The sequence below is a fragment of the Solea solea genome, chromosome 13 (genome assembly GCF_958295425.1).
Source record: "Solea solea chromosome 13, fSolSol10.1, whole genome shotgun sequence".
In the NCBI taxonomy this organism is placed as follows: Eukaryota; Metazoa; Chordata; class Actinopteri; order Pleuronectiformes; family Soleidae; genus Solea; species Solea solea.
This window is the reverse complement of record NC_081146.1, coordinates 4361961-4433305: the sequence shown is the minus strand read 5'-3', so window position 1 is coordinate 4433305 and position 71345 is coordinate 4361961. Positions and strand designations below refer to the sequence as shown.

Here is a 71345-nt window from a genome sequence, read left to right as displayed (position 1 = left end):
TAAAACAGGAAACTGACACAAGGAAAAGAGAAAAACCAGGAACAAGAACTAAAGACCCAAAATTGAAGAAAAGAGAAAAATTCAACACAAATGCAAATACATTCAAGAAAAGTGCCTGGAGTGACCCAGGGCTTATGATAATCACGAAAACATACTGGATATCTATAAAATCACGCAGATCTTTTCAGATCAGCCTGTTAACAGCCTGGTGTAAGTCTGAGTGTAAATGAGTTTTATGGAACGTAGTTTACTTATACAGGAATGTAAATGTGAGACCGTGTTGACCAGAGATAATAGTGATCGATCTATATGTCACGCAGACAAGCTCTGATTGGACCAAATGAAGTCCACTTAATGGTCATGATCACCACGTTCGCCTCAATTATGGGGCAACGTGTATACAATTGACAACTCCATTGTATTCACTTGACATAACCATAAAACACACGACATCATGTGTTTGAATATTTCACTTGGAATAAACAACATGTTTCAATTAAGCCCCGGAACAAGCAGATGTCTGCCATATTTGATTGTCAACACACGCTGAGGATTTCTCCTCTTGAAGAAGAACTTTCTGCAGCCTGTTTGGCACCAGACTGCATTTCCCATGAATACATAATCTGTAAAATAACATGTCACAGATGTGCTGTGACTATGAACATGCTCATTAAGCCACCTGTACTGTATCACGGCCATGCAACATTTGGCCTCATTTGGCCGGTAGTTCTGACATTTAATGAGAAACACCCAAATAAATAATCTCACTTTTGACATTTAAAGCCGAATAATTGGCCTTTGAGTTGAAAGACATGAGCAGCTGTGAGATTTGTGTAGAACTGCAGCTTCATTGCATGACTTGTAGGGCATAAGGAAATAACTCGAGTAAAAATGTTTTTTTACAGAATCCCTAATGGCCTGGCCTGATGATGTCAGCACAGAGGTGTCTGATTGCCTTGCATGACTTAACAAAACTGACTAGAGCGACAATTAACAATGCTTTTCATAATCGATTAATCTGACGATTATTTTCTCAATTAAACTTCTTTGGTCCATAAAATGTCAGAAGATGTTTACTAGTGTTTCCTAAACCTGGAAATGATCACATTCTCAGATGTCATCTTTTTGTCCACAATCCCAAATGATTCAGTTTTAATGATTTCTTTGTTATATGGAGCAATGATATGGAATTAGATTTGTGTCACTATTTTCAAACAAGCAAATAAAATATCGATTTATTCATTCAAAAATATTGTGTTGAAAATATACTTCTTTTTTTGTGCTCCCTGATTTGTTCTTTGCACCATGTTTTTGTTTGTTATTTAGGAAGCTGACAAAAGCGGAAATCGTCACGGGTTTGGAGTCGCTGTCCGCCTGGAACTGGTTCCCCAAGTTTTTCCCGTCGACATCCAACAAAATTATTGTAAGTATCTAACGTTTATAATCTGACAAACGTTGGATACTTTTATACAATTATAAGTTCCAGATGGACAGCGAGTTCACTCAGTAGCCAATCAGCAGGCAGCTTCCTAAGGCCCGCCCATGATCAGAATTGCAAACAAACCATCTTGGTGTGAGGCAACAGTGCTAACCACTGCCTGCCGCGCGGCTCCTTCACTGTGGCTCTGTAAGTGGAAATGTCTGGAAACCTGCATTTTAAGACTTGACTGTGAACTGTGACTTAGGGCAGAGATTCCCAACCAGAGGGGAAGGACCCCGACTGGGGAGCCTCAAAGCTTCATGGGGGGGGGGAGGGGGGGGGAGGGGGGTGTAAAATGACTGTAATCATTTTTATATGTAAAAATATAGACCTAATTGTTCTCTCGTGAGGGAAAAATAAACGACATAACAAAGGTTTTTCCTCTGAATTAATGGGCAGATGGTAAAGTTACAGGGAGAGGAAAATAGAAAATGTCTGAAAATGATGGTTCAGTAACCTCATTAAAGAATGAGACTTGTTTGGACACTTATGGCCCTTTACCACTATGGTCCCAGCTCGCCTCGGCACGGCGCGGTTTAGGTTGGTTTTCCATCACTGCTCAGCTGCATACACACCACACACACAAACAAGTGACTAGTGACTTGTAGAGCACTTGTTTTCAGTGTAACTGAATCATTAGAATCAGTTCATTAAAACTATTCGTTCAGTACAGTGGCAGGGTTTGTGATGCTAAAGACTCCTCTGTTAAATATTGAGATTTTAGACATTTCCCTGGTAATTGTTGGAGATTAACCCAATTTTTTAGAATTGTTAAGTCTTTTTAACTAATCTACAGTTCGGCTTGATTCTTGTGTCGGACGTCTCTTCCTGTGATGGCGCTCTGACCAATCAGTGGGCAGCAGTCTGGCGATGTCACATGGTGCATGGAACCTCACCTGTTACCAGGTACTATGCTAGTGGAAACGCAACTTAACCGTGCCGTGCCGTGCTGTGCCGAGGCGAGGCGAGCCAGTAGAAAGATGCCATTAAAGGTCCAGTGTGTAATTCGGGAGGATTTATTGGGAGTGTATATTTGTATTTTCACTTTAAAATAAACATCCTTTCATTTAATTTGCCCTAGATTGCCTTTGTTACCTTAGAATTAGGCTTTTAGATGCATCTTAGGCAGGGGCCTTGTTTTAGGCAAGCTGCCATCTTGCATTGCCATGTTTCTACAGCAGCCTGAAAAGATAACACCAGCCACAGTGTGTGTGTGTGTGTGTTTTGAACAAAACAGATTGGCTCAGCCCACATAAACCCAAGGCATCAACCAACAAAGGAGGAAGAAAGGGAAGAAAGGAAAATGTTAACTGACGTAAATTAAGTGAGAAAAGTGCTCATTTTCATTTTTATTGACATCTTTTTGCAACCAGCAGAGTCGCCCTATGGTGGATACTTAGTGTATATTTCCGTTCAGATTGGAAGGCTATGTCAAATTTTTATATACATTATATGGTTGCAATGTACAGTGTCACTGTTAGATCTCACATGTTGTACCTCTGAGATGTGTGTATGACTAGAGATTAAAAGTTAGTAGTTATACAGTGATGCAAATTCAAACTGAATGGGAAAAATGTATCTGATGATGTGAAATATCCACCGAAAAGAATGGGCTCTGACATTCAAAATGGTTCATTTTACTCAGTTTTATAACTTTTTTCTGCAACAAATACAATTAAAAACAAAGTTCAGATATAGTGGATTTCTTCCTCTTTGTTGCAGGGATAAAAGACTCCACTCTGTCCAATTGTAAAAACATGGGTCCCATGGAAATCATTCATTTAAGAAACAGAAGTCATGGCTGTGAAAAAATTCATTTATGTCAGCAATGGGCTAATGACTCTACAGAGAAATACTGCACTGTGTGATCCGATAATAAGCTCATATTATTATATTTCCCTGATTCCACTGGATTTTCTTTAAAAAGGGACATTTCATTACGGTGGTGATTATACTTGATTTAGCAGATCAAGCAGTCATATTAAAAGGCTACAGTGTAAAACTTGGGTGATTTTTCAGTTGTTTTTGATGTGATTATTCACAGAAATGATGTCATATTATTTGAGGGTCATGTCCTTTATCTGAAAACAGGTTGTGGTCAAGCAATACTATCAGACCTGACTGAGGGACAAGAAGTGTCACATCTAAAACTTGTCTTAGTTTTTTTCAGTTAAATCCCAAGCTTTTTGCAGCAGCCTCACAATGTTGCTGTTACCTCACCTGTCTTGACTTGAGCTGATAGGCTAGGAGTGTGAAGTCTTTTTGTTGTTTTTTTGGTTTGTTTTTTTAAAGTTCTACAGTTTCCGATTAAAAATCACGTGCCAACATAAATGTGTGACATAACTGCATCAAAGACCACACACGCAGCTCTTTACCCTTTTGATGTCACAGTCTGGATAAGCTCCGATTTTATAGGACACACTGTTGCATGTGAAAAGTAGCTGTGCTATTTAGCAGCTCTTAGTGGAGTTTATTGCCCAAAGGATAAATCACAGTAGCGTAACATCTGTTCAAAGTCAGCCGTGGTACATGTCGTGAACATTTCCAGCTATTATCAAATTGCAAAAGCCATTGACACCCAATAACTCTTTCATGAAAGAGAATCTGGATGGAGCAAATGCATCTGCAGTTATTTAATGTGCTTAGCCTTGTCAGATATTGTCAGTGTCCTTGTTGCGATCAAATAAGTTCACCAGCATCTGCCGAGGGAACGTCAAGTGTACTGCACAGTGTTAGAAGACAGAAGGAATACAGGTGGTGGAGCTGGTAAGGCTGCCATCTCTGCTCATGTTTGTCTTTCTATGACAAATGTCTAAAAACATTTTCTCATTCTCCTGTTGTAAAGGATCTGTCCTTATATATAATGTGTTTCTTCTCTTGTTGACACTGAACAATCTTGACAGTTTTGCTTCTCGTCCACATTCACAAAGTGGTTTTTGACGCAGTTCTTCACTCGTTCACATGCTGCTGGCTCAGCCGCAAGGAGTTAAAGTTCTGGGTTAAAGCAGAACTGTGCACGATTTTTACCCTCCTATTCAGAATCTCCACTCTACCCGCTGTCTCTTACCAGACTTGCAAGATCAAAACCGCCGAGTTGTCACAAAGTCTTGGGTCTCGCAAGACACACAAATTGCTTCATGGCACTACACACACACACTCCCTAGCCAGGTACCGGCTACAAGGCAGCAATAGCGGCATTTTAAACATTCATCATGGCAGAGGCATGGAAACGACTGAGCGAGGGGCCACATGCAGGTAAACCTCTGCGTTTTTGTTTTGTGGACTTCACTCTCAGGCATGAAGTGAAGTCTGAAAATGTTCCTAAATCTGTCCAGATGGGCTGTAGCCTATGTGAGAACGCACATTTCTGCAAATGTTTCAGAAAAACCCAGCGCCTGTCAGCGCCAAACGTCTGAGTGAGCCCATGAGAGAGAACACAGAGAAGAAGGTGCTGCCACCCACAATTTCCTCATGCATTTGTCACGTGAACATCAGGAGTTTGCGTTAGGGCATGGGCAAGATACATCTTCTACCAGATATTATCGTGATTGATGTTTTGATGTTTGAGACTGCACACGTTCCCTGCATGCGTGCAGCAGGGAGTCGGAGTCAGTGTCACATGACCACTAGTGGGCCTTCGTGATCACATGACCTCTCGCTGCCACACAGGTTAGTCTTTGAACTGTTTTATTATTTGCTCTTGTTTGTATGCTGCACAATCTAGCTTACACTTGAGCATCTGAATGTTTACCCAGAGTTTAACGCAGTTCAGTTTTAAGTCTTTAGAATTTTTACTTGAATGATAGAGTTTAACAGAAAATAAGGCTTGTTTTACATAAACATTGTGTCATTGATATAATATGTAAGCAATAATTAAGGTGTTATCACTCAGACAATCACATTTTTTTTAGGATATCAAATAATTATCGTTATTGTGAGAAACCCCAAACAAATCAAGATATATTTTTTTGCCCACAGTTTAAGGCCTAATAGCCTATTCTACAGCTATTATTTTTCCACATTAGTCTGATTGAAATAATAATAATGATAATAATAATAACAATGATAATAATAATAATAATAATAATAATAATACATCTTTTTTATAATAAAAACACTTTTTAATGTCATTTTTGATCATAAACCAACCTGACTTTGGTGATCCTTTTCTCTCACATCTCAAAATCCTCAGTGCAAACTTTCCCTCGTAATCATAAGGGTTCATATTTGGAGTTTTGAGTGAATATTTCAACAATTCATCCATCCATCCATTATCTATTGCTTTATAATCATTTCAACATTTTCAACAATTGTTGTTTATATTATTATATTTAGAACAGACATTCGTCTCTCTGATGTTCCATCGACTGGTCAAATCTTTAATTTGTCTGATGCTTTGGTTCATGGCTGCTTTCTTGTTGAGCAGGGGGGTGAGTTATGGTAACCAATTACTCAAACATTCTTCCAATAAATGCTAACTGATTTCACAAAAACACAAAAGAGGCGATTATTCTGAAATCGTTCATCACGGAGAAAGCGTTTGCGTGAAAAAGAATGTGATTGTTGTAATTACTTTCTCCAGTTTCCCTGAAAGGAAGAAAAGGAAGCAGCAACATTTCTTCATTTGTAAACTCAGCTGTTAATCATAGAAAATACTTCCCCTATTCACGATTTGTTGATATTGAGATGATAAGAAATGAATAACAGTGATGTTGAACTGGCCGCACTCACGCAGCAAAGATCCGTGCACTTTGATAAACGGAGCAGTGACTCACATTAATGCTTTCCTCAGATAACGAGTGTAAAAGCTAAATTTCAGTGAAACTGCTTCTCCGTGTGGTAATTTGATCCTTCCTGTTCAGTCCTTTGATTTCCTTGCCCACTGATCGTGGCTGATAACAGGTCCAGTTCCTCACTCAAACATAGCGTGCGACATTCCAACACTCCCCGTTTTTGGATTTTCCTTTTTTGTTGTTGTTGTTTTAAGACGTGACGCTCTCTCTGTGGCGAGTCTATACATTTACAGACGAAAACGTCTTTTAAATGACTTTCTTTTGTCCCGGTTTGCGAAACTAACTGAAAACACGTTTCCCTTTGCTCTTGAAGCGAAACAGCGCCATGAAACAGGCAGCACAATGCAATGTACCTGCTAGCTGCATATACTTGACAACTTGTTAGGATTGGAGAGGCCATTAAAGGCACACTCCAAAATAAACACATTTTTGTAAGTTAAGTCCTTTTTCCTGGTTGGGCCAGGAGCAGCTGTCCAATCTGGCTGATGAATCGAAACCATCTGAAACAACTCTTTTAGACTTTGTTCAATAAATACACCTTTCAGCACATTTGCAGGGGAGAACGCGGTGTCACAATACAGACTTTGCTTTGGTGATTTTCTTCACTGACAACCCGCGGCGTTATTATGGATTAGACTGCTTATTCGTAAACATTTCAACTGGCACCAGTTGCTCTCTTTAAACCATTAGACCCTTTAAAACATTAATATTATCTGTGCATAATTGTGAGAGACGTCTCCCGTGACATCACGTACAGAAAACATGCTTGTGAGAGCTTGATTTCTGCAGCGACTCTTAAGCAAGAACAGCATTTGAAGGCAGCTGTCTCCTCAGGCCCGTGGACGCAGAAATCTTCCCTCGTCAGATCCGAGCTGATGACTCGTGCCTCCTCTCTGCTGAACAGATGTCAGACATGTCAAACAGACATTTTTGTTCACAATGTACTGTATATTCAGTGTTTGCGGTCTAACGACAATATTTGGAGGAACGGGAACACGAGGCCAGACGCTTGACAGCTACAGCTTCTCTGTTCGTTCAGAGAAGACTTACAGCGTGTTTGGAGCTTGACTAATGACATGCTGAGGTCATTAATGTTTTTGATTATAAGAGGATAATCTTATTAAAACAGCTGGGCCATGTGTGTCACATTTAAAGGAATAGTCCAGGTATTTTTGAAGTGTGCTTGTATGAGGTACTTGCTCATAGGCCCAGGTCTGTGCATTCAAACACAGCGAACAAACAAACTCTGTCGAATATTTTACATGTTTTTCTCACGCTGACTTTACAGCTTCATACAACCACACAGAATTTTGTACAGGGACCAAATCCAGCACGAAGTGAAAGACAAATCTACAAGGAGCTCCACTTAGAGCTATTTTACAAAACAGAAAATGATATTTGCAGCCTGGAAATCAAAATTTATCATCTATTTATCATCTATATCTATACCATTCTTATCGGTGAAGCCAGTTTTCAGTTGAACATGTTAATCATGATGACATGTCATGTTATAGTCAGTTTATGACAGTTGTTTTTTTCCTAAAACTTGTCCTGGTTTGCTTTTATATTATATTTATGTACGCTGCCTTTTTCCTGTAAATGTCAGTTATTGTTCTTCTTATACTGTGACAGCACAAGCAAAGTTGTTTGACCTCCAGTCTGTCCTGTCTTTGCGCTTCTTTTTTTTTTACCTTTGTGGTACAAACAATAGACAAAATTCGGCGTACACCCTGGACAGGTCGACAGTCCATCACGTAGGTTGTATTTCCACCGGGCGAGTCATCACTGCACGGCTGCGTGAAACTGCGAAATGGCTGACTTTGTTTTATACGCGACACACACACACACACAAACAAGTGACTAGTGACTTTACACCAGACTCCTGGTAGTTGGTGGAGATTAACCCAGATTTTAGGCGACTCCTACTCCACAGACTGCTACTCCACAGACTGCTCGTGATCAGCGGTGCTGTCCCTGATATACACCAGACTCCTCTGTTAAATATTGAGATTTTACTGTTAATTGTTGGAGATTAACCCACGTTTTTAGGATTGTTAAGTAGTTTTAACTGATCTACAGTTCGGCGCTGTTCGGCTTGATTTCTGTGTCGGACGTCTCTTCCTGTCACGGCACTCTGGCCAATCATCGCATAGTACCTTCTCAGTACTAAAAATAGTACCTGGTACCAGTTACTGTGCTAGTGGAAGCATTACTCAAATCATGCCATGGCGAGGCGAGTAGAGCCAATAGAGACAAACAGAACATGCAAACTCCATGCAGAAAGGCCCTTGTTCCGACTGAGTCTTCTTGCTGCAAAGGCAAGAGTGCTAACCACTGCGCCAACCGCGTGGCCAACAACAAGTCTCATCTATGCTAAATCTGATTTAGTATGTCACTCTGCAGTAAACACCCCGCATGACTCCCTGTTGTACAGAAATCAGAAATGATCACACTTCTACGGCAGATATATACGCCCCCAATGACACTTTCATAAACACGCCACATTTGTTCTTACAACTCCTAATTGACCCTAAAAGAATGACTTTGATTGGGTTTGACTGCGAGTTTGTAAGTACAGGAAAGGAAAAGAACAGAGAGGGGAAAAAAAAAAATCTCTGACAAGATTTGGTTTCCCCCAAAGGTCTCAGGAGTCAGTTAAACTGTCTACAAATTGCTCTCAGCCCAATAAGAGAGCTCAAGTGCTGCAGTAGGAGACAGACCCAATGGAGGATCGAATAACTGATTACTTAGGCAAAGAAAGTGAGGTTGCCAGTGAAGATTTGTTGAAGAACCAAAAGATGTGGCACAGACTGGGAATTTCTCTAAATCAAATCTTGTTTGGTTGAGATGAAACTCTTGAGAGAAGTATGCAGGAAGGGTGCCATCACTGTGGTTGCAAATTTAGTTACACAACTTGTGTGGAAATCTAAGAGTACAGAGCCAGTCAACACCAGCGTTCACCTCTTTTGGTTTTTGTTTCTTCAGGCAAATATGTTTTTTCTGTCTTCTCTAATAGAAATACAGCGCGGTCGTCGTGAATCCGTAGTCCCCGTGGACTCGACTGTGGCCTTTGTCGACCCCGAGCTGTGCATGATGATGTATAGATGATTGTCATCAAACGCCGAATTAAGTCATTCTTAAAAAGCAACAAGCTCAGGTTTGTTTTGGAGCGGTACAGTAGGAGCTGTCCAAAGAGGACATTTTGTTTTTTTCAGATATGATTTTTAGATATAATCACTGCAGAAGCAAAGCGAAAAGGGACTGGGACACGACTGAAACGAAATCCCAGACTTGCACACAAAAGAACAACAACAAATAGGACACTGAGTTTGGTTTCTCCTCGAAAATGTATCCCAGCTGTCTCCAATGCAACCACTATTCTGCAGCTTAAGACAACATTTAATATCCTGTAATGTGGGTTTGATAGACTGCAAAAGCATTCTTACATGTCACATGTGCAGACCTTTAACCCCGTGCTTCCTTTGGCATACATGTGGACTGATGTTATCTGTTGGGTGGTCAGCGCGGGTCAGTGAATTCCACTTTTTTTTGCTCTGGTCACTAAAATCTCCTCCTGTTTGGACAAAGCAGCTTTGGACAGCTGTGAGATGTGAGTGTTCTCATTGATATACAGCGTGGAAAGGACAGTAATTGTTGTATCAACTCCTTCCCACACAAATAGAAAACATTGAAGTAAATACACTGGGATGAGTGGAGAATGAGGTGGAACAGACTTACATATCTGAGTGCCTTTTTCTGCCCCTTTTCAACAGATTTTCTATTCTCATTCTGTGCATCAGTCATTATTTTCACTGTAATTGTTTGTAAAATGGACAGAAAATTTCATGATTTCAACTTGAGCCACATAAATGTTTCCAATAAAAGCCGGCAGTGGCTGTTTTAGTTTTTATTCTGGCAGGCATTTGGCTAATCTGGTTTACCTCCTTGTCTTTTGTATTGCATTTTAATGTAGCCTACTCTTTTATTCTGTTTTTTTTTATGTATTCCTTTATTTTACTTTATATACTTTTAATTCTTGTCTCTAATTTTATGTAAAGTTGTTTCATTTATGTATTTTTAATACAAAGCACGTTGTGATGTTATATCTGTTAAAGGTGCTGTGCATTTACTATTTGCTCCAAAATATGTTGAAGTTTAATCAAATAGGATCCAGACATGAAATTGGCAGTAAGTAAAGGGAGGTAGTTTGATATAAAACAATGTAAAACGTCATCTTTTTGGCTCATACTGTATTAATAAGTGCAGGGGATTACTCCCAGAGACGTAATGAAGTGTGTAAAAAGCAGTATTTATTTTATGGGATCTTCAATGAAAATGTAGCATCAAGACTTCACTGTCGAACAAAACCGTGAAGGAGTGTAGGAGAGGGAGGAAGCAAGGGATGCATGTTTGCAGATTCTCCCATTCCACATTCCTGCAGTGCGAGGAGGTGTAGTTCACACATCCTATCTGCTCGCTCAATTTAAATATTTTGCCGTGTTTTAAGTACTTCTTAATTTTTCATGGTCTCCAGCCCTTCCAGCTGATCCCTTCCAGATGTGGTTGAAGTGGGAGGTGAGTGAGGAAGAAGGGGCAAAGTCACTCCACCCTATACACGGATACAGTACCGCACACACACACACACACACACACACACACACACACACACGTTAAACACACGCTCTCCTTCACCCCTTCCTTTCTCTCTGCGTTTCCATCCAGAAACTTTCATTACAAATGCACAAAGGGACACACACGCACAAAAACAAGGGAGCGGGACTCATTTCAGATTATGGGAAACACAGAAAAAGAAAATCACCAAAAGGAAACTCGACTCCCATAGAAAATGACTGACCACAAACTTGGCCATGCTTGGCCAATCACTGTCACAATTAATATGTAGACATGCGGCATGCCTTATCTTGATCAATCACAGGAAACCTCCAGGCTTACTTGTTGCAAGTTTTCAACATTTTCAACTTTCGAATGGCCAGTGGAACAAATGCATAGTAAAAGAGCCACGTAGTCACAAACAGAGCAAAACGTCTGCACAGCCACTGGTTTGAGTTTATTTCAGTGCAGCATTGGAATCAAACTGATATTTTTAATTCACCCCAGTAGCATTTTCGCTGCTTCAGATTCATCTGTAATAATTTTCTCTTCGCATGATAACAGAACATGTTGACAAGAAGCACCGCCCCGGCCGTTCGGTCGGGTCAGAGAGAGCTTCCCGCCTTTACGAGGACAGGTGTGTGCAATTACTGCCTCTCTGGTCTGAGGCCTGGTCGGCGTGTGGTTATACGACTGCTGTGTTTGTGTAGTCCTGGTGCGGCTGTGGCCTATTTTACCCAGAGTGGTGTACGCTTGATTTGTAATCCGTGCTGAAGTCACGCCGAGGCACGGCAGTTGTTATTTATAGAGCACTTTTCAAGGCTCTACAGAAACATTTAAAGACAACACTGTCAGAAATGAATACAGTGTTAAGGATTATAATCCAAGATGAATTGTTAGAATTAGTGTTTTTGAGTTTTTTATTTTTATTTTTATGTAATTATCTTTTGAACAAGCAAAAATGAGAAACCAAAAGAATATCTCAAGTAAGGAGAAAAAAGATAAGATCAAATAAATAGAAAAATCAATAAATCAAATATGAATGACTCTGACAAAAGATGACAAAGACTATTTGATAATTAGCTGGTCAATATTGAGTTCACATAAGGGCCTCATACATCTGTTGTTCACCTTCAAATGAACAGTTTATAACTGGCCATCATAGTCATGGGATACCACTTTAAGGAATTGAAGAAAATCAAAAGTGTTAAAAGAGGTAAACGGAGTAATTACGATTAAAAACACACACACGTGTGAAGAATGAAGAATAAAATTCAGTAATACAAATAAAAAGTATATAAGTATAAATAATATTTTAAAATAAACAAGATTTAGACTCCCAGTGCCCTCAGTGACGAGGAAACATCAGCTTTCGCTTCTCTCTGTGTGTGAGCCACAGCACAGAGCCAGTCCTCTCCCTGTGTTTGCCGTTAAGCAGGGCCTCACATGGAACAAGACCTAGTGCCAGACTGCTGCTTTGCCTGATTTTGATTATTCACCACTGTTGTTAGGCCATCGTGCCTTTTTGACCCGTTTGTGTTTGTGTGGCTCAGCTGCAGCTGCTGGTGTACTTGTTTTATTCTGACCGTCAAATGTATAAAATGCATTGTTATTGTCCTTTTTCTTCTTTATTATTATTATAAATCAAAGGATTTCTGTGAAACTGAACAAGTACACTGCAAACTATTACCCAACAGTATCCAAGAGTTGTTCCAGCTGAAGTAAAAACAGCATGAGCTAAGAGGAATAAGCCTATTTTACAAGCAATTAGTGCAAACTAACACCAAATGCCACTGTATTATAGTCACGGGAGTCAAATTGTAGACTGAAAAGATCATTAAATACTTTTCAAAAATAACATACTGAAGGGAACAGGGAGTGCAGATTATCTTGCTCTAACTCGATCTTTTTCTTGTATTTGTTTCCTAATAGTCTATAAATAACTGATGATTGTTTAACATTTAAGTTTAAAGAGATAATGTAAAGAAGGGGTAGGGCTCAGTAAGTTTACACTCCTTTGGACACAGTTTAAGTTTACTCTAGATGGTTGTATGTGTGGTTGTTTTTGCTGTGATGTTGCAAATGTTAAATATTATCTAAATATAATTGACATTGTTCTAATGTTTTTGCTTTTAATGTGTCCCAATGATGTATTCTCTCTCTTCAGGCAGTGGCAGGGTCTGCAAGGACCAGTTCATTTGGGGCACTGGCAAAATTACGTAAGAATAAGACAATATGACGAGAGAGGACTCTCATTAACTCACAACTCTCTCACTTGCTCAAACACCTGCTGCAAAAGTTGACTCCAAGAAAGCCATCAAACTGGAGTAATACAGCAGCATTCATCTCCCTGCAAAAGAATCCAAAAATCCATGCACCTTTGCAAACATGATGCATGGAGAAAATCAGTGACATGCAAAATGTTGCTCTACTGGGGCCTCATTTGGTAAGTTTGTGTCACTTAGATACATCCAAAAGAAGGAATTTAAACACCGAAATTCACATAATAACACAATAATAATATTATATAACATATTTCTTAAGCCGGTGTGCGTTTAATTAAATTGATAATATCCTTGTTTTACCTCGTGTCTCCACAGACAGCCATGTTCTAAGCAACGTTAGCGCACTCAACAAAGTCTGCGCTCACGATGTTTCAGAACCTCATACTTCCACACTTCAAAAACCCTGAAATATGACTTTAACTTTGCCCTCTTTAGCCTCTCTCCTCCTTCATTCTCTTCGTCACGTGTTTTCCAGCTAACATACCGCATGACCGCAAAGACGAAACGTGGTCACAATTGCATGGGACTGGAAATAGCGATCTAAAGAATCTCACATCCATCTACACCAAACTTTACGACGCACAAGTGATGGACTGTTTTTGAAAGTAGGTGAGGCATGAAAGAGCCCATAAATAGGCTACCAGGCCCAGGAGTTGGACATAGTTCAATGCAACAACACCCCGGTAAAAAAAACAACAACACAGGAGCAAACTGAAGGGTCGTCATCTGTCCTCATCCACCCGACAGACAGATTGAGAGGAAAGGCAGATTGACCTCAGTAACACCGAGAACTAGAGCAAACTTAATGGGTCTCGGCACAGCAAAGGCGTCGGTGTAACGCCAAATCGTCTGTTTTCTGCCCAGAGAGCAAATGCCATTGGACTGCCTCAGTCAGTTTGTCCAAAAAACAGGGGATTTGGAGGAATCGGTCTAATTTACAGGTCCTTAGGCCCATCATGAGACCAGAGTGTTGTGGTTGGCTTGGGATGCCTCAGTGCCAAAACCACAGCCACTGGCAATCCTCACTGAGCAGGTCAAACTGAAACCATTTGAGGGGAAGGGCGAGGCAGTAAAATGAGCCGAGGTCAAAAGTGTTCCTGAGAATCATAGCACTAATGAGGAGGGAAAAATGTTTTTATTTCTATATCCTACTGACACATCAAACAAACTTTACAGATGCTGAGTCGTGAGGTTAAAGGACACGGATCTTTAAAGAGCAGAGACTCATTTTCTCAGTTCAGTGGACACAGAGAGTTGAGTCGAGCACAAAGTGGATTCTGGAGAAAAGGGAAGATGGGGGGGCTGGGGGGGTACAACGACGACATGGGAGCTAATCATCCCGTCACAATGGTCTGCACTTCTGGGTTCCAATCTGCACCAAAGAAACTCTCTATGGTGTGGAACATTCCTTTAGACTCAGGTTTAGTTTCTCCTGGAGACACATGCAGGTTGCAGGCTTTTTCATCCTAACCCCCCGTGGCCTGAAGCCAATACTTCAGGTCTCATATAGGTTGTGGCAGGGGGCCGACAGACTAAATGCTGATTGTTTTCAAATCAATTTACTATAGCATAGAGCATATAGGAGGCGAGACCTATAATCTCCTCGGAGCTAATTTGCTTATTTGTCTGGATGCCAAAAGTTTTCTTATGGCCTCATTTCCTCCAGAACCCCGTCTAGAAGTTGTTTAACATTACATGCCCTTTTTGACTTTATCTTTGTCAACATCACTATACTTCAGAAAGCGTCATAACTGCACTCATGAAGCTTTACACATGTAAATTAAAACTTCAATCTCATTCATATAGGTACCACACATTATTTGTATGTGTTGATTTACACATAGCATATTTTTTTTACATCATGAAATGTTTTTTACATTAGCAAACTAATTATTTGGGGCTGCCCATTTACCCCAGCCCTTGAGTTTGAGTCTGAAACCATGCTCATTATCAAATATACAGTATATAATGAGTCTCATTATGCACCAAAATCCCTTGAGAGGATCTGAGATTGATGCTAAATTGCTTCCTAAGTAAGTTTAAATGTATTATCTTGTGACTGATTCACATAATTGACACAGCAGTGGAACACTGAACCCTGCAATAGACATGTGTTTTAAGTATTATTAGCAGCAGGTTTGTAGGATGATGACAGCATTTAGGTTACATGTCTCAGAGCTATGAAAAATGGAGCTGTTAAAGTTGTGCTGCTTTTATTTGTCTTGCCCGGTCCCTGCAGATGCTGAGATACTGGAGTGGTAGGCTGGAAACTTCCGCTGGTACTCATGCTACCCTGCCTCTTGCCTTTAAAGGTAACATTTGAACCAGAGTGGCATTGCATTGTTGACCATGGACATGTGGTTTGAAAGCAGTCAGATGTAGCAACAACGTTCAGACACAGATCATTAAAGACCTGAGCTGGTGGAAACAAACATCACCATGTCTGTTTATTTCCACTGGTTACTTATGAGAATATTAAGCATTTACTTCCGCTTGTGTTCAGAAACAAACATTGTTCTCCATTTGCCACAGGTCATTGATGAATGCAATGGAAAAAGAAACAAACAAAACTATTATGTCTGGGCAACCTCACTTTTATAAAGAGTTTGCGTAAACTCACTTTTCCGAGATACTTTTTTTTTGATCAATATCTTTCTACTACTTCTTCATTCTCTTCATTTTGGAAATTCCAAGCCCAGATGCAACCCGTGTGTATTCATAGCAACAAAGGACCAGCAAACAATACGATGCAATTTATACGTTATCTCACAGCTCTATATGAACCGAATTAACCCTAAAGGACAGATTTTCATGGCCATGTCAAGAGTATGTTTTTCCACCACCAAATATTGCCCATATGCATACAATATGGTTGCATGTATACATCATTTCAGACTGGAAACACATTTTATATCATATTGTTCTTGCTTTTTTCCACCGTGGCGACTTATACAGTCCCACCCTGTGATTCAGCACCAAATGTATCCCTGTCTTTTCTCTTGCACTGAGTGCACATTTGGGTATGTTTGTCATTGGGTAGAAAGAGGGGTAATGTGTCCGCCAAACCACACTACTGGCCCATAGATAGGAATTTAGGAGCTAAATGGTCCAAGATTTTACTTACTCTAGTTACATCCCTCTGTGACTTGCAGTATTTTTCCATATTTCTTCACTGCCACAGAATTTAAGGCACTTAGGTGAAATAGCTTTTATAGTGAAGTGCAGAGAAATTGGAAATTCAATTATTCCTTGTGACATTTGGTTACACAGGTTATCATACATAAATATATGATGTTGTTGAAAATGTACTAAAATTATCAGTGGCACAACAAAATGTGACGACAAATCAATTCAGGAATCACAATTCTACACGTTTTACCACAATTTCTGTGACTTTTTTTTTTTTTCTTTTTTAAATGATGTTGTTTCTTGCACCTTCTCTGTGTCTGGCCCAAATAAATCCACCTCAAGTTCAAAGAGTATGTTTTTACATTGCTTTCCTCTGACAAGCTGGGTCATAGCAGTGTGATAATGCACTTCAAACTGCCTCAGTATAAGCACATAAAAGCATAAAAGTGGAAACAGAGCTCAAATAATTGAGCTAAGCTGGTTGCATCAGCGTTAATGTATGTCTCTACGACATCTCTTCAGTTCAACTCAATTGCCTTTCAGTTTATACAGTACCACATATATATATATATATATATATATATACATTCATAAACATACATACATAAAGAAATGTTTCATTTAAATCCTTGTCAAATGAGTTCACAAAATGCTGACATTCGCACGCTGCACACAGGAAGTGATTGATTTCATGAGACAGACAACAGCAACACAACAACGCAGGGAAAAAAAGCCAGTCATTCAGCAGCTTGAAGGGTTAAATGCCGCTTGCCCCCGTCCACTCCTGTTCTGCTGTTGCATACCCATAAACGCTCCCTCAGTCAGGTCTGATAGTTTTGCTTGACGCAGCACACAGACAGTGTTACATCATTTCGATAAACAAAGACCAAGCACAGGCAGAATAATAACATCAACAACAATAAAAATCTCGCAGTTACGGAGTGCAGCTTTAACTCTGGCACAATAACATTGTGCCTGAGTCTACTTAGAAGAGGGACATGGAACAGAAAATCTAAAGTTTCCATGCTGAGTTTTCGAAATGTGTTTTTGAACTTTTTCCTCTTCTCTTCAATCCCACATCTTCATATATTTGAATGCTTAGAAAAATCTAATTGGAAGCAAAGACAGTTCTTCACTCAAAGAGCCTGTGTTCTCACGAAGATCAGGAGAGGCACAGCACTTTTGCTCCTTTTCCCAGAGCCTCTTATGCCTCTACAGGCCAAGTCTAGTCTAAGAGAAGTTCCAGGTGGTCTCCAGGCTCCCTTTGATCCTCACAAACCAGGGTCTCTCTTGGACAGATCAGTCAGTGTAATCACTTATGTTTCAGAGCACGCAGGGGAAACAGTAGTGCTCCATTTCCTTTTCATGGCATGACCTCAGCAGGGGCAACCATAGTCTTGAAGTGACATAGACCTCTGCCCAAAGAGGCTTCTCTGTTGTCCCTATCTAAGTGAAAGGGCAGCAGATAAACATTAGAGACAAGCTCCCTTGGTGAGCCACAGAAAAACAAGCAGAGAGAGGAGAGAGGGGCGGTGGTGCCCACCTCCAGAGAACACTATTTTGATTCAAGTGGAGAAGATCGTTGGCAAGAAGCTGCATGGCACACGGCCCACCTAAAACTTGCCATGCACAGCTTATTTTTAGCTGACCCTTTAAGTTTACGTCATGGTCGTGGGCCATCACACTCCAGTTACTGACACTCAGAAGTGTTGTCGGGGTCCAATCCATGTTTGCACGAACACCCTTTGTCCTGGCAAGGTGCTGTGGGCCAGATGCAAAAGCATGATGCGAATGACGCTGCAAAAGATGAAAGGCCTGAACCCGTGGCAGCTCATCGTTGGACTTTGGATCAAGACGAGTGTGTTTGTCTTGGATGAGCTAGAGAAGGACCTGCTGCCAGCTTCTTTGAGCAAGTGCTCAGGCAGCGACCCAATGGGCTTGGTGCATCAAACCTTGGAGTAGGGGAGTAAGCGTGCAGTTAAGTTTCTAAGACACTCTTGACAAACACATTTTTTATATTAGAAGGTAATTAATCTATTGTTCCAGTAAACACTGTGAGATAACTTGGGTTCTTGCCTGTCTTGGTTTTGTTTCACTATTTCAGAACACAATATTGTTTTAGCCACCTGAAAGAAAGAGAGGCTTCAACTTTGCTTTTCTCTCTCCTTTAGAGCGTGGCAGAGCTCTTCGGTGATGCTCTGTCGCCATGGAAACCGTTAGACACAAGCCTCTGTTTGGTCAGTCATTCTGTGGTTTACCATTATAGAGGCCTTTAACATTGCTCCTTTAAAATCCCTACAAATCGTGGTTATTTAGACCTTTTAGGCCTATTTCCCTGTAATAGTCCCCACATGTTTCTCCTGTGATATTAATCTTATCAGGAGAAAATACTAACCAAAAGTGAAATAAATTGTTTCAGGTAACCACACGACTTCTTGTAAAAACCCCATATTTCCATAAACAACATGCAGTTATTACCTTCACCTGGAGGCCTGGCAGCAGGAAGCATTTGGTAACATCAGAGGAGGTTCAGCATTGCGTGTCAAGCATTATGCGGTGATTATGGATGGATTTCCTCCAAGTGAAAAATTTTTTCATGTTCAAAATGGTAAATGTATCCCAACTTATTTCAGTGTTGAGGTTCTGAGTGACGTCAAAAAATAGTAAATATTTTGGCTTCAGATTTATATAACACTTCACACTGAAGGTCACTGATTATACAAGTGGAAAATGACCTGTGAGCCAAGTTCTGTGAGTGCACCGTCTGCACTAAACACACTGAGAAATACATTTTTACCTTATTGTGGCTTATCTCGACCAAAAATGGTGGTTTACATGCCACAGATTAGCACTCGTAAACACCATTCATTAGAGCTCTCGAAGAACGCCTCCCAAAGGTCCCTGCCAACAGATTATGCTATGATTTATGTGGTGTGAAACTTGTGGCCACGACAAGCTGTGAACGAAATAAGTGGAAGACTTAGGTTTGGTGAAAATAAACACAGAGGATATTACGCATTAGTGAAACATACTCTGTTGAAAACCAACATATTCCATCACTTCATCTCCAGCTGGGTTTTTCCAACACTGCTTTCTCATTTGTTTCATGATTCAAAGTTTTTACTTCTCGTTATTCCTTTTTTTGCCCCTTTGTAATGAGAGATCTGTCTAATCCTCCCTGTAAAATGTCAATAGTATCTGTATACTGTATATAAATGAGGTGTGGGTGCTATCTGAAGACAGGAGCTCTGAGCTTGAGTGCTTTGCTCTCTTCAGTGCTTTGAGAAGGACACAATAGTCCTACATTTTAAATCAAGATCATAATATTTCTAAACATCGCCACGGCCAAAAAAGACCTGTGTTTGGGATTTTACACTGGATACTTCAACTATGCATTAAAATGATGCTATATCATTACTGAAATGATTGTAAAATAACAGTGAAAACTGCTATAAACTTGCAAAATGGCCCTAAAATTAAATGAAATAATGTTACCTTACATTTTGGGAGGTCACGGATGAAAAATTTGAGTAATTGCGCATGATAAATCCTGAGGTCCTGAAATGAAAGGAGAGATGCAAGCTCCCCCTTGTGGCACTTCAGAATACATCACTAGGACTGCATGTTGGTGAGTCAGAAATATTGATGGTTTTCCTGATGCATGATAATCTTTAATCTAATAAATAGCTAATCCTTAGATACAACATGAAGCATTTATGTCATCTAAAAAGTTTATCAGGAGGATAATGTTTGCCATGATGTGATTTTTAGTTGCTAAAGATGGTGGTGTTCGGTCTGTGGTACAAACTGAAAGATTTTGTACCATCTTTATGAGTCCTGACTTTGGAGATTCCCTGAATTTCTTTGTATCTACTACTGTATCTGGTATTTCTTATCCAAACAACGTCCAAGTCGGCACTGCACACACTGGTGCTCTTAGTAAGTCACCTGCCAAGTTTGACCCATTGGACAGCAATACGATTAACAGATGGACATACATTCCTTGAATTTAGATGTCTTGATGCCATTGGATTTTATGAAGACATTAATGTACAGTATGTCCTTTCTTATTACATACATCAGTGACCCTCTCATATATCTTATAATCAATCTGCTGATTCAATCACCATATGTGATCTATCTATACATTTCATTTTCTTTGATGGCACTTTGTTTTATGGCCAAGCAGATTCTGTAAATATGCTGGAATGTTAATGCAGCCCACAGGTTAAAGGAATAACCTCCACAGTGACGGACTTTATCCGTGCAGTAGCCTCACTCTCTCAGCCCGTCGTCACCAATGCACCAGCGACACAGTCCAGAAGTCTGAATATGTCCTCACCTGTTGTCCTGCATAATAAGACATCATTTTATAATGTGTTGCTACTTATTTAGTGGACCCCCAAGCTATGGGTTGTGGACCCCACATTGGATTTTGAAATCCCCAACATGTACTGCAGATGAACAGCGATACAGACCAGATACTGCCAATAAAATATCTTCACAATATAATTTTCAGGAGTCATGTTTTGTCATTCTAACATATTGTATGACCACAAAGACACAATACAGTCACAACTGCATGATACTGGACACAATAAGGCATTATTGTATAATGTATTGATATTTATATTGTATTTTTTATTTATTTACATTGTATTATATTCTATATATTGTTCCTCGCAGACCCCCAGTGCTCTCCAAAACCCACTTTGGGTTTATCTTCTTAAAATAGAGCTCTGTCTGTGTTCCTGTGTTACCACAATACAGAAGAACTTGATGAAATAGCACATAACACAAGCGTATCTATCAGGCATTAGCGTGTCAGTAACCCTTCAGCGAAGCTATGAAGCAGCCTCCGCACAAATGTACGGTTTCTAGTACAAACTGTGTCAACACTGAGGCAGTGAGGAGGAGCAAGTTTCAGGCCGTCAGGTCAATTTTTCTCTTTTTGTTTAGTCCACTGGAGGCTGCACTCTGTCATCTAGCCGGTGTTCCAAATTTGACTCAAAGCAGAGACTCAGCAATTGAGCCAGGCTGAAATATTATCCACAAATGCACACATTCATATGAACAGTTAACCGGGGGACAGAGTGCACTATAGTGCTGCGCTGTGAAGCAGCATCTGTCACACTAAGCCCATTTAACTTATTCCCATCTTACTGCCGAAAAAAGAAAAAAGCACGAGTGCCTTTACACAGTGAAATCGTCTGCATCTGGTATGTCTCACAAAATGAAGTAGGAACACATGAGTACAAATGGTGTGGTTTTTTTTAGAAAAGCTTAATAATTCTACAATAGCAATTAAACTATTACCTTATCACAGTAACAGTGAGGACCGTTACGTCCTCACTGTTACTGTGATATGGTTATAGTTCATTTTTATCATTGTATAACAAGCTTGAAGAATGAAATCTTGATTAAACTTCTTACTTCAGGATGTTGTGGTTTTTAATGACATTACTGTTTTCACGTTGCTTTCCAAATTTTAAGGGCCAGTGTGTAACATTTAGAAAGGTTACTGGCATAAAGTGGACATAATAGCCATAATTATGTTTGTGAAAGTGTAGAAATCATTTGGCTTCTGTTGCCCTTAGAATAAGCCTTATACTTTAGGCAAGGGGATTGCTTTATGGAGGTTGCCATCTTTGCCGACAGAGTTTCTACAGCAGCACCAAACGCTGAAGCGGGAGCTTGCAAAAACCACATAAACCTGATTTATAAACCAATGAAGAAGAAAAGGGGAAACGGAAAAGAGAGAAGGAGAGAATTGTGAAAGACAGTTTCTGGTTTGCGAAGGCCACTGTCGACGCACTTGCACTAAAAAAGAAAATGGTTGACAAAAATCCTACAATTTCTATAATCTAAATCAATTAAGTTAATTCAAAAAATAATCATTTGTCAAGCATGCAAGCTGTGTTTAGCACACAACTTGCTAAATTTAGTCGGAACCGCCGTGCGATCTGGCCGTGATCTGATCCAAGTACAGGTCTGAACGGTCCCAGAGCATGAACGCGTCTTCAGATCGGATCACAGAAACCACGTTCAGAGGTGGTTTAAGGACACATTTGTCCACATTCCTGAGCGTGCAAAAACACAAGCGCTCCTCCTCAGCTGATGTCATCTGACCAGCAGTAGTTTCATGTATATTTTTACTCTAATCACTGCTCGTACATTTCTCTCTCTCCTCTGCCACTCGTGCACACTCACACACTCAAACGTGCTGACAGCAAACAGTCATGACATCAGTGTGTATTTGAATAAAGGGCAGGGTAAGACCAGATTAGATCATATGAGGACACATATGAGGTCACATATGAGACGCATCCAGGGCGCAGATTAATGCGGTTTAATGCTAGATGTGAACAGTTCATGATTGGATCACTGAGGACGGATGTTTGAGGTCATTCTTGGGAGATCTTCCTCCATGTATTGCACTCTGCGGTCTCACCATTAGATGTCACTCATTATTACACAAAGGACTTTTTATTCTCTTTTCCTATTGTTTCACTTCAAACTGAACTGTTGTTAGATTCATTCCTACGGCTCCAACAACACAGTCAAAACATCCCTCTTTGATGATGATCCCCCATCATTCACTTTGAAGGAATTTTCCTTTGGAGTTGTTTTTTGTAACTAGCTGACAACTCTTTATTTACTTCAACTGAACACTTCAATCTGTAAAACACACGCAAGAACTCAGGTATTGATATGCGCAAAAGTTGTGTAATAAACTTATGAAACACAGGTGTTTAAGTCCTGACTCCTAATAACTCCTTAGGTGTCAGTCACAAACCATGCAGACTGATGGGCAGAGTTTATAACTGCCTGAAAGATGGATGCTGTGACATCAGCGGCTGGCACTCCATATGCTGTAGTTAGACAGAAATAAACAAGCTGAGCCATGCCATGCTCCACAGCAAGAGGACCAAAGAGTGAAAGCGAATGGGGGGAAATTTTCACATCATCTGTCAAGTTTTCTCACTCCAGCACCTTTATGGGAGGCCAGAGAACACGCAGCTTCTCTCTTTTCAACCTCTTTTTTTCCGGTTATGACTCTATAAAATGTAGTGCATAACAGAACTGGGTGTTGTAATATAAAACCGCTGCTATTTACTGTACTTGTTTAATTTACAGCTACTCTTTATGTCTTTTCATGTCTGTATATAAAAGAACATAGTGGTGAGCTGCCACAACACAATGGGAAGAATAGAAATGTTATATAATGTAATAAAATTTTCAACTAGCAAATTATTTAAGTTTATGAGCTTTGCATAACACGTGTCCTTCCCAATGCTGAAGACATTAATCATAAAGTGTGGTCACTGATGTAAGGGAAACTTAAGCTCTTCTCCCGTTAAATTCCTGCATGAAAATTCAGATGACTGCTTGACTAATCAATTAGTGCCTTGCTTAAATACATGCTTTCCTGCAAATGAAAGCATGTGACTTTCAGCCAACCTGTTGGTGTAATGGCTGTAAAAGGGAAAAAATACAGTCATCCTGAAGACAGAATGGCTGTGACTACCAACTGGAAACTGTGTTTAGTGTCTTTTAATTAAAGAGGTCAACTTGTAGTGTTTAACCTTTCATGTGAGAAAACTATATTGACTGCAAAAACACTTCATTTAAATGTTTTGGTACAAAGTGATCCAACTGGAGCCAAAACAATATGTTTCAAAAAGGCTCTCATTACTTTGCTGGAAACACAAAATATAACTATATAATTTATTTGTATGTAGGTGTGTCTGTATTTTGAGTCTAATCTGTGCTGTGTGTAGACACTGTTGGTGCATCAATGTTTCTACCACTATTTTGAGTTCAAATTCAATTTAATTTTATGATGTATTGGTTAAGACATTCAACAAAGTGTACCAGGCATGCACAATCTCACACAATATGTATAAAAATGAAAGTAAACACTCTTCAAGTCAGAACAAAAGGTCTCATCACTTGCAGCACTACGAAAAAGTTTTACATTTAAAAGTTCATTTAAAATCTATCTTACAATCTTACATTTAAATCTATATTAATTTTGGAAAAGGAAAAAAAGGTCTGTTTTTTATAAATATGCTTTATATGGAGAACTTTAATATTAAAAAAATTACATTTTAAAAAGGGTTTTCTTAGATGTTAAATCTAAGTCTAAAAAGGGGAGGAATTGTACTCTCTGCTGATTTGAAAAACAAATAATTTATTGCTGTGGATTGATGACGCAGTCAGTAACAATTTCATGTGTACGAAAATGAACAGAGAACATTCTTTGGTCTCCCTGCTGTATAAACTGAATACTAGAAGGCGCCTCTCTCGACCGGAGTCTCTAAGAACTTGCCTGCACTGGCACTGTGCCACACTTGTGTAACATACCAAACACACAGTGAAAGCAGCGACACCAACCAGACAAGTTATGTTTTATCTTTGTTTTTTATAATATATTCTAGTGTCAGAAAGGCCTTTTGAAGGCCTGTACCACCTCTGCACTAATGACGTGCTTTAGTGGGAAAATTTGCTTTGTTTTGTTTGGGTGAATCCTTTTTAAATTCGTACTTTTGCAATATTACACTTTATGTTTGATTCAATATGTTTGTATGTTATGGTATGTGGGGACACTGAGGTTATGTCCTTTTACAACAAATAAAAATTAAAGAAAAAAGAATCTTCACCCCATTTTGAATCAATATTTTTTTTTCACCTTCACCTTGGAAAAAACACACATTTGAGGATCAAACTTAAATAAATATCATGAGACTCCTCTAATGATAAAAAGCTTTCTGTTGATGCGTTTGGTGGAGTGGGAAAAACCCATGACCTCAGTATTTCTAAAATGGGCACTTTATCTTAATACATTTATTCAGCCACTATCATCATGCAAAACAGATTTTCCTTTCAATTCCCGTACTCACCGTGAACTTTATAATTCACTTCAGACTGCAGACTACAGCTGTAGTGAAGGACTAAACATGGAAGACCATGAATATTCAGCAGGGCATGTTGGCATATGACAGTGTCCTAACAGAAACTGTGTTGCGCCCTCTTCTGGGAGAAAACGAGTATAGCAATGCATGGAGCACAGAGATTATACAGCACTGGATTCTCTTGACATGTGTTTAGCAAGTTGTAAAGTTGCAAGTCTGGATTTTTAAAATGACAGGTGCTTAATTTTATCTGCTATTTAATGAAATAAAAACATATTGAATGTATCATTTCACACAGCTGTGGACAATAAAGTTCAAGATTACTTTTTTAAGATTAATATGCTTTCATTTATCATGTTGTTAAAAGGGTGGATACTCCCAAACAGAAACATACAGGCCAACCACCAAACCACTGGAAAAGACAACAAAATAACTTAACTAAAGAGGGGACAGAACAATGAATGAGGCAACATACTAAACAGCTTCAAGCCTTAGCAGGAATGTCTACATTCCAGGATCAGCCATTAGAAAACAAGAAATGCAGATTTCAGTGGTGTCAAAACTATTGACATTCAATATATACGTATGTATATATATATATATATATATATATATATATTTGTGTGTGTGTGTGTGTGAACCTCATTTGCACTTTCTTAAATAAATATATTCTATTTTTGATTTAATAACTTCCGCAGCATCCGCTGCAGAACAAACAGACTCAAGAACAGTTACTTTCCGCTGGCCATCAGACTGCTAAATTCCAAATAACACCCCCCGACACTATCTGTGCAATATTTAACTGTTTTTTTTCTTTTTTTCTTTTCATATTGCTGCTTACAGATTTCATTCCTATTTTTCTTTTTGCACTACTTTTATATATATTTACATACATAAAACACTTACTTATTTATTTTTTATTAATCATAGTTAGGCTGAAGAGTTGAATACATGTATAGACATTTACAGTAAGATACAAGACATTTCCCATCAAAACTCAGAAGTGACAAAATTCAATGCTATGTGTTGGTTTCTTATCTGCTGCCAAGCAACGAAATTTCGTTGCCAGTTTTCACTGCTGTGTTTTCTGTGCAATGACAATAAAAGGAAGTCTAAGTGTAACTGCTAAATGCCTGTGTGTTATACTTCTCTTTATTTATACCTTTTTAAGAAAAGGTATAATCTATAATCTAATCTAACTATACTTGGTACATGGCAATAAAGTGTTTTGGGGCCAATTGTATGGCTTTTTTTCTAATAGGAATAATGAACCCAATCATAAAACTGAACATTCAACCCTCTGTGATAAACATGACAAAGCAGAACGAATACACTCGTTATTACATGTATTAATATTCATTTATGACTAAATAACAAGTGATATTGACAGTATTAACTTAATATTTACACACACAGCGACCGGCTCTGACTGCTTCTTCCCACTGTCGCTTCTGCGGTGACGTCCTTCCTGTTTCGCCGTACAACACGTGTACGGTGCACAGTTTAGAGCTAAAAGGAGCAACAACAACAAAACCACCGCTTTCGGAAACCTTCAAGAGCTCACTGTTGTTATTTTTTCTGCGCGAGGTTTTGCCGACCAAGCCGTCAAAATGGTGAAGCCTCTGTTTAAGGGGAAAAGCTCGATAAACCCCTCGTCGTCCAGCAGCAACCCTGGTAAGCTAACTCCACCATTAGCAACGCCGTTTGTTTACAGCTAATGCTAACTTCATGCTATTAAAGGAATATGTGCCGTATTTTCCTTTATTTACACGCTTATAACGCATTTGACAAGTCACACAATCTGGATCGACATCATTTAAAGTTAACTTAGGTTTCAGTTTACTTGAAAGTTACGTTGACAGTTAAAGTTTACATGTCCAAACCTCACATGTCAGTTCATGTTCACCCACATTACGTAACCCGTAATTTACAAACAAAAAAGTAGTGATTCTTCAGCGTTGTAGACAATAAAATGATGCAATAACTCCTGAGTATTCGTCTTTCGTTAACGTTAAGAGTGGAAGTGTTAATGCTATTTGTTCCTAAAGTCTGTAGACAGATTTCAGGTTAGGAATCCTGAACATTATCTACCAAAGCAGCTGTGATATTCGTTGAAGTGAACGCCATAAGCAAAGAGCTGCAAAGAGCATACAAGTAGAGGAAGAGTAAAGTACTGACTCAAATAAACACAACAAATAGTAGTAATATTTATGGCACAAGTTCACTTTTTCATAACTCAAACTCGGGTATCTGTATGGATATCAGTTGTACAGTCATTTTAGACCTGTCCAATCATGACAGCTAACTGTGTTAACAACACATTTGTGCCATTTCAAGCTATTTCAAATACATAATTCTCCAACAAATATTATTCTCTCATGTTGCAGATATAAATGGCCCATAACATGACTCAGCTAAAATGCTATTGCTGATTTATTTACATTTTGACAGTATATGCATAGTGAAGCATGTGATGTATAGGATATAATGTTATCTGTCTATAATCCAGTCCAGTGATTTTGATCAATGTCTGACCAATACTGAGTATCTCATCGACTCTTCCTTATAAATAATGAGGATAGCACTGTGTTTGTAAGTGGTCTGTATTTATACAGTGCTACCATATCTATGTGCAGTGCATTTCTTATCATATACTGTATCTTTTCATACCCATTCACATGTTGCCATCAGAAGCAACATGGGGTTAAATATTGTCGTCATAAATGTGTTTTGGGGTGAAATGTTGAATTTTATAACGGTATCGTCATAAACACGGCAACATATGTGATTTTGATCTCAGTACATGATATTTACTCACTGTCTGGTGAGTGCATTCTCAATCGTTTTATTTTTAGCAGATTTAACATTGAAGTTACTGTGTGTTTCTCAGATCGAGCCAAGGGTGCTGGTGGGAACAACATGAGGGACCGAACCACTATCAAGCGTCTGAATATGTACAGACAGAAACAGAGATGGTAAGTAGTGATAAATATGTCAATTGTTCTTGTTAGCTGCTGAATGGCAGTGGTAGTGAAATGTGTGTTCACACCAACTCTGACCCTGTGATTCTAGTAATAACCGTGGAAAAGTCATCAGACCTCTCCAGTTCCAGTCCACAGTGGCTCCAGGGACCGTAGCCAGAGTTGAGCCTAACATCAAGTGGTTTAGTAAGTGCACTCTCTTCTCTTCTTACACGCTGTCTATCTTGTAGCAGTTTCTGCTGCAGTAGTTACCAATTTATCACATTTTCTTGGAACGTCTTTTTGGCTACTACGCTTTTGAATAAATTATGTCATTGTTGATAACACACAGCATGTTGCATTTATTACTGTAAGTTTACTATGTTGCCCTGGGCAGTATTATCATTTATTTGAAGAGCTTGAAGCTAAATTTACAAGTGTCTGTTTCTACTATGTATAGATTAAAATGACAAGTTTTATCTAATATCTTTCAGCAAATACCCGTGTTATCAAACAGTCATCTCTCCAGAAGTTCCAGGACGAGATGGGAGCAGTACAGAAGGATCCATATCGTGTGGTGATGAGACAAAGCAAACTCCCCATGTCCCTTTTGAATGATAGAATCAAAGCTCATGTGAGTATAAAGGGTATACACTTTTTTTTACTTTATATTATCACAAGTTATTTCTATTTCGTCTCAAGGTGCGTTCGGGCCCTTAAAATGTCCCAAAGTACTTTGTCAATGTTGAGGAATCTTCTGGGTGGATGTTGCAACAATGAACAAACCTCCTCACATTAAAAGTCTAGTAGTTCAGGTGTTCTGAATTCACTTAAAGCCTGTTTCCATTACAGGAACTAGTACCAGAAACTATGTTTCCACCACAAGAACTAGGGACTAAATGGAAGTACCGGGTAGATTTTTGGCCCCTAAATGATCTATGCGTGAGGGGTAGTACTTAATAAATGTTTAGGAAACGTCTAGGTGGAGCTTGCATTGCTGAACATACCTGGTAGTGCCTTTTGTCTTTTATGTCAGTTAATCAGTCTCCACAACAGCTCATAAAATCTTTTCATATTAAAAATCCAGCTGTTCAGTTGTTTTGAAATTGCTTTGATGCCAGAGCTTGTCTCTTTGCAGCAGCTCGACTTGTTTACCGTTGCTGTTGTTTTGTTGTGTGTTGTTATGAACAGCGTTTCCTGTTAATGTCTTTGATTGTGACAGACTGACCTTTGATTTGTCCCCACACAGTTTTATAATGATCTCATTAGTCTCCATATTTAAAATTTAAAAAAGCTTCCAGTTGTGGTAGGAATGCGGCTTCTGTGGTGGTCCTGACTCTATGAAGCCTCTGCAGACGAGATATAACAATTTAAATGACCTGCTTTTAACCCTATTTGTGTTTTTATTTGGCTACTGTAAAGCAGTAAGAGTAATGCCTGTTTCAGCAGTAGCACGATTAAAGGGAATTTATGAGGTGAGATGAACAAAGGCCTCACCCTTGAGTTTTACTGGGAATTGTCTCGGCTTTAACTTTTTCAACCCAAAACCAATGCAATTTCACTTGTTCTTTCCCACTTTATATTTTTATTTTTTGCTATTTCTGTGTGTGCTTGTATCGCCAGGATTGGGCGATATGTCGATGACAATGTAACGTTCAGAAATATTTCTTGTTATTCAATACTTTTCAGTTTAATGTGACTTTTGATGTTGGTTGAACATTTTGATACCCAAGTGCGATGAAATGTTCTCCTCAGTCCAGATGTCTGATCGTTGAGTGACCGGTTCTTTCAGACCTCAAGAGGCAGATAAAAGATTTCCAACCCAACCTGAATTTTTGAACAGCATTGATTGTGACAAAGCAGTAAAGTGCCCCCTGGTCCCTATAGGCAGTGATACAGTCAACGTATGCCTTTTGTTTTAAGATCACTGGAATACTTAATCAGCATTGACACAGACTTGGCTGTTTTGTCACATAGTTGTGTGTTCTGCGGACTGCATGCATTTATACTGTTTCTCTTTGAAAACCTTAAGAAGACTGTGTCACTTCTACTGTATCCAAAATGGTTGTAACAGGCAGACTTGACAGCTGTCACCCTTACAACTCAACAATTCTTTTTCACCAGCTCATTCATCTTGCAGATCAAAAGACAGAATCGAAATCTGGCATAACAGATCTACACTGATATGTATTATATATGCCCAGTGAATGGGGTTATAGAAGGAAACCTCGTACACGTAAAAAACAGAGTAAAAAGGTCAAAATTGTGACATACCTCTCCTGTCTGTGTCTGTCTGTCTCTATAACTGCAGAACTCCAAGGTGCACATTCTGGACACTGAGGGCTTTGAGACCACGTTCGGACCTAAGGCTCAGAGGAAAAGACCCAGTCTCGTGGTCGGGGATGTGCAAGACCTTTTAGAGAAGGCTGAGGCCTCAGCCGTGGGCTACAATGCAGAAAAGGACAAAGACCTGGTGATTGAGGATACAGGAGTACGGTGAGACTCTTAATAGTTACTGCATCAAAACAAACTACATGTCACTGGTCAGGAACAAAGGTGCTCCATGTCCATATGTAAAGGTCAGAGTAAATGTTTTTAAAGTTTTATTACCTTCCATTTTGAAACAGGAATGAAGCACGTGAGGAAATCTTTAAGAAGGGTCAGTCCAAGAGGATCTGGGGTGAACTTTACAAGGTATAATTTCCATCCTCCTGTCAGTACTGCGTGCTATATTACTATGCAGCGTATTAAATACTTATGTTGATATTTTGCACCTATAATGTTTGTATTCTAACAGGTGATTGACTCATCTGATGTCATCATCCAAGTTCTGGATGCTCGCGATCCCATGGGAACACGTTCCAGCAGCATAGAGACGTATATGAAGAAGGAGAAGCCCTGGAAACATCTCATCTTTGTGCTTAACAAGTGTGATCTCATCCCCGCCTGGGTCACGGTAATGCCTCCCTACACACATACTGTGTACTCGTTATGTCCCACATGCTACATAATATCATTGGCCTGTCAGTAGACCTCTGTCACGTCAGCACACACACTGTGATGGTCATACCAAACTTACGACACAGTCAGAAGATTTTCACGACCTAGAACCTCTGTTAGAAGCCACAATCTTGTTTCATGTTGGGTATATTTAATTGGGGAGAGTGCAAAATCATACAATGTCTACTAGGGGTGTCACGATCACGACTATAAATCAAATATTGATCAAAAGTATGTCTCTCGACCTTCGAAAGCAAAGGTGGAATCGAGGATTTAACCACGCCCCCAGTGTGACGCCCTACTTGGGTGTCAGAGGGGAAAAACAGTGCTGTGGTTGTAGCCATTGTAGCACGACTACGCGTCACATTCTCCCGCTAACCTGAAGCTGCTGCCAACTAGAGTTGTTCCGATTCCGATACCAGTGTCAGAAAAGCCCCCGATACTGCCGAAAATGCTGGTATCGGTATCGGCGAGTACTGGAGTCCACGGTATCAGCCAATACCGACAGCACGAGTATCGGTATCGGGAGGGAAAAAATGGTATCGGAACATCTCTACTGCCAACTAATAGTAACCACGGCAACTGTTGATTTGGCCGACACATACACCCACCCAACCCAAGTGACCCATGTGAAACTATTTTGCAATCCCTGTGACGTTGTTGACAGGACGTGTGTAGCATAGCACAGGACATATCCACATGCATCATAAGGACTTAACTACGTAACTACGAAAACAACTCTGTTAACACAGGCAACTCTTCCGTCCTCGTTTGCAACGGAACTTCTTTCCCAGTTGACTGGTTATTGTTACATTCATATTGTTCATAAATGAGTTACATTTGACAAAAAGCATCAGTGTGGTTCTTTGCAAACAAATGATGGACATCTTATCAGGCATGACACCATGTAGACAATCGAAATTACAACAGTTATGAGTTTTATGACACAAAACCAGTGATCCTAGACTTAACTAGACAAGTGTAAAAATGGCAGACCCATCTGCGCTAAAAGAGAGAGAAAAAGACAATCAATCAAAATCGAATCGAGGATGAGGACAATCGTGAGTACTGGGCTTTACATAGTGACAACATGCATGTTTATCTTTGTTTCTCTACTTCATTACTTCATCAGTTTGTCTGTTCAAAGTTTCAATTGCCTACTTTTCATGTGTGCGTGTCATTTTTGTCTCCCCTCATGTTTGGAACAGAAACGGTGGGTTGCTGTTTTGTCTCAAGAATACCCCACTCTGGCTTTCCATGCCAGTCTCACCAACTCGTTTGGTAAGGGCTCCCTCATCCAGCTGCTCAGGCAGTTTGGCAAGGTAAGCACATGCCTTGATTTCAAAATGTCTAAAGCACTTGCAGTTACACACATTATAGCTTAGTTTTCCTTTGTTGCTTTTTAAGTTATGGATTTGGATGTTTCCATTTCACCTCTTCCATTTCTGTGTGTGCAGTCTGTACTTTGTATTATTTTCACATCTACTTAAAAAAGCTGTATCTGAAAGTGTGCAGTGAAGCTCACAGACAGATGGTTCATAGTGTTAATTAGAGTTCTGTTTTCACTACAATGGAATTCATTGGTTATTATTGATTTATATTTGTCATGTGTTTCATATTTCAATTACTGCATCTGTTGATAGCGTATTTCTTATGTCATTCCTTTAGAAATTAAATTGCTGAAAAAATTATATTACACAAATTTCTAAAACCATTCCTTGAGTGACATTTACTGTGATAAATGATTTTATCTCAGCCTACCTGAAAATGCAATGTGACGCAGTGCCTCTGGAATGAAGCCTGCTCTTGAAAGCACTGGACAAAATAATCTAAAAGGTCAATAAATCAAAAAGGGACTGATCTCCGAATGGAATGCTCTTGTTTGATTTAATATTGTGATTTACAGAGACTTTTTTCTGAGAAAGGCACTGGGGGAAAAACGCTTGCGTGTTTGTTTCTTTGTGAAAGCTTTCTCTGTTGGACCACATTCTGACAAAAACATTTGGGAGATAATAAGGTGAAAAAAATCATTTCCAAGACCGAGCAACAGACCCATCTAAAATTACCTCGATGAACCGAGGACAGACTGTTGTTTCGGAACCGCAGCTCTCTTGACTTCCATTCTTTTTTGTCTCCCCACAGCTCCACACAGACAAGAAACAGATAAGTGTGGGTTTCATTGGTTACCCTAATGTGGGGAAGAGCTCAGTCATCAACACACTGCGGTCTAAGAAGGTCTGCAATGTGGCGCCTCTCGCTGGGGAAACAAAGGTAACAACAATGTCTACTCTCATCAATGGTGCAGGAAGAAGCACACCTGTACCACAGATCCTAGAAACCAGTTTCTTGATTGTTCTGAAGTGATTATTAAAGTGTTTCCCATCTTTCCAATGTTTAGATCAAAGCCAAAAACACCTAATATCTATCTCTTCTTATTTTAGGTGTGGCAGTACATCACTTTGATGAGGCGCATCTTTCTCATTGACTGCCCTGGCGTTGTTTACCCCTCAGAAGACAGTGAAACAGATATCGTCTTGAAAGGAGTGGTAAGTCTGTATTTGAGTTTTGGCTTCATCTTTTGAGGATTTATGGTACTTACTAGTGCGCCAGCACAGCAAAGTATGCTCATCACAGCAATGAAAAATAATGTCTCAGTTACTACAGTCATAATAACAAACCATGACTTTATCACTGATTGGTCCAGCTGTCCTCAAAAAAAAGCTCTGATTGTCTGAATCCTTATTTTGGGTTTGAACACGTAGGTCATGCTGTAAATAAATGTATTTTTTCATTTTAATTTTACAACCTCTCGCTCCTGCTATCTACCTCAGGTTCAGGTGGAGAAGATCAAGAACCCAGAAGAGCACATAGGGGCAGTACTGGAGCGGGCCAAGCCAGAATATATTCAGAAGACCTATCGTATTCCTACCTGGAATTCTGCTCAAGACTTTCTTGAGAAGATGGCATTACGCTGTGGTAAACTACTCAAGGTCTGTATTTCTCTTTTGTTTTAACCAGTAATAAATGACTAAATCTGCTTTGCCTCAAGTTTGTAGTCAATTTATTTAATAAAAAACTTTCAAACTAAGCCTCATCATCAGCAAATGCTAATTCTTTTGCTTCTCCCTGGTATGGTGCAGGGTGGTGAGCCAGATCTCTCAACAGTGTCCAAAATGGTGTTGAACGATTGGCAGAGAGGGCGTATCCCCTTCTTTGTGAAACCTCCTGGAGCTGAGGGAGAACGGGAGGTATGCATCTACTTTACATCTGTGTTTTATCAGTAAAATTTTGGTTTTCTGCACCCAGTGTGCCAACCTGTGCTTTGTTATCTATGTTTTTTACATGAAAGGATGCCTTGCTGGTTAAAGGACCCTCAGAGGAAGCTGAGAGTGTGCAGGAGAAACAGCAAGATGATCCAGATGCCGTGTCAGAGGAACAAGATGAACACCAACAGCGTCTGCAGAAGAAGAAGGAGCAAGTACAGAAGATTCTGGCTAATGTTCGACAGAACTTTGGAAAGATTAATGTGGCACCAGAGTTCATCGAGGAAGACTTGGATCCTGTGGAGATACCCGACTTGGACCTTTCTGACTGCTCTGGCTCTGACAATGAAGAAGACTGTGAGGAAGATGAAGATGTAGAGGAGGACAAAACCAGTGCTGAAAAAGCTGATGAACCAGCCAGCGCAGAAACCCAAGTCTCCGAGTCCACGCAGACGGGCAAGGCAACCAAGAATCCACGTGAGGTCATCCGTGAACTGGATGAGAAGATTAACAAATACAAGCAGTTCCTGGACCGAGCCAAATCCAAACGCTTCTCTGCAATCCGGTCAGTCTGCATTCAGCCAAACCTCACTTACATATTTTCTCTGCCACCATGTCCCTTATCCAGTGAAGTAACATGAGGCATTTTAGCTGCATCATACAAACCAGCCTTTAGTCCCTGTGGATTAGAAGTGACCATTCTTCCATTTAGCTTGAGTCGGCATTTCCTTAATGGAGAAATACAGCTGTTGCATGAAAGACACACACAAACGCAGTCAAATCACTGTTTTGTTACCCAGAACTTAATTTAGTTGATGTTCATTTGGCTTTTTTGGGTAATGATTCACTTTTTTTTCTTCTATTTCAACAGGATACCCAAGGCGCTCTCTGAAAAAGCCCTCAGTGACATCAAGATGAAAGAGGAAACAGCTAAGCAGACAGCAAACAAAGGTCAGCATGAATCTGTGACTTCTTTAACTGAGGAATAATTCTACTGTTATCAGATGTGGTTTGTGTTACTGATGTGTTACTGGTATACTTGTCCCACACACAATACATACATGCAGATTTGCACTACTGTAGCTGTACCTATGAAGATTAAGTGAAGGAGTAGACATAGAAGCAATAGACATCATCATTATAAAACGAGTCTATTTATAATTATCACGGCATTATCATAAGATTATTAAAGACTGAGTTTTCCTCCTTTTAGTGAAAGTTGAATAAAGCTGTAAATTGTGGTTTAAAGTTGCTCATGAGCAACAAATAAACATGCCACAAATCTGATGGTGTTATAAAATTGCATTAATATTATGTATATGTATTACACAATGTTTGTATCACACTATAAAGACATGATTTTGTGTTATAAAACAATGGAATAGAATCATGCTGTGACATGATAGAAACTCCAGATCCAGATCCAGATCCAGAACATGTCTTTGTCTGTTTGAATTCAGCTGCCAGCCAGAAGAGCAAGAAGAGGAAAGCTGAGGAGGAGGAGGAGTCCACCCAGCGGGACAAACTGACCTCTAAACAGGTATGCAGTGTTGTTCTCTCAGCTGTTAAGCAGACCGCTATCTCTCAGGATGATATATTGAATGAAAGCTGTGGTGTTTTATTTGATTTCTCCCCTTTTGTTTCCACAGAGAAGAGCTTTGGATCGTGCAACGAGGACAAAGAAAGTCGGTGTCCGCTATTACGAAACACACAATGTTAAAAACAAGAACAAGAACAGAAAGGCCCCAGCAACAGCCACAGAAGGCTCAAAGACCAAAAGATCAAAGCACTAGGTTGGATACATAAAACTTAACTTGTCTGATATATCTTTATTTAATTTGGCCAAAAAGGCCAAGTTTTTATTGAAAATATAGAGTTAAAGAGGGGAAGAAATGCTAAACTGAGTGTAAACGATCGATTACTTGGTGCTTTGTCTGCCCCCCAGTAAACATGATGCATCTTTCCTTTTCAACTCTTTTCAATAATCAACCTCTTTCTGTTTTTGAATGACATTACATTCATTTACAGGTGTAATTCTCTCTTGACGTTCAAGAGAAACATACAGTGCCTTTATTTGAACTGTACTCGTCACGCTGTTAATTGAACAATAAAATAATGGCTCACTACATGGTGTGCAGTTTATTTTCCAGTCTTTTCATTGAACAGTTAATGGTTGTTCAGTTATCAGAAGAAAAAAACTACATTTCTAATTGTGTGATAAACTGTATCATTTAAACTAATACAAAGTGAGAGGAAATCATGATCTCCATTCAAAGCAACGGAATAGTGATAATTGTTTTTCCATTTATATCTTTTGTTCTAAAAGACTGTTATTCTGTAATAGGATATTTTTATTGTGGATACTTTGAGTTATTTCTGTTGTGTGATGATGCCTTCCAGCTGGGTCTGAAAAGAAAGACACATTCAGGGATTCAAATCTTAAAATGGGCAACACATTCTCTATTGATGCTTGATTTAAAAAGACAGTTATTATGAAGGCTCACCTTGAGTTCCTGATTGGTTGTCTTCAGGAACTGTATCTCCTCCAAGTGTTTCTTTTCCTCCACCTGTCGCTTTTCATTTTCTCTCTTTTCAATCGCATCACATTTGGCTTTCTGTTCACTCAGTTGCTTCTTCATGTCTTGTATCTCTTTTTCCAGCTCAGGAATCTAGAAGAGTAAATGTCATATCACACACACTTGAAAGAAAGTCTGAGATGCAAGATTAATTTTGTGAAGTCAATTTCACTTTCCCCCTTTTTACTTTAAAAAGAAATAGCGCTCTCTGTTGGACACCTAATGGAAACACTGTCTATAGTTGTGTTACTTTGCTTTAAATTTGAGAGACAATTAACAAATCGGTTAAACAATTGTCCATACATTGTTCCTTAAGTAATTCACAACAACAGCTTTCTTACTTTATTTTCCGTGTCAGTCTTGCTCTGCTCAGCCTGCAGTGCTTTCCTCATGCCAAAAGCCACGCTGCTTGCATACAGTGTCTTGTAAGCAGCTATAGTCATTTGAATCTCATCTCTGACCCGCAACAGCAGGAGACCCCTCTCAGCACAGTTGATGGTCACCTGTCTGATTAACTCATCTTGGAAAAATAGAAAATAAAGGGGATAGGAGGAGTTAGCTCGATGTTCTGAGAACCTTTACAAAGAGGGTCAAATGATCTGACATTGAATTATAACACCATCCTTACAAAGGCTTTTACTGTAAAAGGCCTGCAAATGTTGTATAAAGAGAGTTCTCTATAAATTCTGAACAGTTGTGTTCAGTACATTGATATGTACTCATCTAATCAAAGAAATTGTCGGTTTTTTGAGATACAATGAAAACAAAAACTAGCATATTGGAAATTAGACCTTTTTACTCTACAGTTTTAGATAACTGGTTTTAGGCTTGTTAAAGACCCAAAACAATTACTTTAAACAACTCCAAAACTATAGTACATACAGTAGTGTCCTCATTGACCCTAACATAGCAAATCTCAGCTCACCAAAGCACTGGGAGTAGAGCTCCCTGCGGACAGGGCAGATGCCTGTTTCTCTGGCCTGCTCTTCCTGCAGCTTTCTGTCCAGCATCTCCTCCAGGCGCACAACATCTAGTCTTGTACAAGGTGTATTGGACACATGCTGCACCCACATTTGGTTCTCCTCCGTCCATACCCTGTAACAGAAGGGTATGAAAATAAATGACATAGTGGCTTAAATCTGCTGAGCAATGGTCTGTGGATGGAGAAAGCTATACCTGGGTGGCAAAATGGTATTCAAGATCCCCTCATTTTCCTGTCTGCTGGTTTCACTGGGGTCTGATTTGAGTTTAGGAGGTGGTGGAACAGGGTTAGAATCCACAGGCTGCTGAGGACTCACTTTCAAAGGACGCCCCTGTCGTGGAAAGTACTTTATGTTGCATGTAGAATAATGAATGCATTTATCCATCCTTTAAATGTAGCTGTTACCTCATGTATGTGTATATGTATATATACATATATGTGTGTGTGTATACATATATATACATATACACACATATATATGTACATAGATAGATACATATATATATATATAAGTACATAGATAGATACATATATATATATATAATTATATATACACATATATGATAACCTAAAGTCGGGCAGTTTTTATACGGTGCTAAACTCACCTTTGGTGATTTGGTGCCCGGGGTTTTGTTGACCAAAACTGGCTTGTTATATTTCAGGAGAGAGTTGGCTTGATCAATCATTGTACTCTTCTATAGCAAGTTTCGAATATATGTATTTGTAGCGTTGCTCTAAAACCAGATGCTTCTTTCTGCGAAATATCGGTGTTGTTAGTGACAAAAAGTTAGCGCTTAAGTGTTTACGTTGTCATGGCTACAGAGCAACCAGCTCTACTACTCTACCATGATTTGTACGTAGAAAATGTTTTAGCTCTAATTAGTTTGCATCGTTTTTTGTTGAAGTCATTGTTATGACTGTGTATTTTAAAGAAAATGTTCGTACTCTCATATTTTATTTACCTGGAAAAAAAACCAATTCAAAAATATGCCGATTAAAATGAGAGAGGTCGGAACCAAGAGAAAAGCGGAAGATGATCACGCCGAAATATATTCGCGGCGTACCACAGAGAGCGGAAGTGCGTGATGTAATCGAAGTCAGGTTTCAGACTTTTCCTTTGTCTTTTACATAGTTTATTACGGCCGGTAATGTGTTTCTGTTCACATTAACGACCGAAAGGGTGACTTTTTTTGAAGAATGGCCAAAGAAAAACGACACAAGAGAAGAGAATCACCGGAGCGCGAATGTAAAGTGAAGGTAAAGCAGGAGAAGCTGAGTCCTGTTAGGCCACAGACATCAGGCCGCTCCAAATCCACAAGTCCACAGAGAAGAAGACACAGCAAGTATGTCAACTATTACTATTACACCTTCTTATTATCTCACAGTTATCTTGTGTTTTCAGTTACACACACGTTCGCCAGTGAGTACTTGGTTGGTCGTGTTGTCTGTCCGCCTCTAACGTTCACACTACAGCCCGGAAGGGTGTTTTGTGTTTAAGTAGTTGTTGTTGTAGTACTAGTAACACGTCTTTCCGCACAGCACATGTACCGAAGTAGCAACGCAGAGAAAGTTGTCACGAAAAAACAACCAATCAAATAAAAATAACGTAGATGGAAAGATGTTATTGGTAAAAATGAAGTTTAATGACTTAGCCACGAGGTACATGCTCGCACAAGCATCGTGGCAATGGCTCAGTGACTTAATTTGAATTTAACACACCGGTGTTTCCCTGAAATCTGTGACCCACCTGAATTTGTGACCGCAGGTGCTCACTGTCTGCACGTGCGTGTTCAACAACAGCCATCAGAACATGTGACCTCACTGTACCTGTGTAATAATGACCTCTATCAGCCTCTCACATTCATCTGAACATTTCTATTTTTATCTGGGATCATCACAGACATAGAAACACAGACATAGGTCACAGCCACAGTTTACACTTATAGATCAGTGGTTACGCAATGTGCCACAGATTTTGATTCAACACTAGACATTGAATCGTGTTCCTCAGGTAATTAAAAGTACTAGATATATAAGATATTTGTTTATGAAATAAAAATAATAGGTTTACAAATTTAATTGAAACATGTAACTACTAAGAATGTTTTACACAGTTATTTCCAAACAGTTGTGTGTTTTGTGATTAAACTTGAAGTGTTTTTAACTAAGGTACTTCTTTCATGTCAAGCAGTTAATTTTCTGAAGCTCTATGTCTGGATATTCATGAATGGTTTCCCCCAAAATCTTTCATCCTTGTTCCACACTGTAGAAGAATGTGACCATGTCTGCTAATAACAATAAACCCTTCAACTTTTCTTTTAAATTTACATTATTATTTTTTTTGCAGTGATGGTCTCTTTTCTATGACTTATAATAGTTTTAATCTCTTCTGTTCTTGGCGTAGGTCGCCTGCCAAGACAAGGGAGCGCTCACCGGGCAAGAAGGATCCATCTCCTGCCAGACGAGGCAGCAGATCTCCCAGAAACAGGAGAAGTCGCAGTCCCCATCATCGTGCTGACGTCAGATTAAAGCGGGTGATTAGGTTTTAAGTCATTTGTAAGAGCCGACACAGGAAAGAGGCCAGTGGCCATTAGCCATTTTACTGTTTTTGCAGACTATTTGAAATATGTACTCAATGTTTGCAGAAAACAGATGCACTTTCTCACTAAAAGAAAAACATAGTATTGCAGTGGTCTGCTCACGCCACTCTGCATGGTATAGATTAAAAACTCTACCTTGTTCACATAATTTGCATATGCATGTTAACATTATTTAACTACATAAATAAGAAATCAGAATACTTTATTAATCCATGGGGGGAAATTGTTTATTTTTAGTCAGTCAGACTTGGTCTCAAGAAAATATCCACAGAGTTTTATAACTGCCTGTCATTGTAACTATAGTAACAAGTGACCAAAAGGTAATTGATCTGAAAAATTTTGATATTTTTTTTAATAGGGGTTATAGTCGAGACTGAACTGAAATAACACAGTCAAGAATCATTTTAGTTGGTTTTTGCAAGTAAATATGTGAACGTAAGTGTAAATTCTCCTTATATTTAATTGCGACAATATCATTGCAGATTTTGTAACACTGGCAAGTATTTTATTGTTATGCCAAGATTTAATATTTTGCATTGGCATAAAAGTGTAACATAAAACCTCAAATTGTAAGTTGGCTAGAACCATTTTCGTTTCTCGTTCTTTTTTTAACTGCCTTTTCCACTTTTGTATGTCACAGGAGCCAGATGAGCCGCGGTCTAGTGGGGAAGATCGCAGGAGACGAAACGACCAGCCAGAGCCGGGGCGCAGCAGGTGGGAAACAGACAGGCCGCGTGAGAGAGACCGTGGCGGAGACAGACACAGAGACCGAGGTGCACTTGCCTCCCAACAAGCCGAGCGACAGCAGCACAATGAGCGGCGCAGGGAAAACCACCAGCGGCGTAATGAAAACCAGGAGTTAAATTTTGGACAGTCTGAAGGAGCGGGCGATGATGCAGATGCACCCCCTGATGATAAGGAACAGCCCAACTTTGGACTGTCAGGGGCACTCACAGAAGATACCAACACATTCCGAGGGGTGGTGATCAAGTACAATGAGCCACCCGAGGCTCGAATTCCCAAACGCAGATGGCGATTGTACCCCTTCAAGAATGATGAACCCCTCCCACTCATGTACATTCACAGACAGAGTGCCTATTTGTTGGGGCGGCAGAGAAAAATTGCCGACATCCCCATCGACCATCCATCTTGTTCCAAACAACATGCTGTATTCCAGTATAGGTAAGAAAAACAATCAGCATTTTGGTTTGGTTTGTATTAGAGTTAGATTTTTTTTATTTTAATTATTGACAAGTTTTTAGATTAACTGCAGTGTATTTTGATTAGTATGCATGACACTGGGAGGTTTCCTGCTGTATCAGTAACCATGTCTGTCAAAACTTCTGTGTTTCTCCAGACTGGTGGAGTTTACACGCTCGGATGGCACCTCTGGCCGTAGGGTAAGGCCCTACATCATCGACTTGGCTTCTGGCAATGGCACCTACGTGAACAACCAGCGCATCGAGGCCCAGCGCTATTACGAGCTCAAAGAAAAAGATGTTCTCAAGTTTGGCTTCAGCAGCCGCGAGTACGTCCTCCTGCACGAGTTCTCAGACACCAGCGAGGTGGACGCCAAGCAGGAGGAGGAGGAAGAAGACGAGGGCCTAGATGAGTAAACCGTGCCCATGAATTCATTCATGTTGCATAACTTCATCAATGAAGAGTTGTACAGAGAACGGATCAATGTATTAAAGGGATAATTCAGGATTTTTGAAGTGTGGTTGTATAAAGTTCTGAGATGGTGAGCACAGACTGAGCTAGACGCTCATGCTCACTGAAAACCCAGCCACCACCAGGGACACAAGGAAAAAATGTTTTTAGCCACCTGTCTACTTAAGTCTGATTTCTTAAGTCTCCCCCTTTATTTTGCCATTACACAGCCTTTCCTGACTGGAAACTGCAGTGTTTATCCCTTACAGTGTCCCACTGCTCACTCTCCCACACCAAAGTCCATGCAAATGATATGCAATTTTACATCTTTGCACACAGGGTTTGTTGATCCTCGGCTGCCCCCATCGGCAAGTTTCACTGTGTTGTTTTGTGACTTTGGTGTTTGAAGTCGCTCATTCAGATGAACCTGTGTTACACAAACTTGCCAAATAAGGCAGCAGTAGACCAGCAGCTCTTGTGTCCTCCTCGAGCTAAAAACACAATTTTCTCTATGGACTTTGGTGCAGGAACAGTTTCCAAACTTCTCCAGTCGAAAAAGACTAAGACTAATGGTGCAATAAAGCAGCAAACATATTCTCAACATATCATAGACATGAGCAGTATTTCTTCACTTTCAAGCTTCCATGTCAGGTTCTCACTGGTTACAACCACATTTAAAAAAACCTGAACTATCATACATTTGGAGATTCCATTAGTCTAATTTGTGTATTCTGTAAGTAATATTCTATCGTTAAATCCTGCCACAGCTGTCTCAAAGAAGACTTCCTACTCTCAGGTTGTTTATCCGATGTCTGTGATGCATGACTGATCTGTCATCTGATTGTAGTCACAAGAATTAAAAAAAAAAGTGCTTGGGTGCCACATAAAGATATCATGCTAAATCCAATATTTTTGCATCACAGCACCAAATACAATGTATATCTGAAAGCTAGTCTCAGTCCAGACTGTATATGTCATTGTACACAAGAATGTGAAGTGTGTATAATAAACATTTCTTATAGACCGAGTAAACATAGATAAAATCTAAAATAACTGCCTTTTTTTTTTGCTTTCTTGTGCAGGGAATATAGTTGATGTGTTTTGAAGATGTTTTATTTTTCTGTTCAGAGGCCCACAGCATTTTTGGTTACTATACATTTTTTGTACTGTAAATAAAGATGAAACTGGATATTGTTTCAGGAGTTTCAATATAAATATGCCAGGTGTATCCATTTATATTTTTAATTGTTTAACTTTTTATGGCATTAGGGCCAATTTTATGAGAACCCTGAGAACTACATGAATGGTGATGTACAGGTGACCATGCTATTGGTGATAAAAAGCACAAACAATTTCATAATGAGACTGTGTTACATTGAATAAAATGGGTTATTACAGTGTTTGCCAAGGGTTTAATTTGTAGCAACAGTAGAAACTAATCCGTGGTTGCTGCAATGGTAACTTTAGCTGTTGTATTTACACGGCAGAAACCGTAACTGGCAGAAAATGCGAACAATTAATCTTCAATCAAAACTGTATTTTGAAGCAATGCAATAAACAAATAGCAAAGGCTGCAATTCAGGATATATTCTATAACCACATCTGACCCAGGGTTTATTAATAAGTCTAAAGTAAAATACAGAACACAGCAACATTGCACTAATAAAGCGAGATGACTGAAAACAGTTCCACGTCTGAAAAACCCAGTTGTTCAAGAGCTTGACGGGATAATCACGTCCTACCCCTGTCCACTCCTGTCTTGCTGCTACAGTATATACATAAAAACCAGGGTCCCTTCATCTTGGTTGACATCAGTTTCAAGGACATCCCAGGACAAATTCTCTCAAATTCAAGGACTGAATGTGCTGACACAGCTTAAGATGGCAGGGCAACTTGTAAGAGCGTCTTCGTCCATGACGTCCACTTTTATTGATTTGCAACTAAATATGAACTTAACTTCTTCTTTCTTGCACGAATTCAAGCACTTTCATTGACACATCTGTTTAGAGCAATTTTCAAAAACTTTCAAGGTTGTCAAGGACCCTTGGGAACCCTGACAAACTCCCACAGTCTGGTCTGATATACAGTAGTATTGCTCAGTGGAGCCTGTTCTCAGATTAAGAACCAAACAAAGGTAGAATCAGTGGTGGCCTGTCCATAGGGGGCGCTCAGGCGCCACACCACCAGCCTCACATGAAGAAGAAAATATGAATCATCTAAAATAATTTATAAAAACAAGGAAAACTGAAATAAATGAGCTGTAGTCCGTGACTTGTGTGTGTAATCTGCATTCAAGTGTAGTTTAAAAATGTTCCCTCGCTCACTCTACGTATTTCCGGTTCCTTTAGGACGACACGTCTTTACTATAGACTCTGTCGCTATAGTGAGAACGCACACAGACACGCCCTTGCAATGCAAACGATAGGAAAACTCTTGAGCGGACAATTTAAGACCGCCCAGATAACCTGAAATAAACATAAACTGACTCCAGTAACTACTGGGACATGCGTCAGCGTCAGTGTGGACACACAGCTTCTCCACAGCAGGTGAGACACGTGATGACTGAGTCAATCATGTCTTTATAAACTTTTGTGAACATCAAACTAGTTTGAAACAACACCATACTGTCACAGCAAGAGGTAACACTAGTGTCTCTCTCTCTCAGCTCCAAACAGAGCGTCATGTCTCATCTCTCATCGATCGCATCAGCTGTTGTTTTCCTTTGATTCGTGAAGTGCTTTTTTTCCCCCTCTCTTTTCATTAAAATACAAATCACCTCAAATCACCAGCCACCACTGCGTAGAATAATAACATTAACAACAACAACAACAATTTACCAACAGTTACGTACTCCAGCTTAAAGCGTTTGGACTGGGCCCACAAAATCCCTCTTGACCCACGTGTGGGTCCTTGAGTGACTGCTCTAAAGCACATTTTACAGAAAGGTCAATGTAGGGCCCATCACAGGCCCCTAAAGCAGGGGTGTCAAACTCAAATGACCTGGGGGCCAATGAGCATCTAGTCTGGTCAAGACATGGGCAATATAAGATATTCATTATGATATTAGACAGAATTGAAAAGTAAAAGTCCTTGTTTTGATATAAAATGATTCACAATAAAATAAAAAACATATTTATGATGCACAAAAATGGAGAATTAAATTGAAAATTTAGCAATTTAATAGGATAATTGTGATTAAAACAGCTTAAATATATGTAATTTCATGTTGAGTGTAATACATTTAATAAAGCGATGATTACAACCGAATGTCTTATTACTATTATAAAAATATTGCTGGCAAATACATTATGTCTTATATTCTGTCTCTATCACAGTGGTGGGCGGGCCGCATGTGATCGATTGGAGGGCCACATGTGGCCCCGGTGCCACCAGTTTGACACATGTGCCCTAAAGTCTAATGAAATGCATGGACACTGGAATCCATTTGCTTCACTTTCATCATTTACACTGTGTTCCTCAGTTATGTGACCCAGCAGCAGAGGTCAGGAGAGAGTTAAGAATAACTAGCATAGGCTTCGGTTTCAGCCTGACAGAAGTCAGCGGGCGGAGCAGGAGAGGAGGAGGAGGAGGAGGAGAAGAGGGCGCGTCACGGACAGAGGAGTGAACCAGGAATATTGCATGAGGTACAAACACACGCACCCGACGCACCTGGGAAAACTAACTAGAAGGAGCAACCCAGGGCAGGGACCTGAAGGAAGGACGCGCGCGTGCAGTGGAAGTCCCAGCTGTGGACAAGAGACAGGACATGTTCACCACGGAGCGCAGGAGAATGAGCAGGCGGATGAGCCTGCACGAGCTGAAGAGGAGAGACCCAGTGCGGGTGTCCGCGGGAAGTTTCTGGCAGGACTCGGTCGCGATGGAACTGAGCGCCAACGGCTCCGCCAAACACAGCGTGTCCCCGCGGAGTCGCACCAGAGACGTGTCCGTGGCTTACATCGTGAACGAGGACGCGTCGGTGCCGCACACGGAGGAGAACTTGTCCCTGAAGTGTGTCAGGGAAGCCTGCGCGGACGCGCACGCCCTCTTCAAAACCATGGCATTTGAGAGGATCTCTCTGGGAACCACTGACATCCTGGATAGTTTCTACAACGCAGGCAAGTGCAGGCATGCACACACACACACACACACACACACACTGTAGCCTCGCAGCGCTACGCCATTTACGCAAATGTCACCAATGTGTGAAAATAAACGAATGTTCCTCCGCAGATGTAGCGGTGGTGGAGATGAGTGACACCTTCTGCCAACAGTCACTCTTCTATCACCTGGGAGTGAGAGAAAGTTTCAGTATGACCAATAACATCATTCTCTACTGTTACAAGCAAGACACTGATCTGCAGGCCATCAAGGTAACTGTGCTTTACATGGGATTCTAGATTAGATTAGGATTCTAGATTATATGATGATTCTAGATTAGATTATGATTCTAGATTATATGATATTGATGGGGCTGGTGTTTGCCTCAGGGACCTCGAGCATGTAAACATGACCATCAGTGAACTAAGCAGCTGCAGGGGCCCCAATAGTGTGAGGAGAAAAGAACATTTTAACATATTAAAGAAATCTATATATGTTGATCTTAAGTTATTTGGTTTTATATTGGAGTTTTAGTGCACATGTGCACACATGTTCATTCTCATCACATTTAGTGCTTGAGTTTGCAGTGGTTCCCCTGTCCTGGTCCTCGGGGACTCACTGTCCTGCGTGTTTTCGATGTCCCTGTCCCTGCTCCAACACACCTGATTCAAATGAGTGTGTTGTTGTCAGGCTTCGGCAGAGCTTGATGATGAGCTGACTATTTGAATAAGGTGTGCTGGAGCAGGGGAGCATCTGAAAAACACTGCTCTAAGGTTAAAAAAAAAGCACCAGCGTGACACTGGTTTGGCGTAAATAACAATAATGAATGCATTTACAGTGTTACATCTGTGGCCCCCAAATCAAATTCAGCTTAGGGCCCCATAAAGGCTTGGGTCGGCACTGATGACCAATATTGCAACTTACAGTTTTCACTATTGTTTATTTATTGTTTAGTGTTTATTATTGTTTTGACAACCTAATCAGTCAATGGTTAAACTGCAGCTCATGCAAAAATATTGTTAAATGCCTATTTGACTGTTCTTTAATAAACAATTATTCGATTATTCATCGATTACTAAATGAATCGTCAACTATTTTGATAATTGATGAATCGGTTTGAAGATTTTTCATGATTAAAACAAGATTTCTTAACATTTTCTTAATTTCTTTGCTTCATATAACAAATAAATCATTAGAAGTGAATCATTTTGGTTTGTGGACAAAACAAGACATTTGAGAACATCATCATTTCCAGGTTTGACAAACACTGATTAACATTTTTTGAGAAAATGATCGACAGATGAATCCATTATGAAAAGAATTGTGAGTTGCAGCTCTGTTTACAACAATGTCAAACTGAAAATATCACAAATGTTTACATTTGCCAAACCAAACTGCTTAAAAACAATAACTTCTAATGAGAAAACAGAACTCATTAAAGAGCTTGATTATGATCAGGGGCCGATCGGCTGATTGCAGCCACATTAAGAATGAAAGCAGAGTCCATTCTTCAACCTGACATCATAATGATTGTATAGATGTGTCCACTCACGTATGCATTGTCTTCCTTCAGGAGCAGTGTGGCAGTTACACGTTCATCCCTTACGTGGTGTCACCTCAGGGTAAAGTGTTTGCCTGTGACGCTGCTATAATGACTGGTATCAACGAGCTGATGCAGCCGAGCTTTCAGCTGGAGCCTCTGCTGACGCCGCTGGTGGAAAGACTGGTGCATCTGCTCAACAACATACACATCCAGTCCAGGTCGGATATTAAAGGCGGACTTCAGATATGATGAAGTGTGGTTGTATGAGGCATCGATGGAGTCGATGATCTATCTTAAAAATTGTGCTTTTTTTATGCTTTTTCTTGCCATTACACAGCCTTTAAATGGACATTTGTCAAACACTCTCTCCACACCAAAGTCCACAGAGAAAATAAGTGATTTTAGATTAGGGCACACAGGAGTTATTGATCCACTGCTGCTTCCATCAGTCAATTCAAATGTGTTAACTTTGGTGTTAGAAAACCTTTGTTTGAATTTACTTAAATGACACAAACGTACCAAAATAATGCTCTGGTGCAGGAGAGTGAGCGGTGGGTAAATGCTGTCTAATAGTGTGAGATAAAGACTTAAATCACGTGAACCTTTGGATAAGTTTCCAGCCATGTTATCAGCAGGTTCAGTCTGTGTTGATAATGTGTCGATGCCTCATACAACAACTCTGAAGTACCTTTTCAAATACACATTAACCAAACACCTGTTTTTATATATCTGTGCAACGATCCATGAAAGTGAACGAGTGATTCATTTACGACCCCTGTGCTCTCCATGCCGTCAGTGAGTACTTCCGGGAGTCGATCCGCCACGAGATCCGCATGGCAAGGGAGCGGTTTAGTGGCCAAGCCCTGAGTGAAGAGTTGAGCCGCATACAGAAACGCCTGGACAGTGTCGAGCTGCTCACTCCTGATATAGTCATGAATTTGCTGTTGTCCTACCGGGACATTCAGGTGTGTGTGTGTGTCTGGGTATTTATGTGTGCATGCATATTAATAGCTTTAGTTGTTGTTATTGCATTTATTCAGTCAAGCAAAGAGTTAGAATGACATGTTGTGAAAAAGATAAAGAACTCTGGAGAAGAAGCAAATAGTGAACTGTCACCACTGAGGTTTACATTGATCACTAGTACTAGTCATTTAGATTCAAACCATTATCAAGAGTTCACACGTCACATGATGCGGACCTGACTGACCCACGTGAGGTTAACTAGAAATAAGAAAATAAACGTTAATAATAGGGTTCTACACTTCCACTTTGACAAATGCGTGGTGACATCGTGGTGGTGTCAGATAATATCACCACTCTACACCACAGTGAAGTATAGTATAATAGTATTTATTATAGTCTATAGTAATTTGATATTTTCTATAGAGGTAGAGTTAGTTATAATAGAATTTACTGCTTTTTTATAAAGAGATAAAATTAATATTTAGCAGAATTAATTCAGCCCATTGGTATATAAATAATTACCCACGCCTGGTTTCGATCTTGTGTTGCCCAGTGACATGCCCGCGCCGCACCGCACACAGGAAGTGATTTGTTTTATATCAAAATAGATGGAGGCAACGGCAAGAGTGTTGCTTGTAAAATGAGATGACTGCAAACCGGTTAGAGTACGACTAAAGAAAACAACAAAGTGAAAACATGAAAACTACTCATGTCCCCGTCCGCCCCTGCGCTGCCACTGTATACACACAAACGCTCCCTCAGCCTTCAGACGGTCGTTCCATCATGTCTGTGCACAGACACCAGACAGAGGCAGACTAATCAACACCAAACCAAAACAATCAAAAGTTACGCACTGCAGCTTTAAGTATTACGTGTCAGTAAGTGTTGGCGTGTTAATAATTCATTGAAACTCTGCACCTTTGTTTCCCAGGACTATGATTCCATTATCAAACTGGTGGAAACTCTGAAGCATCTGCCCTTGTGTCTGGTAGCAAAACATCAGAATATCCAGTTTCATTACATCTTTGCTCTCAACAGGTAACACTTGGCTCCCAAAACAAACAACAGACACAAGTGAATCATTCAATATTCATGTTTTTGTGACTTTACCACCCTGTAGCCGATGATGATGATGATGATGATGATGATCTGTGAAGGGCTTTTTAAAATCACCACATTTATTGTCATGTCAGGAGGAATCACCCTGGAGATCGTGCTAAGGCTCTGAAGGCAATTTTGCCCATTGTGGAGTCGGAGAACAAGGTGGCCTCAGATGTCTACTGCCTGTGTGGACGGATCTACAAGGACATGTTCATGAGCTCGGGCTTCACGGATCACAACAGCAGAGACCAGGCTTGTTATTGGTACAACTCATTTTCATGTACTCGGGCATATATTTGCAGTTTTTGTCCCCTATACGTCGGTGCAGTGGTATGTTCCACCATTGTTGTCTTTGTATTATTCCCTCAGGTATGGAAGAGCTTTTGAGACGGAGCCAACTCTTCACTCGGGCATCAATAACGTGGTTCTCCTCATGGCAGCCGGTCATGAATTTGATACTTCTATTGAGCTGCGCAAATTAGGTGCCTGACACTTTCTTTCTTTCTTTCTTTCCTTCTTTCTTTCTTTCTTTCTTTCTGCAGTGTTAACTATTTATGCATTAACATATTATATATATTAAAGCATATTAAAGCATGACTCTTGCCTTAAGCCCACTTTAAAGTAGTATATTTTTTTCTAAATATATACAAAGAGAAGAGCCACAAAACAGCTCTTATGTATTTTAAGAAAAATAACTTTTTTTATTAAATTCATAAACTTCAGTGATGCATTTAAACAAACTGATGTGTTCAGTTTCTGCCTCCCTAAATGTTACGTACTGGACCTTTAACCTCGAGGTTTTATAGGACTATCGATCTCTTTGTGTTTCTCTATTTGTAAATCTGTGTAAGTGTTTATTCTTAAGGGTTAATGTGTTGTTACCCAGGTGTGACTTTAAGCACCCTGCTCGGTAGGAAGGGCAGCCTGGAGAAGATGAGGGACTACTGGGATGTCGGCTTCTACCTCGGCGCCAACATTTTAGTTAACGAACACAGGAAAGTCATCGAGGCCTCCGATAAACTCTACAAGCTCAAGGCTCCTGTCTGGTGAGGTTTAACCTCCAGGTGTGGATTATTTCTTATGCCGTATGTGGACTCATACATTGTCTTTGTCCTCTCGTCCAGGTATGTCGGGTCCATTATGGAGACGTTTATATTGTACCGTCAGTTTGCAAAGCCGTCCGAGGAGCGTTCTCCCAAACAGGACACCGTGGACTTTTGGATGGAGCTGCTGTTGCAGACCTGTAAACCCACCGTCTCCACAGACCGCTGCCCAGTAAGAAAACACTGTCGTCTGTGACTCATAAACTTAGATTAAAACGAATGTCGCATGAGTGCACACATGCCAGTGAAGCCTGTCAGCTCCACATGACTCTCTCTCTGTGTGTTCTTCAGTGGGGCGTTGTTGTTTTTGTTGTTTTTGGTCTGTGACAACACACACAGCGATGCATTTATGTCACGACTGAGCAGGCGAGGCAGAAGACGTGTTCGTTCAGTGAGAGAAGAGAGGGAAACGGCTTCATACAACAGCACTATGCCTGAAAACACCACGAGGTGCCGAAGTCCCAAAACTCTGGTCTGATACAGCCAGTCTGCTATATTCTGATCATCATTCAGATCGGGGTTCATATAAACCAGGGGTGCCCAAACTACAGCCCGTGGGCCAATCACGGCCCTCGGTGAGATGTTGTGAGGCCGGCAGCTTCGGTTTTATAATGTATTATTTATGGCCAGGGACGGATTTGGACCAAAAATCTCCCCTGGTAGCGTTTTGAAACCACATTCCAGGGTTCGAAACCCAACTGTGACAGACAGCTGTATGCTTTCATCTCATATTATGTTATTTGAATTTAGATGTGCAAAGAAATGCAATTTTTTTTTTTCTTTTCCATTTTTTCACAAAAAAGGAAAAAAAGGACAATTGGCTGCCGGAATTCTTCACATCATCAAATATGGCCCTAACCCCTGAAGTAAACAGTGGATGCGATCATGACTTCCTGGTTTGGTGCTGTCATATATCCGTTCCTGACGTGTTCCTGTTTTGTTACGGCTGTATTTGCATTCCAAAAGAAGAATAACGAACAGACACAGAAGAGGAGGAAAATGAGACGGATAGTGGGCGACGAGGGGCAGAGCGGACACGTGCAGCGTTTGCAGAAGTGAAGCTTCTTCTTCTTCTTCTTCTTCTTCTTCTTCTTCTTCTTCTGCTTCTACCACCAGAGAATTAGACAATACTGCGCATTGATAAAAATACATCCCTTACAACAAGTTAATTGTGCTCACATACAGTCCTTGTGATTCATTTTTTAATGTGCCACAGTGCGGAGCCTCGTGACCAGTATGATCTTATTAAATTGATTATTTTTCATTTAAAAAAAAACCCAAAAACGTTTTGTAGTGTAGAGAGAAGGCTATGTCTGTTTAATTATCACAATAATATTGTAAATCACAATTATTTTGGTCAAGTTTGTATTGTTCCATGTCCACAGCACACACACACACACACCACTATCTGATCATTTCATTTTGCAAACGATGGAATTTTAAATTCCAGTCGTAGCGATGATGAAGAAACGAGTGAAGAACTTTTGCCCATGTAAACACAAACGTCAACATGAGCAGCTCTCATGTGTCAGTCATGCTTCACTTGATAGCCGTGTCAGATCTCAGCTTTTATAACATACTGATGGTAGAAATGTAAACGTTGCTGCCTTTCAGGTGCTCGTCCTTGAGCCCAGTAAAGTCCTTCAGCCAGCCATTGTGTGTGTGAGCGAGGAGGATGAAAGTCGCACTGTCCAGTTGAAACACGTCACAACTTTAAAGGTATGTAGACCTCACCCTTCCACCCTTCCACCCTTCCACCCCCGAGGGGGAGGAACTTTGATAGGAAACAATTAACATATTTTCAGCCACATGTTTCCAGGTAATGTTTCATGCTGTCACTGTGTGTGTGTGTGTGTGTGTGTGTGTAAAAACCTGCTGTCTTTCTTTCTTTCTTTTCTAACATGCCAGACACACGTACAGTCTCACAATGTTCCTGTGTGTTCAGGTTGTTGTGTCTCCTTTGTTTTACCCTCATGTTTGGTTTCTACAGAAAGGCTTACATCAGTGGACTTTCCCAGCCTCTGCAATCCGTGGAGTGAGGTAAAGTGGAGCATGTGTTCATATCTGCTGTCTGCTCTGGGTGTGTTCATGCATGCAGCAGCGCCAAAGGACCCAAAACATAAGGGTTGCCTGGGAAACTTGGCCATCAGGCAGATTTTTGTCAATATGATGTCAGGCTGTCGCCTGCCTTTTTGGCTACTGTGTACTTTAGCCTCGTCTAACCCAGGTCTGCAGCAACATCCCAAACAGTCACTATCAAAAGCAAAAAACCTGCACAACCTGGTACTTTGTTGACATTTAATGTATTTAAGTAGAAAGTATTAGTATATAAGACCTCATTGATATAAAAAAACAAAGTGTTTTACATGAAAAACAACTTAACATAAAATCAAGTGCAGGGATTTAAAGCAAGTGTTAATAAAGTAAAACAAATCATTTGGCAGTAACACGTCTCTTATCAATCACCTTTTGGAATAAAACATTTTTAATTGTTTAGTAAAAGACTGGCAGGTGTTAAGGGACTACAAGTATTCTTGTATTTCTTTTTTTTTAAGATTTTGAACATGTGTACAGCCTACATGAGGCCTTATTCTTAACCTTAACCATAAGCAGTTAATACCTAACCCTAACTTAACCACGATTCAAATCTTAGCCCTAAACTCAACCAGTACTCCAGAAGCTGGTCCTGGTCCCCCACACACACACACACGCACACACACACACACACACACACACACACACACACACACACACACACACACACACACCCTAAAATGCCATTTTTTACCCAAAGCTTATGTTGATATTCAAACATTAGCCGTTTCTGCTCTGAATCATCGAAGAGTTTGATGTTTGATGATCTGACTCAGGTGATGAAGGACAGGTCCACTTCCTGTCCACAGAGTCACAACTACACATGGAGCAGTAGCAGTTTCTTTGCTTTACACTTGTGATTTGTCTGCAGATCTGCTGGAGCTCCTTTTTCCCGCAGCCTTAAGACCTGTTTTTTGTTGTTGTTTTTCCCACTTTTCATGATGCCTTTCATAAGCCAAACGGCTGCATTTGTTCAACGTGACAACTTCACAGTATCAATCACGTCAAGTGCAAATTTGTGCATAATATGACATGTTTGTCTGTTGCCATCTCTATAAAACATCCATTTCAAGAACATCCAGTGGCAGAGGCGATAGAAACAGCAAACAACAAATTCTGCACACTGCAAATGTGCTGCAAATGTAATTCTGCAAATGAAACAGCAGGATTTTGCATATGCTATATTTTCTATGCATGTGTCACGGCGTTGTATCAGGGAAACTTGACACATGCAGTGCTGTTGATGTTGTTGCGATGGCGATGTGACTTTTGATGAACGTATGTGGTGTTAATATCTTGCTACTCTGCGTTTGCTGCATGCATACTTACATTTAAAGTAACTGTTTCCATTCAAACGTTACTGAAAAACATTGAAATCACACTTACAATCTCATTATATTGTCCAGTCTTACACCTAATATTATTTGAATATGATGTATTCTTCACAAATGCACATTCTATGCCCATTATTTAAAACATGCACACATGCACTAAAAAAAAAAAAAAGATTCTACAAGTTTATTTTAGGACCTATAAAAATCTCCATCAGTGTGTTCCATCAGTGTGTTCTGACCCGGTCTCTGGGGGAAGAGACCAGTTTTGGGACTGATGTTGTTGAACTGTGCTCTTGCTGTGCGTTTTCCCTCCAAAGTGCTTCAAAGATTGACGAGCGGAGCTGCTTCCTGTATGTCCACTACAACTCGGATGACTTCCAGCTCTGCTTCCCCTCTGAGCTTCACTGTAAAGGGTGAGTGACTTGTTTACTGCCCATTTGACTGATAGATGAAGATGAATCATTGAAGGGTGCAGGAAGATGATCAGCGGTCAACTGGATAACAGGGTGGCCTGGTTTGCACACTGTGCACTGACTTGCCTAGTGAAGTGCGTCAGATGTTTGTTATTTGTGTGTTTTTTTCTTTTTCAAACAGTATGAGTCATATTTCCTTTACTATGCTCTAGAAAATTCCCCCTGCACACAGATTTTCTTACATCCTCACTCACAGAGTCAGTAAATACATTAAGTATAAAATGACTCGTAGTATCTCGAGGAGATCTCATGAGAAACAAATTCAAAAACCATCTATTTACATTCAAAGCGTTGTCAAATGAGTGGACACAATGCTGACTATTGGCTCCACACATCACAGCTGCGCTGTGTTTCGAAGTACAGCGGTGTTTGGTTCTTGCGTTGCCTGGCAACGTGGCGAGACGGCTGCAGAATGACTGAGAAAACACAAACAAGCACCAGCGAAAAGTTTCAGGAGTGAATTCTGCTGCTCAAAAAAAGTCATTCAGCAGTTGAACGGGATAAAAAGCTTCTTGTCCCCACCCGCCCCTGCACTGCTGCTAAATACACACAAGCACTCCCTCAGTCAACGTCATTGACAAAGGTGTTTTTTCTTTTTGTTTCTTCTCACTGAACGGGGAACATTCACACAATGTTTTATTCACCGACTGTAAATGTCTCTGTCCCACTGTTGTAGTTTCTGCGAGCTGGTGAACTCTCTGCTGCAGCAGGCTGAACACTCGGCGCAGGACTTGGACCGTCAGACTGAAGGAATACTCGAGGTCTGTGCCAGCGCTTCATTCCTGTGTGATCTACATTTAAGCTCTCACGTGCCTCAACAGGCAGGAAAACTACTGCATCTACTGCACTGGAGAACTAGTGCACGTGTGTTTAAATAGTCACGCGAGAGTTTACAAGAGAGTCCCGGCCGAGACAGAGTTACCCACAGATAACAACACTGCATGTTAAATCAAATACAGTATCATGAAGTATCAAATATATGAGATGTTCAGACAATATTACGCTAAAAGAAGAATAAACTATAGACTCATGTAATATCAAAATATCAGCATTCAGCAACCAAACAAGACCGGATGAATCATGCACAGCCAGATTTAACTGCATGTCTGGATAAGATAGATAAGATAAGCACAGCAAAAGCGACAGAAATGTGTCTTTGACAAGGCTCCAAGAATCACATTTTAAGTCATTTTAAGAGAGGCTTGTTTTGTGTTTGATGGTTCTGAACAACTAAGAGTTCAAAAGCATCCGGTTAGACCAGCTCTCTAAGATTCAGGCATTTTCTTTCAATCAATTCCAAGTAAACAGAGGTTTTTGTTTTTTTTCTCCCTAATTCACGATGGACTTTTGGAACGTTTTTAGTTACAAGTCCTGTGAGCAAAGGCCATTGTTTCCATAACTCTTTTGTCCTGAGATAAGTATGTAGTAAACTAACCCTGAGCCTCTTTAGCATATAAAATCAATGAATCAATCAATCCAAAGCGAGGAATGAGCTACATAGAAGTAGTCCTGGAAAGAACTCCACTCGATAGGAACAGTGGACTGGCAGAGGGTCAGAGTGCACAGGGAGATGGTAAGAGGTGCTAAGGTAAGTGCTAGGACAGAAGATGCTCCTGGAAGAGCTCCAACATAAGCCTTTAGTTGTACACAGTAATACTAAAATAACAGCAACACGTCTCTTTTTGGCCTCATTCTCAGAATACAGGACCCTGTTCAGACCTGGTATTAACAGCCATCCTGATCTGATCCACTCAGTGTGAATGTGTCCTCAGGTGTGATCACGAAAACCACATTCAGAGGTGGTTTGAGGACACACGTGCCCACATTCCTGAGCTGCATGAACACAAATCTGTCCTCAGGATGCCTGACGTCATTTTACACTAGTCAGCGTCCAAACGCCGAGTAATCGCTTGGTCCATAAAATGTCAGAAAATGTTGATCAGTGTTTGTCAAACCTGGGAGCGATGATGTTCTCCAGGGTCTTGTTTTGTCCACAAACCACTTTTAATTCACTTTTAATGATTTCTTTATTATGAATGGAGTGATTGTTTCAGCCCTAATGTAGACACCGACACAATATTAACACAGATGGTGATAATTTGTCACTATTTCTTTTTTTCTTTCTTTAACATTAATGTTTATATAAAGATTAGATCTCATGTGATCACACGATCCTCATGTCAGTTGTCTCCTCGTTAAACCATTGTTCCAACATTTCTCATGAATGAATGAATGAATGTACTTCATCTCCTTCTACAGTACGTCTATGAGACCAATGAGAACCGGGACAAGGTGGTTCTGGGTAAAGGGACGTACGGCGTGGTCTACGCCGGGAGGGACCTGAGCAACCAAGTACGCATCGCCATCAAGGAGATCCCCGAGAAAGACCGCACGTACGAGACTTTTAAAACACTAACACACATCAGTGTTTTTCCACGATGTCATTAACGGGAAAGAATCTGGCAGACGAAAAGAAGGATGGCTGAGTGTTTAGCGTTGCCATTCCTTGTTTTTTTTTTCACTATTATCTGTACGGAGGGGCCGAGGCTTGTTCTGCCGATTTGTATGGAAATGATTCAGAGGGAGGAAATGTGATATTTAAATCACTTCTCAGGTATTTGCTTCCAACAGTGTTTGCTGTATCATTCCTCTGATGTTGTAATCAACAGAAGCAAGTGTGAGAGGGAGAGGGAAGATATTTCAGTGTGGTGCAATAGCAGCTGTCATGTGACCTACTGTAGCTTTTTCCTCAGGGTAGGAGTGCTGAGTTTGCCGTGTTACGTGCATGAATAGCGAGTGTGCATTAAAGAGAAAGTTAAAGAACTAAAGAAGTGCGTAAACCGCTCACTTTCCTGCACCAAAGTCCATAGAGATTTTACATCAAACACAGGCAGGAGTTCATACGTGAGGGTTTAAGTTCAAATGTGTCGACGTTTGTAAATCCCTGAGTTTCCAGTAAAACAAAAATGAAGGTTGCTTCATTCATTTAAAAGCATTTACATTACAGTAAGTCGTCAGTGCTGACTACGTGTCAGTTACTCATACAACCACCGAAAATAAGGAGCATCACAGGAAGAACAATCATTTGTCACACTTCTGATACATCTACCAGTAATGTCGATGTCCACCTGCTTATTTTTGTCTAACAAGTATTTCTGGTTTGTGTCATATCCTGCAATAACAGTGTCTGCTTTCTTTTTTTACGGATTACTGTTGTCAAATAATAAGCGTTCACGTGAGATGTTTACTTATTCTCGTGTGTGTGTGTGTGTGTCAGTTACTCTCAGCCCCTTCACGAGGAAATAGCTCTGCACAAGAGGCTGAAACACAGGAACATCGTCCAGTACCTGGGTTCTGTCAGTCAGGATGGTTTCATCAAGATTTTCATGGAGGAAGTACCAGGAGGTATGTAACTCAAAATATAAACACTATCATAGATTCCCTTACCCACCGCTGGCTTTGATAGTCATAAGGAAACTGAATGAATTGTCCTGTTCATCACATGATGAATGAAGTCCCGTCCCTGTTAATGACTGAGGTTTGTCTTTGGATGACGTCGACGTCTGTACCGTAGGCTCAGATTTGTAAGTGCATGTGCGATTGTGTAACGTCAGCTGGAAGCCAGCTTCAGGGAAGTGGGCGGTTCAGAAGACATCCTGCATGTTGGAGAGAATTCTCATGAAGCCTTTTTAGATTTCGTAACATTTCCAGTCCAAAGCTTCGTTTGAAACTGAAACTGTTGGGAAATGTTCCTCCAAAACCCGAATAAGCTTCAGGCCACAGTGATACTGCAAGAAGGAGATGTCAGCTTCATGAACCAACTAACTCTATTGTTTAAAACGAATTGCTGTGTTAAATTACGACATCCTTGCTTGCAGGCAGTCTGTCGTCTCTGCTGCGCTCCAAATGGGGTCCTCTGAAAGACAATGAAGCCACAATAATCTTCTACACCAAACAGATCCTCGAGGGCCTCAAATACCTTCATGACAATCAGATTGTCCACAGAGACATTAAGGTGAGCAGAGCAGCTGGGGCTTTATTTGACTGTGGGTGTATGAAGCGGTGGCAGATCGTCACTGCCCCGACAACCAGCTGTTAGACTTGGATGCTCGCGCTCAGTGGCTGCCAGTGGGGACACAATGATGAAAAGCTGATTTTAGCCACTTAAAGGTACAGTGTGTGAACATCACTGAGAGCTAATGGTGAGATCCCTTACCCAAGTGAGTCAGGAAGCTACAGTGGCAATAAAATACCAGGAAGGAAGTAATGAGTAGAAGGTAAAAGGATGTAAACACTCTTTACAACCCATTTATGTTGTAGAGCTTCAGCTTCAAAACACAAAACTCTCATCTGTCCGGGCTGCTGTACAAACACCGTAACAGTCATTAAGAACAAAATTCACATATCTGTATTTTACTTTGTTATTTCTATTTCTAGCAACTTTTACTTCTCTATATTTCCTAAATAAATAGTGTACTTTTACTCCACTGCAACTCCCCTAACTATCTTTGCTACTCATTAATGTTCTCCATTTATTTAGAGCTTTTCTAGTCTGGATGACACTATAGTTTTTTTCACTATAATTCTCCTCCCTTTTTAATACTTTTACATTTACTTCTAAAACTTAAGTATATTTTACCAGAAAATTACAGTAAACGTCATATGCTGTAAGACTTTTACTTAAGTAATATTATCAAAAGTGACTTCAACTTCTACCAAAGTCATTTTCTGGTAAGATACTTGTACTTTTACTCAGGTATCCCTGAGTAAGTACTTTATACAAGTCTGTATAAAACGACATGCAGACATGGATAATGTATTCAGTTTCAAAATTAAATGTTACACACTGGACACTGAATCTATGTCTGCTTTAGTCTAAGTGCAAAAATGCTCACTCATCTGCTCTAAAGGCCGATAAAAATCAAGATGAACACATTTTTAATGAAAAATATCATTTGTTTAAGTAAATTCAAACAGCCGCCGCATGTGTGTGCCACCATCGTTGCTCCGCTAATACACCACTAGTGTCACAGTTTTCATTACTTCATTAACAGTTGTAATAATCACTCTATTAACAATGCTGCTAGTATTCATAACATACAGCGTTCAGTAGAGTAAGATGGAATAAACACTCCCTGAACGGGGAAATCACTGATAACAGGAGGAAGCTCCAGCAGCTTTGAACTAAAATGTAATAATGTTACATCAGTTCTAGAGCAGAGATAGTCAAGGCTGATATTGATATTAAGTCTGTCATCCTGATCGGGATGATTGAGTGTGGTTCTTTCTATTCACAATATTACCCGCGGATGTGAACACACACTCAGAGCGCACACATGACCCTGGCTCACACAGATATATGAGCCAGATTACAAAGACTATTAGGTTAGGTTATTAGCAGGTGTTAGGTGGACGCCATGTCTCAGTCTCAGTCAGTACTGTCTGCACAGAGAGGACAGAGAGAAGTCTCCCTCATGTAATGATGTTGCTGCTTCTGACATTGTCACATGATATGTTTGTAAACCTTACGTGCAACCTCTGCAGGTGAACTACGTCAATAGGTGCTTATGAAATGGCAGCCTGCATTTTGAGCATGTACTTTAATGTATTTAATTAAGAGTGACAGCCTTATTCTGCACCAAAGTTCATAAAGAAAGTCTGTTTTTTTTTTTTTTGCTTGCAGGGGCAAAGGAGCTTCTGATCTCATGCCATTTATTTCTTTGTTATTGTTACACTACAATTACAGTAATTACAATTATGTATTTGAAATTGCTTGACATGGCAAAAATGTGTCATTAACATCTTCATAGTTTAAAAGGTATCGGCAGATCCTAGAGTTTGTGACATTGGTATCAGTATCAGGGATGAAAGAGTGGTATTGTGCCATCCCTAGTTTTCACTGAGAGTGAGCACCCATGTGTCAAGCTGGCTCTCAGAGCAAATGACACACACACTTACACACACACACACACACACACACACACACACGCACACACACATTGACAACATCAGTGCCCCACACAACCGCACTTAAAATAACCTGAACTATCCTACGTCTTGGCTGCAGGGTGACAATGTACTGATCAACACATACAGTGGAGTACTGAAGATCTCCGACTTTGGAACCTCCAAACGTTTGGCAGGGATCAACCCCTGCACTGAGACATTTACTGGTACGATGCTGTGATGCTGTGATGCTGTGATGCTGTGATTCCACACGTGTGCAAAGTTCACTGTATTTTAAAAGACGTTGTGCTGCCTATTCATCACTTTTATGACAATGTTCCTGCAGGAACTCTCCAGTACATGGCCCCAGAAATTATAGACCAGGGTCCTCGGGGTTATGGGAAGCCAGCTGATATCTGGTCTCTTGGGTGCACTATCATCGAAATGGCAACGGGCAAAACACCCTTCCACGAGCTTGGAAGTCCTCAGGCAGCCATGTTCAAGGTAAAGAAGGGGAAGATTGTTTTTGTTGTTGTGTAGATGGTTGTGTTCTCAGTGTGGTAAATTAAATCTCGAGTAACACAATGAGCTTGACACGTCATGTCAACTTTTGGATGGGATACATCTCAAACTCAAATGACCTGGAGTGTCTAGTTTGGTCAGTAAGGAGCCGGTCAAGTGAAAAGAGAAAAAGACATAATAAATAGAAATAATAATATTTATGATAATATTTCACATCATTTCAAAATAAAAGTTTGTGTTTTGATGTGGAACAATAAATAGTTCACAATATAAATGTATTATATTAATTTAAAAAATCATCGTAAAAGTGAGTTCAATGAGTGGTGGTGGTGCATGTGGCCACCTCTGATCCAGTGCTATCATATAATATGTGTTATACTGTAAACATCACACAGGATAAACATGTAAAAGATGCATTGGCTCCTGAATCATCCATCAAAGTCACTGCTTATTCCCAATGCCCCTAGCCAATTTGCCTTTTCTAAAAATATTTGATTTTTACTGGACTTCTTTTTGTTGATGGCCCATCTATCAGCAGTTATGTCATCTCTAATATACGGGAATCTGTGCCTCAGGTGAGCAGACTAATCAAGAGTGACAACTGTTCATCAGTATTGGCAAAGTCTAAACTAATAGGTCAAGACCTGTTTCCTCCAACAAGCCTGGAATGTCTTAATCCCATCATAGTTTGATAGTAATCGAGTTGTCCAGACATGTCACTGATCTGTGGACAAAAACCAACTGCCAAACATCATGACTGTCTACACTGAAGTTAGGTAATAATGAAGTTAATAAGTGAAGTTAGGAACCTAAAAGTCTAAGGGCGTGTTAACCGTCCTAAGTTAATTTGATTTAATAATCTTACATTTATATGTTAACATTATCCTGCTTTTTTTATTGTGAAAAAAACTTTTATTTGTTTATATTCTGGCCTTGCCCAGACCAACATCGCTACACTGACTATAGCAAAATCAGTCACAATGCTGCGTTCCATTTACACTGGAACTCGGAAGTGGGAGTGACATCACCGCTGAGTTCACTGTATCCCGGGCTCGTCATTGTAAGAAATACTTGACAATAACAATGATCTGCATGGGTTTTTTTCCCATGCAAACAGCGCAGCAACATTATTACAGATTAACGGTAATAATTGTACAACTGATTTACTGTGAAGGAAATGTAACAGGAAACGTAGCAGTGTTTGTATCGTGGCAGCCATCTTCATATCCCATGGAGGAGTTGGTGAAGTTGCTCCAAGTTTGGAAATCTGAGTTCAGGGTGTGTTCCTGTTGAAAGAATGCACCCCCAGCATTAGCTGTGGCCTTTGTTATATATTTTTCTTTGGAAACACATACAATCTAAAAGTAAAGTATGACTTTACAGAAACCCATGTCAGTTAACCCAAATCTTTGTGAACATGTCGTGTCAAGGTGGGCATGTTCAAGATCCATCCCAAGGTTCCAGAGTGCATGTCCGACGAGGCCAAGGGCTTCATCATGAACTGTTTCGTGCCAAACCCAGACGACAGAGCCACAGCTGCAGAGCTGCTGAAGGACGCCTTCCTCAGGTCGTCACCCAGGAAGAAGGTCAAACCTCAGCAGGAATCAGAACCTAAAGACATCCTTCCTAGTGAGGCTTCAGTGCTCTTCTTATACTGCTCTCCTGTAGATCATCAGGTTTCATCAGCCAGTTTATAAGCTAAGCTAAGATAAGAATTTGCAGATGCTATATGAATACAACATTCAAAGTGTTTCAATGCAATATACAATTATCTTTATCCACTGCATCTTTTACATTTCTTGTCACATTCTTGTTTTTCTTGTATTCAAACCTTCTGCCGCTGTCAAATTTTAACTTTTATTATCAGAGGTGTTGATCTTTCACATCCAACCAAGCACCAGCTGTCAATCACACCTTTGTCCACTCATATGTGCCATGCTTTATCCTCTATTTTCATAAATGTAAATTAATTCATTTAAACGCAATTTAAAAAAAACATTAAAACACAGATTATTACTTTTGGTAAATAAATATTAAAGAATTAGAACAGTGGCATCTAACAGGCTCCTAATCACAGTCTTGGACTTTGCAGCTGACTATCAGCGCAGCCTGTCTGTACCCATCTCCATCCTCGTGGAGGACACGGATTCATACTCTGGTTCCATCGACCTGTCCTGTTCCCTGGACCTCAGGAGGCAACAGGCTGACCTCAGAGTATGTGAAGTCTCCGAGAGTCCACCCAGCACCAACAGCTTCCTGCCGTGAGTAAATGATTGCTCAACAGAAGATAAAGCCCTTCTAATCTCTGCATATGCCATAATTGTGCAGGATCTCACATCAGCGGTAAACCACAATGAGGCTTCAGTCAGTGGTTCGCTGAGGCTGCATCCTGTCATTCTAAAAAGAAGACAATGCCCGTGAAGCAAATGCCACACTTAACCACACACTTATGAAATAACCATCTCTTCTTTGATTTGCTGTAGATATGTTTTTCATTTCTTTATATGTGTTTTTTTTTTTTTTAACCCTTCCTTGACGATCGAGTGTGATTCGTCTCTCTGTCGCCCCCTGCTGTCCAGACTACCTGGAGACTCCCCAGTGGACATGTGCAGTCCAGCTGCAACAGAGGAGAACATTGGTCTCTTTATGCTGAGAAAGGACAGCGAGAGGAGAGCCACGCTGCACCGAGTTCTCACCGACTACATCGGTTATGTCATCTCTAATATACAGGAGTGTGTGCCTCAGGTGAGCGGATGAATAAAGAGTGACAACCACCGTCGCAGATGCTGTTCATCAGTATTGGCAAAGTCTAAACTAATAGGTCAAAACCTGTTGCCTCCAACAAGTGTGTAATGTCTTAATCCCATCACAGTTGGATAGTAATCATGTTGTCCAGACATGTCACTGATCTGTGGACAAACATCAACTGCCAAACAAAGGCATGACAGCATTTTTCTCCTGAGTAAATACAGCAATATGTTGTGTTGTTACCTTAAAGGGAAACTTGAGGTTTTTTTGAAGTGTTGTTATAAGGTTAGAGAATCGAGAACCACCTCGAGACTTGCTTGTTCTCACTGAAAACAGGAGACAAGTCTTTGATATCTTTGGAAAATGTCTGCCACTGTTTAACAGCCTTTTCCCACTGGAAACTGACTCGGCTCACTTCCTGCACCAAAGTCCAGAGAGAAAATCAGCAGTTTTACATGACAGCTCACAGGAGTTGATTGAATACTGCCTCGATCCCTAAAGGTTTTTAAAATGATAAAAACAGGAATATTTCTTTATCTCGATAATAAATGAATTTACTCTGTTTTTTAATACAAAAGATAATCCTGCAAAAATGATAATAAATGCTTTATTAATAAACTCAAATTTGCTGGGAACCATTTTCAATGTCATCATCATCAGGGTTGGTCGCTCCTATTCCTGCATTTGTTTTGATTGGCTTGTTACCCACACGCTATGAACTGTGGGTAGTCCCCTCTAGGTTCTCTAAATGGCTGCAAGAGGGTTTTTCAAAAAAGACTTAACAGAGCGACAAACTAAACCTAAACCTTAACCATGAATTAACGCCAAAGCCTGTAAATCTGTGGGAGTGGACATTGGGACTGGGCCAAACTTAGCAAACAATGCAGCAGTCGACCAACGCCCAACACCTCCCATGTCTCTGCAAACTAAAAACACTGATTTTCTCTGTGGAATTTGGTGTGAGTGGTTTACAGAGTGACACAAAAAAGAGTTTTCCCTGGTTTTCAGTTCCTGGTGCAGTGCTGACTCTGTGTCTGTGTCCTCATTTTCCTTTTTTCTTCTTCTTCTTCTTTCTGTTGAAAGTATGGCAAAGAATCCTCACTCACTGCAGACCACATCAGCCAGCTCATTGGCTGCTTACGAGACAACATCCACTCCCCGGACAGGAAACAGCTGACCAGCGGCCTTCTGGACCTGCGAGCGTCGCTGCTGGCCACCGCAGTTCCTCTGAACAGCCTGCAGGCGGTGCTGTTCAGCTTTCAAGATGCAGTAAGTTCCAGTCTCCAGTCAGCGTGTTCAGTCGAGTTTCCCCAGTCATAGTCTGCTTAAAACATGGACTCTTGCATTTAGGTGAAGAAGGTGTTGAAGCAGCAGCAGGTGAAGCCTCACTGGATGTTTGCCTTGGACAACCTGCTGAGACAGGCAGTGCAGGATGCCATCAGTGTGCTCCTACCAGGTAGAGCCACATCTATACCGTCTATGACAAGCATTCATGTTTATTGTTGCCTCCATTCACGCCTTCCTTTCTGCCCCTCAGAGCTGAAACTGCAGCTGCAGTCCTCCTTTGAGATGGAGGACAGCTCAACCGAGGAGCAGTGTGCTGACCCAGACACTCCTGTAGCTCTCGTGCCTGACCAGCTGGGGGCAGCAGCAGACCTGCTGGAAGCAGCACCAAATGAGATGTATGAGGTCATGCCTGCAGCTGACCCACACTACCCCACTGACCTTGTCCTCAACAACATCTGTCCACTCAGCGAGAAGCTCAGAGAGCTGCGAGTGGAGACGAAAAGGTAGCACTGAACTGTCCTCTGTGTTGTGACCGTGGACCGTGTGTTAAATAAAGTCTGATTTCCTCACCAAAGCTAATCAGGACGTAAGAATATATTGAGTAGCCACCAGGGGGCGAAAACAACTCTATTTTAATAGAAATCTATGGAAAAATGAGCTTCAGTGTCAGTTAACAAAGAGTTCATGTCTCAATGATTAGTTTCAAGTGTTCTTTATTAGAACAGGATGTAAATTTAGTAAATTGTGGTCTCATTTAGAGGAAAATTAAAGGATGATTTAGTACATGGACACCAGTGTGATTGACAGCTGGTGTCGTCCAGTAGGTTGCAGGAGACACCAAATGTCAACATAATTATGTACTCATGTCTTCATTTTGAGCGGGGACATTACACGTTATTGAACGTCAACATGTAAATATGCCAGATTATAGCATATATATGTATATATATGCATGTTAAAAATGCCGAGTAGGCATTTCCAACTACGGTGTACCTGTTTTCTTCATTGTTATTTACATCTTTAGTCTCACAGCTGGATAATGTGACACTGGGGGTTTAAATGAGACATTTTTCCCTGCTGAACGGTTTCAGACTGCTGAGTCAGCTGAGTGAGAAGGAGAGCGAGTACCAGGAGCTGCTGAAGACGTCTGTGCAGAGGAAGCAGGAGCAGATAGATGCACTGAGGAAAACAGTCGTCACTGAAGGTAATGACAGTTTGGTGCAGCGGTAACTTTTCCATCCTAGAGTTTCAAGCATGGAATGAGCTGAAACTTTTGATTTAAAGAAACAAAAATAAAAAAATCTATATAAAAAATGAACAAAGGTACAGGATTGCATGAATATTTATTCTGATAACACGCTGACAATGACTCAGTGCATTATTTCCAGGTTCATGATGCAAGATTATTTTTTGCAGTTGAAGTAAACATTATCAAAGTTACGGCGAGCTCCATGAATCAGAGATGTCGCTATTACAGCCGGGGATTGTGGGTAATGTAGTACTTCTCTGTGGTATCGCAAGTAAAACTCATTTTTCTTAACAAGACATTTGACATTTACTGACATTTTAAATTAAATAATAAGAGGGAAAGCTGCCTCATAAATTGATTATAAGAGAGGTTGTAAGATCCCAGATGTTCGTGTGATGATGTGACACAGGCAGCAGCATGACCAGTATGACTTGGATTTTTCTTATTAACTGCTTCCTAACACTCTTTCTTACCTATCTGTAAATCCCTTCCACACCTCAGCTTCAGGCTCTGGATTTCTGCCTGACTGGTTTCTGTCAGAGGCGTGAACCATCGCTTCATCTGCGAATGTGCTCAAACATGACTTGTCAGTCTGGATAATGATTATTCAGTGTGTTGCTTTTTTGTTGTGTGTAACATAAAATATAAGTTCCAGAAATATCTGTAATCTCTGTGCATCCCAGGTGGAGGAAAGGCTTCACGGAAAATGTCTAATCCAGAGGCGAAGACTTTGGTGCGTTGGCTCAAGTCTGTCCCTGTAGATCAGGATACCATTGATAAGGTAAAGTGGAACAAAGCGCAGCCTCTTGTGGTTGATGTTACTCATCCACCCACTGTTAATCCACACCTGTATGATCCTGTTTTCCAGTTGCTCTCCCATGAGTTCACCCTGGACTGTCTCCTCCACATGGCCTGCAGGGATGATTTGATGTATTGTGGTATAAGGTGCGTCTCCTCTGCACGTCACCCTCACACTGTCTGGATTACCTCAGAGACATCACTACATTTACATCCTAGAAGTGCATTCATATGTTGAACTGGGCCCACAGTGGCCTAAGTGTTCTGCACATGTTCCACAGTACCTGCCTCTGGGTTTTCACCCAGAAATGTTAGAAGAGGCAGGTACACAGAGGAAGAGATGGCAAAATCCAGAGCGGTGCATTTTCAGACCGATGCTCTGTCAGCTTAAATAATTCAATATTTTTGAAGTTAACGGATGATAGAAAGACACGCAATGGCGCTAAAAATGCCGCCATATACTATATATATAAAAATGGATGAAGTCTTCCCCCATTGTTAAGCCTTGAGAGTCTTGATTTGACTGTTGCCACGCCAGTGTTCGACACCAGACGCTCACAGACATCACCTGCAACCAGGCACCCACTGAATAGATGATACTATATTCATCATTTTACAAAACTGACATCATGTGCATTTGAAGAACTGCATCTAGCAAGTTCGACCATTAACTGCTCAAAAAAAAATGTTTACTGATGTTATAACTGAGAAGTAGAAGCTCATTTTGCCCTAGATTTTCATTCAAACAGAGTTATTTTTGCAGAGTCGCCCCCTGGTGGCTATCTGCGTCTTCATTCCAACTTCCTGGGCTTCACTTTTCGAATCAGAAGACTTCATCTATTATAGACAATCTGTGCAGTGTAAATACTAGCTGCCAGCTAAAGTAACATAAGAGGTCAATCAGAAACAAGCGTATAGGGGACGTATCGCTCTGTGCTAGTGCTTGTATAGTCGTCCAATTACTGTTTCGAGCCAGTGAAAACATGCCACATTTGTGTTTCCACTAGCAATAGTACCTGGTACTTTTTTTAGTACTTAGTCTGGCAAGTTCCAAGTGAAGTGAGGTGGCACTATGTGTGACGTCACCAGACTGCCGGCCACTGATTGGTCAGAGTGCCGTCATGAGCAAGACGCCCGACACAAGAATCAAGCTGTAGATGAGTTAAAAAGACTTAACAATCCTAAAAACGTGGGTTAATGTCCAACAGTTTAACAGAGGAGTCTGGTGTGTTTAGCAACAGCACTTGTTCTTCGGTCATGAAAACAACTGCTTTACAAGTCACTAGTCACTCGTTTGTGTGCGTCGTGTGTCGTGTGTAAAACGAAGTCACGGCAGTTTCATGCAGCCGTGCAGTGATGACTCCGCCCACATTGAGTAGGTACTATTTCGTAGTAGAAAACCAACCTAAACAGTGCAGAGGTGACGCGAGCTGGGACCACAGGTGTGGAAAAGGGGCTATATGCACTTAACTGTGCAGAGAAACATACTATCTACCCATTAAGCTTAATCTGGATCTGAAATAAAGCTACAGTGTGTCCTGAAGTTTAGAAAAATCCAAGAAGGCTCGGTCACTTTGATGTCATATTGGTCAGGCTGCTGATCACACACACATCTGTGATCTTACAACCTTTGAGAAAATGTCTCAGACTCTTATTATCAATTTATAAAGCAGTTTTCTCTCTTATAATTTAAATTTTCCACCAAATTCAGTAGATTTTCTTGGGAGTTAAATGCATGACAGTAACATCAGACCAGAGCAAACACAGTACAGAAAGTTTTAGGACTGTTTGCACTCGGTGTACTGAATATGTCTGATTTGACAGCGACTGTAAGACAGTAAAGCACTTTTAAAAGGGATCGTTTTTTGATCGTCAGCATTCATTGTACTGTGTGCAAGTCTGTGCTCGGAACTAACCTGAGGCACCAACGTTTAGTCCTCCTGAAAACATGGCTGCCAGCAGGGTAAAGATTTTAATGGGGCTGAAAACAGAGATTATTTTCACTATAGATTATTGTTGTCTCGATTATTCAGAAAAAACCTTGAAAGGATGATGTTCTCAAATGTCTGTTTTTTCATGAACTGCCTACACTGACTAGGCAATACACCCCATTGCAGCTTGTTAATTTAGAATTCAGAGTCTTCATTGATTGATACTGATTCAAAGAGATTCTGTTGCTAGAACTGACATGTTTGGTTTGGAAAATAAAAAATAATACACTGCTGTTGTAATGTATAGCTAAGTTTGCAGAATAAATGTCCATAAAATAACTATTGGCATATTAGCATTAGCCTCAAAGAAGCACAGTACATTAACAGTATGAAATATAGTTTGGAAAGAGCATTACTGGCATTTTATTCTCCGCAATTCACAAACATTTGTGTCTTAAAAGAGTCTTCGTAACAAGTTGATTTAAGACAATTTGATAAAAAAAAAGTTTGCCTGATGTTTTGGCTCAATGTTCAATTGTGTCATTCCAGCACTTCCTATCATCCATGAACCTTAAAATATTAAATTATTTAAGCTGAAGGAGCAATTCTCGGGTATTAGCCGGGGATGAGAAACCCGGGCCAGCTTTAGTCTGACTCTGGTGCTACTGAAGGATTTCAGCTGGACTAACATGTTTACATGAATTTAAAAAGTCAGACATTCGTCAGACTAATACAATAAGTAAGTGTAAATGTACTGACTGCATTTAAATCTGTCCAATATTGCTGTTTCAGAGGCGGCATGCTGTGTCGACTGTGGGCAGCCATCGTAGCCCTCAGAAAGACTCACCTCAGCACACACAATGAGGACAGCGAGGACACTCTTCTTTAACAGCTGCTGCTGCTGATGCTGATGTTGTTGTATATTAATGGTCAGATTTACAGTATTGACAGGCTGGTCCTTTGTTATTTGGAGGAAGAGATGTGAACGGAACTAATGTGGATGTAAAAAGTAGGACAGACGTTGAAGCTTTTTTTTTACCGTGAATGTATTTTTTGTAGAAATATTGATAATTTCTTACAGTTTTTGTGCATGGAAGATAAAATACAAACATCTTCCCTTAAAGCTGCAGAGATTTTTGACTTGGATCACTTGATTCACATTATACTGACTTTTTTTATATGAAATATTGCTGAATAACACCTAAAAAAAGCTTCCCCTTAACTTCCCCTTAAAAGCTAGGTCTTGCTAGCAGTTATTATTATTTTAAATGTTCAGGGTTTTGTGCAAATGTGACTCTAAATAAAAAGTGTTGTTTTGGTTTACAAAACTTAGCAGGACCTAAGTTGCTATTTTTCAACTGAATGTATTTGTATTATTGAAATAATTATTTGTCCTATAATCAATAATAAACAGGAGTGTTGAATCTCTCAGGGCCGCTTGTTATCTGCATGCAGCCGGTTTGTGAAGGAGTAATGAAGTGATGAACAGTGTTGAACAGTGTTGAGATTCCACATATGTTTCCTCATCTGTTTTCACAGTGTTGACATCTCCCTAGAAACGGTGTGTGTACGGTAAGTGTAGTTACTCGGCTGAGTAAGCCTCTGTTTCAGACTGTGATAAGTCATTCTGTCTGCACCTCACGTCTTCATGCTGGAGTAGAAGTGTTAAAACTTTGGATTCGGTGGGGTTTCGATATTTGACATTGGACATAGTTAGAGTAGTTATAGGAATAGGAATAAAAGTTATAGGAATGGGAATAAAAGGAGAATTGTTAGATGCCACATGCATGTCAGCTCCGGAGCTCTAAATATGGATATGCCTTCATTGACAGATTGGGCTTGGCTCTTAATAACAATGGCACTCACTTATAATGAGTAATGAGTCAGTATTTGATATTAAGATCTTAGCTG

General features: G+C 40.2%; 4 protein-coding genes across 5 annotated transcripts; 3 read left to right on the top strand and 1 right to left on the bottom strand.

Moving 5' to 3' along the window:
• Positions 1-26669: 26669 nt before the first annotated feature.
• gnl2 (G protein nucleolar 2) lies at positions 26670-36562 on the top strand. The gene is made up of 16 exons (XM_058647720.1): positions 26670-26887; positions 28104-28188; positions 28286-28380; positions 28668-28807; positions 30485-30669; positions 30801-30867; positions 30971-31129; positions 32382-32495; positions 33316-33444; positions 33615-33719; positions 34005-34163; positions 34314-34421; positions 34523-35001; positions 35308-35387; positions 35897-35976; positions 36086-36562. Exons 1-16 carry the CDS (start codon positions 26824-26826, stop codon positions 36227-36229), a joined length of 2193 nt encoding a protein of 730 aa, XP_058503703.1. The 5' UTR covers positions 26670-26823; the 3' UTR covers positions 36230-36562.
• On the bottom strand, positions 36561-39029 carry dnali1 (dynein, axonemal, light intermediate chain 1). The gene is made up of 6 exons (XM_058647722.1): positions 38600-39029; positions 38189-38325; positions 37938-38107; positions 37354-37532; positions 36941-37105; positions 36561-36842 (listed from the first exon to the last, which is right to left on the bottom strand). The coding sequence occupies exons 1-6, from the start codon at positions 38678-38680 to the stop codon at positions 36807-36809; spliced, it is 768 nt and encodes a 255-aa protein (XP_058503705.1). The 5' UTR covers positions 38681-39029; the 3' UTR covers positions 36561-36806.
• Positions 39030-39059: 30 nt separating this feature from the next.
• snip1 (Smad nuclear interacting protein) lies at positions 39060-43433 on the top strand. The gene is made up of 4 exons (XM_058647721.1): positions 39060-39337; positions 40399-40528; positions 41235-41776; positions 41952-43433. The coding sequence occupies exons 1-4, from the start codon at positions 39192-39194 to the stop codon at positions 42208-42210; spliced, it is 1077 nt and encodes a 358-aa protein (XP_058503704.1). The 5' UTR covers positions 39060-39191; the 3' UTR covers positions 42211-43433.
• Positions 43434-45871: 2438 nt separating this feature from the next.
• Positions 45872-70865, top strand: si:ch211-1i11.3 (mitogen-activated protein kinase kinase kinase 5). Of its 2 annotated transcripts, XM_058648415.1 has the most exons (28): positions 45872-46359; positions 46475-46614; positions 47916-48103; positions 48682-48850; positions 49780-49886; positions 50042-50212; positions 50319-50431; positions 50836-50995; positions 51074-51224; positions 52667-52771; positions 53043-53092; positions 54798-54893; positions 55630-55714; positions 57213-57346; positions 58231-58358; positions 58832-58968; positions 61021-61126; positions 61246-61403; positions 62852-63050; positions 63514-63682; positions 64001-64166; positions 65253-65438; positions 65520-65625; positions 65707-65959; positions 66548-66660; positions 67389-67486; positions 67574-67650; positions 70227-70865. In XM_058648415.1, exons 1-28 carry the CDS (start codon positions 46011-46013, stop codon positions 70321-70323), a joined length of 4011 nt encoding a protein of 1336 aa, XP_058504398.1. In that variant the 5' UTR covers positions 45872-46010; the 3' UTR covers positions 70324-70865. The 2 variants fall into 2 exon arrangements, with proteins under 2 accessions (XP_058504398.1, XP_058504399.1); XM_058648416.1 differs by lacking the exons at positions 67389-67486; positions 67574-67650; positions 70227-70865 and adding an exon at positions 66873-67382.
• The last annotated feature ends 480 nt before the right edge of the window (positions 70866-71345 follow it).

Excerpts from the sequence above, each read along its gene's own strand:
- si:ch211-1i11.3 (XM_058648415.1), top strand. The coding sequence starts at position 46,011 with ATGTTCACCACGGAGCGCAGGAGAATGAGCAGGCGGATGAGCCTGCAC. Across the intron at positions 50,996-51,073 it reads AAGCTCAAGGCTCCTGTCTG|GTATGTCGGGTCCATTATGG; the intron begins GTGAGGTTTAAC and ends CCTCTCGTCCAG. Across the intron at positions 65,960-66,547 it reads CTGCGAGTGGAGACGAAAAG|ACTGCTGAGTCAGCTGAGTG; the intron begins GTAGCACTGAAC and ends GAACGGTTTCAG.
- dnali1 (XM_058647722.1), bottom strand. The coding sequence starts at position 38,680 with ATGATTGATCAAGCCAACTCTCTCCTGAAATATAACAAGCCAGTTTTG. Across the intron at positions 38,108-38,188 it reads AATACCATTTTGCCACCCAG|GGTATGGACGGAGGAGAACC; the intron begins GTATAGCTTTCT and ends CTTCTGTTACAG. Across the intron at positions 36,843-36,940 it reads CAACCAATCAGGAACTCAAG|ACCCAGCTGGAAGGCATCAT; the intron begins GTGAGCCTTCAT and ends CTTTCTTTTCAG.
- snip1 (XM_058647721.1), top strand. The coding sequence starts at position 39,192 with ATGGCCAAAGAAAAACGACACAAGAGAAGAGAATCACCGGAGCGCGAA. Across the intron at positions 40,529-41,234 it reads CTGACGTCAGATTAAAGCGG|GAGCCAGATGAGCCGCGGTC; the intron begins GTGATTAGGTTT and ends TGTATGTCACAG. Across the intron at positions 41,777-41,951 it reads CATGCTGTATTCCAGTATAG|ACTGGTGGAGTTTACACGCT; the intron begins GTAAGAAAAACA and ends GTGTTTCTCCAG.
- gnl2 (XM_058647720.1), top strand. The coding sequence starts at position 26,824 with ATGGTGAAGCCTCTGTTTAAGGGGAAAAGCTCGATAAACCCCTCGTCG. Across the intron at positions 28,808-30,484 it reads ATGATAGAATCAAAGCTCAT|AACTCCAAGGTGCACATTCT; the intron begins GTGAGTATAAAG and ends CTATAACTGCAG. Across the intron at positions 33,720-34,004 it reads ATATCGTCTTGAAAGGAGTG|GTTCAGGTGGAGAAGATCAA; the intron begins GTAAGTCTGTAT and ends TATCTACCTCAG.